The following is a 53,544-nucleotide window of genomic DNA, read 5'->3' on the forward strand; positions in this document are numbered from 1 at the left end:
AAGACCATCTTAAAGATCCCCTCTTCTTTAAAATCAGAAAAATATGCTTATACAAAAAAACCCTTCTGATGAGTAGATATGCGGATATAACTCCGACAAATTTACATCAGCTCAAATTAACTATATGATATATGAAAAGGAAATCTTAGCAATCGTAAATGCTATACAACGATTCCGGATTTACCTACTTCCTGATAAAGGTAAAGGAAAAGGTAAAGCGCCTGCGATACCACATCGCACTCGCAAGAAAACAGCCACCCAAGGCTTACTCCCTACCCCTCGTCCTGGTGGTATACTCATATGAGAACCCCAGACAGCAGAAGACTACCTGCGAAACAGTAGATCACTAAGGAATACCCTCCTCTGAGTGTGAAAACGGATCCTTTTGGATCAACAGCACCTGCTCTGCATACACATCTTCTGGTACTATCCCTCAATGACGGATTATCCGCTAATGAGTGGAGAGGTTAAGATAGAGGTTAAGATTGTTTATATCAGTTGTGATTTCCAAGGCCATATATTCTGTAGTGGTGGTGATGTCCTGCGAAACACTGGTTTGAAAAATCAAGCGTGTTTGGACCTTTGTCCTGCCGATACTATAGAACGGGTTTAGTCCCTAGAAATTATGTTTTTATTAACAATCACTATTATGGCTTCCAAATGAAGCCCTTGTTTTAATTTTGGTAAAACCCCAAGCCAGAGATCAAAAGTCTACTTACAGCCCGCGGTCTTAAAGTCGCATATGAGCACTCAAGAGCCCCCAAATGAGGCCGAGCTCCTCTCGGTCGGCCCAACCAAGAATTGATCAATGGGCTGAATCAAAGCCTGAAACCGAACCTAAACCCGACCATTCTTGAAGTCAGGCCCAGCTGGGCCACCGGGCTGATCCAAAGCCAAAGAATTGAAATTTGGGTGCACCCATGTTCCCTGACCCATGGGCTAAAACCCAAATTACAGAATTGGTTGATTTGGAACAACCGAAAATAACTAACCCAACTCGAACCAAGAAAGATCTTCATCACGAACCTGTTCACGTCTATCTATCGCCTATTCCCCTTGGATGTGACCAAGATTCGAACCAATACGACTTGGTCCGGACGAACCCAATGACCCATTATGACTAAATGACCAAAATACCCTTCTCTCGATCTCCCCAAATCCAGTTCAAACTCTAAACCTGATAAAAGTAACACCAGTAGTGAAAGGCTGAAAGCAAACAGAGTGACGGAGAGTGAGCATGGCTCCAAAGTGCAACACTCTACCCTGTACAATCCCTTCTCTTTTGCTCTCATTTTCCATTCTCTGTGTTCTACCAATCTCCCTCTTCTTTCTCTTCTACATAACCCATCAACAATCCTCTACTACACTTTCATCTCTCATTTCCTCTCATAAAATCTCCCAAAATCCCAACCGATCCATTAGAGTCTACGTTGCAGATCTCCCAAGGTCGCTTAATTATGGCTTGTTAGACAAATACTGGTCCTTGAAAGGTGATTCCAGACTGGGCAGCGATGTTGACAATGAATTGCGTTCTGAGCTTTCTTCGAAAGAGAAGCTTGCATTTCCTCCATATCCAGAGAACCCATTGGTCAAGCAGTACAGTGCTGAGTACTGGATCTTGGGCGATCTGATGACCCCAGAGGAATTGAGAGGAGGGTCGTATGCCAAACGGGTTTTTTATGTGGAGGAAGCTGATGTCATATTTGTGCCGTTCTTTGCGACTCTTAGTGCTGAAATACAATTGGGTATGGCGAAGGGGGTGTTCAGAAAGAAAATTGGGAATGAGGATTATGAGAGGCAGAGGCAGGTGGTGGAGTTGATTCGTAGTACTGATGCTTGGAAAAGGTCTGGCGGCAGAGATCACGTCTTTGTGTTGACCGGTATGTCTTGTTCTCTCTCTATTCATTCTAACGTTTATTAGTTGGTTTTTAGCGTTGAAAGCTTGCTTTGTATGTGTGTGTGTGTGTGTGGGGGGGGGGGGGGAATTGTAGATTTTATTTAGGTTTCCTGTTTCTGAAGGCTTTGTTGACGAAGGACCTATTTTTCAGCTACTTGAGCCGTTCCATGGTTCCCCCAGATGTGCTTATTCTTGCTTTTTGGTGTTATCTGTCAACTCACTTTCAATGCCCTAAGCTTGATTCATATGATGGGGTTACTGGGTTTTGTGTTTCTGAAAGCTTTGTTGACGAAAGATACTTCCTTTTACCCACTATCTGCTTCATAGTTCCGTGGGAAGTCCTATTTTTGCTTTTGTCTTTCTTTATCTTACTGTAATTCTTATACATGTCCTTCCTTGTCTGCCATTACTAATGCTTCTTCTCGATGCATCTTCAGCATTAAGTTCACCCCCATAAAATATCTTAGTATAACCTCTAGATTCTAGAAAAGGCTGGAGTTCCAGGAGTTCCACTCTGGATCCAGATTTGATTGCTACATGGTCCATAGATGGCGCCACTTACATGTATGCTGTAAAGCGAGCCCACTTACATGGAACGGTAGTGGCTTATCAGAACTGTTGTAACTTGTAAAACCCAGAACTTGGAAAGATTCTTTGCTTCTTTCAACTCTCATTTACACCTCATAATTAATATTATTCAAGATAGATGTTAGCATATGTATTTGCTTTGAACTGCATTGTGCCCTTGTAACTTGAAAGGCACTAGCTTCTCTCTCTGGGAACTTGATACTTTCTTTGAGTCTGTTAAGAGATGCTAGTTCTCTTCTTGAACCTTGCCAAGCATTAATCCATTGAAAAAGATGGTCTTTAACATTGAAGCCCTTTGCATGATGCTAAACTAATTTAAAAAATCTTTGCCAGTGTTGGCTGCCGTAATTGCCGGGGAATTTTGGTATTCTTAAGAGTATCAATTAAAGAAAAGGTGGCTACATAGTCTTTTCAGGCAACAGTGAGCACAACCAGTGTTTGCCAAGGTGGCTATGTTCTTGGCCATTGTTTAGGTCCATAATAAGTTACTATATAAAATTGTTTGTTTAACTATATCAATAGATATATATTTAAAGCATATAGAGCTAGCTTTGTATGTATTTTAACCTATTTTTACCCTATTGTCTTATTCTTATTTACATTTTTTTTTTTTACTTTCTATTTCCTTCTCTGCTTGAGAGATGCTGACTTTGTTTATTCTTTTTCTTCTCTTTTTTTTCCACCGTCTTTCATTCATTAGGAGTTGTTGTTGGGTTATTTGAAAATTAAGTAGGGAGTTTTAGAGTACTCCATTCCCCCAAAATAGGAGGGATTATAATAAAGTTTGTTTTAAAGGTCTATAATTAGTTACAAAAGGAAAGTTGATTGATTCCCTTGCTTAACTCAATGCTTTCCAGTGGGACTAGGAATAAGAGAAGAATAATCTTAAGCTAACAAGAGTGGAGTCTTTTTAGTGAAGTTATTCTTTATACACTTGTTGGGTAATCTAAGTGATCCTACTTTCCCAAATTCCCTCTGGGATCTTCTAATGGCATGCTTATAATGATAACATCTTGACAATTGATCAAACACCTTATTATTCCCTATGTTCCTCTGAAAGATCAGCTAGATACCTTAATATTCCTGTCTTATGCCTCTGAAGGTGTCCTTCTACTCTGTAAACAGATAGTGGCTATAGTATCATTTCCCCTACTGTGGAAAGCCCTATTGAATTTTTGCTGGTGAAAAAGGGTCTAGATGAAGAGGAAGGGCATCTGTGTTGTTTTGCTGTCTGCTGGTCTCTCTGAAAGGAGAGAAATAGGAGAATATTTGGGACAAATCTCTGGCTGTAGAAAGGTTCTGAGAATTCTTCTTTTACCTCCACCATTAAGCTTTCATTCACAGTTCTTCCCAAACAACTTTCCTGGTGAACTTGGATTAGTTGATCTTTCATGATAGGCAGTAGCTTTTGATGTTTAGCTACTAGCTTCTCTATGATCTGGTCTCTCTGTATCTTTTCTTATCATATTATATAATCTTATCTTAACCCTAAAAGGAGGAAAGATGTTTTAACAGGTAATAGGAATTTTAGTTTGTGTTAATATCCTGTTTCTTTAGGAGCTCAGTGTGCTTAAACTATGTATATACCATATTTAAGCATCCTTCTGAGCTCCTCCCTAATATGATGTGGAACGAGAGGAAAACGTCATTCATCTAGGGAGACTTGGTGGCGGGAATGTGGGATGATGATGTTCAAGTAACCATGAAGGCTAAGAAAGCTAGTTTTAAGACAAGGAAAAGGACTAATGATGTAGAGGATTTAAAAGATATAAAGTTAGAAATGAAGCTAAGAAGATTGTGGAAAAGTAAGGGCGAAGAAATATAAGGATATTTTTTTAATAATTGAAGCACAAAGGGGAAAAAGTTATCTATAAGATAGCTAAAATGAGGGAGAGGAAGAGTAGAGATTTTGACCATGTTAGATGCATTGAAAGTGAGGATGATAGAGTAGTAGTAAGCGATGAAGACATTAAGAAGAGATGGAAAAATTAATTCTACAGCTTTCTAAATGAACGCACTTCGAGTAATAGTGTCCCGGAAGGTTGCACTACTCATCAAGACACCACTTGTGTAAATATATGTGAAAACAATTAGGGTGCCAGAAGCAAAAGAAGCTTTAAGGAGGATGAAAATAGGTAAGACACTTGGTCCAGATGGGGTCCCAGCATAAGTGTGGAATATCTTAGGATTATGTGTTCATCTTGGCTAACCAAACTCTTTAATAAGATTATGAGCATAAGGAAAATGTCAGATGAATGGAGGAGAAGCATTGCGGTTCCGATTCATATAAAAATAAAGGTGATATTCAGAGCTGTAATAACTATGGAGGCATAAAACTAATGAGTCATTCTATGAAGTTATGGGAGAGAATTATTGAAACTTGCTTAAGACAAATAAACTACCATTACGGAAAACCAATTTGGTTTATGCCAGGAAGATCCACGACAGAAGCTACTTAGTAGACTCATGGAAAGATTTAGAGATTACAAGAAGGATATCCATTATATCTTTATTGACCTAGAAAAAATCTTATGACAGAGTCCATAGAGATAGAATTTTGCATGTACTAGAGAAGAGATGTGTTTCAAGTAAATATGTGGACATAGCTAAAGATATGTATAATGGTGTGGTGACTAGTGTAAGAACAGTATGGGTTAAGGTAGTGAATTATCAATTACTATTGGGTTACATCAAGGATCAACTTTAAGCCCTTATTTGTTTGCGCTTAACATAAATGATCTCATGATCTGACCAGAGACATACAAGATCAGGTCCCTTGATGTATGTTTTTTGCTGATGATATTGTTTGGTGGATGAAATAAATCAGGGATCAATGCCAAGTTGGAATTATGAAAATCAACCTTGGAATTATAAGGTTTTCAGATAAGTAGAACGAAAATATATGGTGTGTAAGTTTAGTTACATCAGGATGGATAATGAGGTGGTGAAAATTGATGGGAGGGAGATCCCGTAAAGTAATTATTTTAGGTATCTAGGTTAAATCATAAATAAAGAAGGAGAAATAGAGGATAATGTTACATAGAGAATTAAAATAGGATGGATGAAGTAGAAAGATGCGTCTGAGTGTTGTGTGATCGACGTATTCCTTTAAAATTTAAGGAAATTTTATAAGACAATCATATGACTGGCTATGATGTATGGTGCGGAATATTGGGCAGTCAAGAAACATCATATGGATAAACTCGTGTAAATGATATGAGGATGTTGAGATGGATGTGTGGTAAAAATAGGAAGGAATGATCAAATTAGAGCTGATTTGGGAGTAGCTCCAATACATGATAAGTTGCGAGAAAGTCGTTTGAGGTGGCATGTCCATGTACTGATTGGAGGGTAGGGATCCATGTAGCAGACCCCATTTAGTTGGGATAAGGCTGAGCTGTTGTAATGGACGTATACAAGATAGGTCAAGAAAAGTAAAAAAGCTATACAAAGAATAGAAGTATTACATAGAATATTTACAGCTAACAAGAAAATCAACCTATCCTGCATCTTTACACATGGATGATGGTGCTTGGCTAGGAATTTTGTGTTTTTCATCCAAGCTTGCTCTTGTTCTTACCTGTCTCATGCATAGTTGTCACGGCGTCACGGCGATCCAAGTCGGTGGAGGGGTGTCACGTCGATATATCGACATGTCGCCCGCCATGGCGAGCATGTCAACCATGTTTTATTTTTTATTTTCTCTATTTTTAATGTGTTAATAGATGTATACTCAAGCCATGTTTTATTTTTTCTCTATTGTTTCTCAAGTTTTAAGAAGAAAATTCAGAAATCGAAGAAGAAATCGAAGAGGGAAAGAAGACAGGAAGAAGAAATCGAAGAGGGAAAGAAGAAATCGAAAGAAATTGAAGAGGGAAAGAAGAAATCGAAAGAAATTGAAGAGGGAAAGAAGAAATCGAAGAGGGAAGAAGAAATCGAAGGCAAGAAGAAGAAATCGAAGAGGGAAAGAGAGACAGGAAGAAGAAATCAAAGAGGGTCGCCATGGCGTAGGTCGCCATGCAACCCTCTCCAGCGCCAGGACGCCATGACAACTATGGTCTCATGTGCAACAAAGTTGCTTTATGATAGTTTAACTTTGTATAAACTGAACATCCTAGTATCTGATTCATCAATGATGTGATTTCATTTCTTATGGAGGATTTTGGTTGGGTGCTCATAGTTGTATTTCCATTTCCTGTTTACAAGAATTGTGCTGCTTCTTACGTTACTTAGTTTAATTTATTTTTTTTGTTGTTTTCTTTATTAAGGTTTTCATTTCATCTCTTTGCAATTGATACATTTCCATCTTTTCAAGACTTGTAAACTCGCTTCTAAATTCTTTTTTAATAGTGACGGCAACTTCTTCTTCCTTTTTTTTTTTTCCCCATATATATGAATATCTTGAGCTCTTAGTCTGTTATTCTTTGGTGATTAAAAGGATTCCTTTTTTTTTTTTTTTTTTTTTTAAAAATTGGTATCTTAAATTTGTTAAACAATTATTGAATATAAAAATATTCTGCCTTTATCTGCTGCCAAAAATCAAGCAATCCTTAGTAGCTTATGATTCAATCTCTGGATTGTCAGGTTGTGTTAAAACTTGAAGCATTCTTTGACAGACCCAGTTGCGATGTGGCATGTTAGAGCTGAGATAGCTCCAGCAGTTCTTCTGGTGGTTGATTTTGGTGGTTGGTACAGGCTTGACTCAAAGGCATCCAATGGTAACTCCACTGATATGATACAACATACCCAAGTTTCGCTGCTTAAAGATGTGATTGTGCCCTACACTTACCTACTGCCTAGACTGCACTTGTCAGAGAACCAGGATCGCCATACTCTTCTTTACTTCAAAGGAGCCAAACATAGGCACCGGGTTAGTGTTCAATTCGACCATTTTGGTTTCCTATTTCTAATGTTTTTCTTGACCTTAATTTTGGCATACCTGATCAAATGAAAATTGCAGAGGTTGTTCAAGGAGCGTATATCTGTTAAAGCAACCCATATAATTTCAGTGTCACTTTTCCTTATGTTTTATTGATTAATTTAGTATGCAAATGTTTCCAAATTTTTATGAGTAATGACATCATTTTACCAAGTAATACAACAGTGTTTTTATTTGCAGACCTTTTTTCCTTATCAAATGAGTTATTTTCTGTTTATTTAAGTTTTGAGAACCCTCTGGAACCTGACTTGAAGTTGATCTAATCATTAACAAGTTCTAGAAATGTTATAGATTTTTGTTACAAGAGAAAAGAGAAGTCAATATGCGATTAGCAATTTTACGCGCCATTTCAGTTTCATAAATCGTACATGCCACTGTTTCATTCAGACAATGATAAGCGGATTAAGGTCACACCTAACATTTTTATGTCTCCTAGGTTTTGTATTTGTTCCTACACAAGTGCAGAATGCTAAACTCTCAAACGTTAGCATGTTGCAGGTGCAAACATGTCTGTATTTAGTAGATTTAGTTTCTTGGGTGGTAACTTATAATCTTAGTGGCTAGACAAGTGCTTTGGTTAGACCACCAAGCAAGACTTTGTATTTATTAGTTTTGCGTTTCTTATATTATTTATTGGTTTTTTCTCTTGTCAATCAATTTGTGAATCCTTTTTTTGTGCCCTCACTGTTATGTTACAAAATGGAATCTTTAAGGTCAAGCAAGGTAATTTGCCAAATTCATTGCTAATAACTTTAAAATGTAGATTCTCTTTTAAGTTGGGGCACAAATGTAAAACGATTTGTGGGTATAACAGTAAAATCACCTTTCATCGTCCCTTCCAGCAGACCATCTCCCCATCAGTGAAGTGCCACTCCTGTTGCCAAGACCCTGGATTGAAGGTATGTGAGATACTCTTCCATTATTTGGCGAATTTCTTATGCAGAAGGTCTGGGTTTTTAATTTGGAACTCATGAGGGAAATAGGAGTTAGGCTATGGGCTCGTGGGCTGGATGAATGTATATGAAGAGAACATCTCTGCTATTCTTGCTTGGGGCAATGGTATAGAATCGAAAATGCACATAATGCACTTACCCCTCCCCCCCCCCCCCCCAACCTCCCAACCCAAAAAAAAAAGCTGGCTTTCTCTTCTTTGTTAATCTGGTAAGGTGGGAAACAGTGATTATGATTGAAAAATAGTAGACCAAATATGTCTACAAAGTTTCTGCTTTAATCAGTTTGGAATATAATTCCTTTCCATCTGAGTTTAAATTTTCTCTTCACTAATGGAACGTTTTTGTTTTAAACTTTACAAAGAATTGTCAATTTTCACTTGCTTCCACAAACAAATTTTGTTTTAAACTGTACCATTCCCACTGATTAGGTTTATTTGCCGCATAACAATGCTCAGGTGCTTCCTTTACAATATGAAGGCCTTCACTGAATATGTTACTGATGACTAGTTGTATTGTCTTTATGCTAGTGGCATGCCAAATTTTTCTTTATTCAGACCCTGATCTTGCTAGACTTGTTTGAGATTCAAAATTGTTTAATCTTTGCGCTGCTTACCTATGGTTGACTCTGGAAACTGTACAATAAAATTTATTAGTAAACCTGTGTAAATTTTTAAGGGATTGATGGTTAAACATCCTCAATACAGCACAAAACTTGGATAAAGAGAAGTTTCTGAAGGAGCTAGGATTTAGGTGAAGCTCTTGTATTTCAACCCAGTTTTAGCATAAAAAACTTGTGTAATAATCATAATTTCCTATCCCACTGCAGTTCTCAAATAGGAAATCTGTTTTTTTTCTTCATCTTTTTTTGGAGGTTTATTACCGGATTGGGATATTTTTAAACAAGATCTTCCTATATGCCTAGCTTAAGATTGGCAAATCTTATGAAAATTCTGGAACGTCCCAAGTCTGCAGAGAAGTGTTGTCAAGTTAAACAGCGTACATTATTGGGGGATGTATATATAATTGTCTGTCCAATTGGGGTTCCTTGGAACATTAGTTTTTATTTTCTATTTAACATTTATATTAACAAAAATTTCTGAATAAACATCATATTTACGTTTTTCAAAAAATAAAAAATAAAAAATTGGGTGCAACTCATGATATAACTGCAGATTAATTGATAGTTTTAGAAAATTTTGATGGTTATCGCCATCACTTCCTCTAAGAGCTATGCCTTTTTTTTAGATGTCATGTTTAAGATCAGCCACATCTGTTGGGGATAAGATGCACGGATATTTTCCTGTTTCTTTGATAGTTCTCTTAATAATGACTGACTCGTTTTTACAGGGTGGCTTGGTTCGTGAAAAATTGTGGGACCTGTTGGTTAATGAGCCTGGTGTTGTGATGGAAGAAGGTTTCCCTAATGCTACTGGCAGGGAACAGTCAATAAAGGGGATGAGAACATCAGAATTCTGCTTGCACCCTGCTGGTGACACACCTACTTCATGCCGACTTTTTGATGCCATTCAAAGTCTTTGTATTCCTGTGATTGTTAGTGACGATATTGAGCTTCCATTTGAAGGTATGTTGGACTACATGGATTTTTCTGTTTTTGTATCAGTCAATGATGCATTGCAACCAAACTGGCTTGTGAGCCACCTAAAGAGCTTCTCTAAAGAACAGAGGGATGCATTCCGCCGCAATATGGCTCATGTTCAGCCTATTTTTGAGTATGATAACGGCCATCTGGGTGGTATTGGACCAATTCCTCTAGATGGTGCAGTGAACCACATTTGGAAAATGGTTCACCAAAAAGTACCCATGATTAAGGAAGCTATTATTCGAGAGAAGAGAAAACCCAAAGGTGTATCAGTTCCTCTTCGATGTCATTGTACATGAATCGTCAAGGCTAATCTACCTTAATTTCTTTTCTTTCCTTGTAATGCAAAGAGATTTTAACTACAAACATCTTTTGATGTATCATTAGGTCATAGGGTTTTATGTCACAATAAATTGAAATTATTGTTGCCATGAAAAAAGCTTTTTGTTCTCTAGTTCCCTTGATTGTTTGTATTATTTTCATGAGCAAAAATAAAAGGGGGTAAATTAATATCTAAGGTTGCTAACGTTTAGGGTATCTACATTTAAAAAATTATGTTTAGGGTGCTCCAAGCATAAAGAATTGAGTTAACGATCAATTTCAAGGCAGTTTCACTAGTGCAGCCTAGAGAGAGAGAGAGAGAGAGATAATGTTAGTGAATATTATCAAGACCCAAATGTTTTTGATAGATATAGAAACTTGGGTGTTTGGTCATTTCATCATTATTAATATCTTACCAAAAAATAATCATCATTAATAAATCTATTAATGTGTATTAACACAGTTTATGCTTGGGGTTAAAGGTGTCAATTTAGGATTAAAACCAGGAACCATCCTGAAACTGACCCGCTAAAACATAGATACCTAGTATTAAGACATTTGTATTAATGCCTATACAATTTTATAGATGTTTTAAATGTTGAGGTTTTAGTGTCTTGACTTCTGATGATGGACTATATGGGTATTTCGGTAAATTTCTTGTATAGGATTTCGCAATAAAACTATAGTGAGAGTTCTTTTTTGTATTGAAAATCTGAGAGAGGTGTGAGGAACGAGCAACTGTAACTTTATTTTCCATTGATAATGAAATAGATCTCATCTCACCGTGGACGTAGGCAATCTTGCCGAACCACGTAAATCTTTGTGCACGTGTGATTGTGTTTGCGATTTTCATTCTTCTCTGCATCGTATTAGGTTTTACATTAAAAGAAACACATTGATTAACACAAAACAGGGGAGCCAGAACCAGAATTGAACAAAGCCCAAGAAATTAAAACAACATAAAAACTCCACAGCCCTCTAAACAAGAGTCATCAATAATACTCTTCTACATGGCTTGAAATCCAACAAGAACTCTTTTTTTCTTTTCTACTCTAGACCAATCTTCTTCCTGAGTTGCAGAACGAAGTTGTAGACCTTGTCTAAGTCAGGAAGGGACTTGGCCACACTATCCCTCTGCATGCACTTCTTGGCCCAAACAATCAGCTTTGGGCACTCTGCTTCAATGCTGAAGTTTCCACATTTCTCCAAGGTGTAAAACCAGCTGTAGAAAGGCACAAGCCTCACATCCAAGTATCCAAAACTCTCACCACCAAAGTAAAGCTTGTCTCCAAGCTCTCCTTCTAAGAATTTCAAGACCTCTATGAATTCCTTCTTAGCTGCCTCTTGTTTTTCTCCCTTTGTACTCCATGTTTCCCTTATAGAGGTGAAAACCTGCCATTTCACAAAACAAGAAAGGACTGATGATTATTAGAAAAGAAGAAAAAAGAGAAGGGAGTAAATTAAACTGCAAGATATATAAATACCTTCCTTCTTGTCAACGTAATCAGCCCAGAACCTGGCCTGGGCTTGTTGGTAAGGACCAGAAGGCAACAGAGGAGATTTGTCCTTCCAAGTCTCGTCAATGTATTGAACAATTATAAGGGATTCGGAGATGGGTTTCCCATTATGGATCAATACAGGGATTGTCTTTTTAACTGGGTTCATCTGCAGCAGAAGAGGGCTCTTGTCTTGTAGGACGTTCTCCTCTTTGTATTGATACTCGATACCCTTCTCAGCTAAGGCGATTCTTGCCCTCATCCCAAAAAAGCTGGGCCAGAAATCCAAGAGAACTACCTTGTCCGCCATTGTTACTAAATCTGCTCTGCGTAGAAGATACTTGAACAAAGAACCAGGTGAAAGAAGCCTTTTTTGGGTTGAGCGTTATCTTGTCACTGGTTGTGTGTGGTGTGTGTGGAAGTGTACGGTCAGTGAGTGTATGTATTTATAGCTGCTACCTCCGAAGGATCAATTCATGCTGGTTTTTTTATTTCTTGGATCTTCTAAGAAGTGGTTTCATCATGGATTGCGTCATAACGATGTCTCCATTAAATCTAAAAAAAACACTCATTGGGCCAGCTTTAATTCGGGTATAAAATCGTAACCTTCTAAGGGTTTGTCTAGTCCACTTAAATCAATGCTTGCACGCGCTCTCCCATTGGCCAGCGTGGCCAAGTATGCTCTAGAGGCCCAGGCAGCGTTCTCTTGCCCATATATATATATATATATATGATAAAGAACGCTAACTGGTCGTGTGCAATGAGTGGATACTACGCTTAGACATAGTTTGGCGTGGAATGACCGCCCAACCACCATGGAAAGGTGGAAATTCCAAGCACCATGTCGAGCGTTAGGCGGTCATTTCACGTCTACCTGTGTCTAGGCACAGTTTCCACGCTTTGCACACAACCAAAAGTTCAAGAGCTGGAAACGGACAGTCCCACTAATAAGCAGGATCACATCCCAAAAGTTTCTAACCCAGTGTAAGAAAAGGTTTTTAAAATAATTTAAAAATGGATTACTGTCATGTCAAATACATTTTTTGAGGACACATGTGAAATGATAGGATTTTACTCGATGTTTTTTTGTTTTTTTGTTTTTTTTGTAATGTTTGTTTTACTCACTTGAACATAATGCGTGTTATACCAAGAGACCATACAAATAAGTTACAAATTATGGGTATCTTAAGAGAACTTTCTCCCTTCTATTTCATAGGCTAATCCAAGGTTTTTGTCCTTACTGACCTCCAACCTTGGGGTCCTTAAAAGTTAGATACCCTGGAAATTCTTAATCCCCTCAGTTTAATTTACCAAAAATAAATAAAAAGAAGAAAAAAAATTCCAATCTTGATATGTACAATCAATGCAAAGATGAGCTTTCAATCATCTCCCAGGAGTATAATTAGGGTACCCTATACCATGTCTTCTTGTGGGGAAAACCATGAATAGAAGGCTGCAGAAGAGCCCTACTCCGACAGGGACTATATCCAGAAGTTGCTGCATCTCATGTTTCGGTTGTGGGTAGAAGCAACTCAACACATTCCTATCTCTTAAAGCAATGGAAATGAATACCAAAACCGTTAAGACCCCATGAACAAAATCAATGAGCCTCAGCTTATACTTTGTGAGATCAGGAGTACTGGGTTCTGGGTAGTCGAAGAGCCACATGCCTTTTGATGTAGCAATGCCGTAATAGATTTGCCCATCTAATGATTTGAAACTGTCAGTGAAGCATGCAAGGAAGCAAGAAACAGAGAGGAGTATTAACAATAACAATGTCAAATGGCGTGCTAAAGAGTCACAGATGCCATTGTTGGTGAAGATTGGGATAAGAAGTTGAAAGGCCATAAGTGTGCCTGTAGGGAGGAGGCTAGCCAATTTTGCAGTACTTGTTAGTGTCTGAGAGATTGTTCGTTGCAACCGCCGAGAGGAAGATGGCAGAGTAGCATTTGGAATCGGCCGGGGAGGTTCATTTTCACCATCCGATGAGGTGGTTGTTGCCGGAGTTCCGGCGGTGGCTGTCTTGTTTCTTGTCCTGAGAGACATCTTGTATCTGAATTCTGATGAGGGAATTTCAGGAACAGAGAGATTGCGATTGTTGGTGATGAATACTAAGATGGAACTCAATAGCTAAATAAGATGAAAGGGTTGGGTTTACTTGTTTTTGAGAGACACGCTTCTTACTTATTTTTAGGTTGTTTATACTCCATAAGTAGTGAACCTCCTTGGATTGCCTAATGCGTAAAGATATTGAACATCATCATAATAGAAAGCTTTTGTAAGCATTGCCTAACATTATTATATAAACTATGAAAAAAAGTCTCTCTGAACCAATCTACATGTGTTATGGCTCCTCACATGAATTGTTATATTAAAAGGGAAAGGTGTTCGTACACGGGAGATATTCCCATCAAGTCCATCAAATAAGGGGTGCAAGGATTTTTATGTCATTTTAGATTAATATTTATATTAATCTAATTGCATTTCATGCAGGTCGTACACATGCACGACCGTATATGAAAACTTTTGCCTTAAATTTTTTTATGTCTATTTTTAAATTCTCTTGATCCGCCATTTTGAGAACGTGTAATGTCAAAGTCATTGAATGGATAAGTCGTCAATCTCTAGAACGGACTATGTATTGTACTTTATCTAGTTGGGTTACAGGTGAGCATTTTACTATATATTTCTTTTAATTTGCAACAATCTAGTCTTGTATGATTCTTGTTGAAGAGTATCCTAGAGAGGATTTGGGTCTAGAGTGACGATTTCAAAAGAATTTGGATGCAAAGTATAGTGAAATTTAATATTACAATTTTTTTTTTCTTGTAGTTCCTCTAATATTTTTTGCAATCAAACAAATTAAGGGGAGAATATAATAGAAACAAAACCCACGTGGTGAGTTTATATAGAGGATTCCTTCACTTCTCATGACTCATGTAAGGAGAATCTCCCATGCTACACTAATCAGAGTAGTGAGGGAAACAATCTTGTCAACAAAGACTTACATGGTTTAGAAAAGAATGTGTCAATATGGAACCACATGGTTAAAATATGAAAACGTAGAAATCATCTATTTTTTTTTTTTTTTTTCTTTTTCTTTTTCAGAAGGTAATTAAAACCCACGTAGAAAAACCAAGACACGAGACCGTGGCTTATGCATGACCATTTTTTCCGACGCACCATGATATGACACAAACCAATATAAGGGTTTTTTAGGCATTACATGGGTCATTGAAATTACTTTTTGAACCAAGCACATAAAAATTGGCTAGACCCAAGTGTCCGAATATTGTTGTGGCACCCTGGTTACATGTCTAAACTTGACCGTCCGATTAGGATATTTAAAACAAAGGGTCCCTCGCACATCAGATGGTAGAAAATGAGTTGCATCATTGCACACCCCAACCCAGTACTCTTGATGAAGAAGGGCCTTTGCCATTTGGCAAGAAATAAGTAAGAAATAAGCTTGACATGGAAAAAACCATCTTGGAATACAAATCATATAATTAAGAAAAATTGGAGGTTCTGAGAAGTAGAAAGTGAAGGCCATCCTGATATATGAACTCATTTGGAGCCAGTACTAGTTTTAGCAATTAGTATTGATTGGGTAGTGTTATCCATAGTTGCTTCCATTCTTCTAACAGATTTTTTGAAACTTTCAACCATCCAATGTTTTTTTTTTTTTTTCTCAGGAAATTCAGAATTTTCCCACCACAGGCATTACTTACAACATGGTTGCTTCAGCAACCTTAATTTCCCAATGCCAATGAAGATCTTAAAACCGATCATCCTTATCTTCTTCAGACAGCCCAAATCATCTGCCCGAGGTATTATTCGTTTCTGCAATCTGTGCTTGCTTGAAGGAGTTTTTGATAGATACCATGCTAATGCATTAACTTGCAGGTGACACTTACACTGAATCAAACAGAGAAAAGAGAACAAAAACCAAACAAGATATGTGCTCAAATAGGTCCGGCAATTTGCCCGACCTTCTTCCCTATAATATGCATGCCATACACCACTCTTACACTATGCATCACTAACTTGTCTACCCAGGCTAGTTTTACTGGCAATATAAGCTACAGTCTCTGCAACACTATTTTGGACAGAAAGGACGACCACGGGCACCTCTTGGTCATTGAACTTAGAACTCCACCCATATCAATACCCTTCATAGATTTATCCCACATACTAGCTTTACAGGCAACATAAGCAACAGTCTCTGCAACACTCTTCTGGACAGAAAGGACCATCATAGGCATCTCTCGGTCATTGAACTTAGAACTCCCCCATACCATATGAATACCCAACATAATAGAACTTCATAAACATTTATTTCAATATCCTAGGATGGATGCGTCACAGTTTCTATTTTAATACAGTTATCATGCAACAAGAACCTCTAAGAAATTCAAAATATTCAAAAAACAGAAGAAAATGATTACAAAATAAATATTTCTCATGGATTCAAAAGTTAGATAAATGTACATAAACAAATGGGCCATTCAAATCAATAATTTACTATTCTGGAAATGACAACGGATAGTAAAGTCACAGCTCTGGTAAGATGAGAAGGTGATGATATCAACAATTATACAGGCCTGCGATGGATGCTAAAGCCACAGAATCATCTTTGGCAAGTGTAGCTGGCCCTTCCACTCATTCCGACCTAATAAAAGCGTGTTACATCTATACATAGACAATTCATGAATATCGCTTCAGTGAAATTAGGGTGTCTATATTGATGGTCACCTATGCATCAGATCTGGTTGGATTCACTGAGACTGGAAATTTAGAAAAAATTTCTGGTAGTTTGAGTCTCAAAAGAGCATTGGGGGGCGGGCGCTTGTGTAAACCTCAGATGGTACATGTACCTAATAAAGACCTGGATGGTGACGACTGGACAGCTTTAAAATTCAAGTTTTTGTGCAGCAAATCAAATGACACTTTGCTCTTTTAAACCAGTTTGAGAGTATTGGAGGTGAGAAGCTCTACTGTTTGCCATTACAGATTCGTCAAGTCAACATAGAAGAGATAGCAGATGGAACTCAAAAGACAGGAAAATTCCAGTGTACAGCAAACAAATTGGTTGGAACTAGAACCAAAAACAACGGTTTTTAGGCTGGCTCTATGTTCCTCGGTTGGCATGTCGGGTCTGAGAAAAACATATAATTATTCTAAAAAACCCTTAAAGAATTACACATCAATGGCCTCACGATCCAACTTGTGGCTATTCCGAGATGCATAGCCCATCCGCTCAGTTCATCGATGCTCCTAATATGAAGGAATCGCCCAACAATCGGCCCTGCTAAACCCCTTCACCAGTTCGGGACAACAGGTAATGTTGTGATCCCCAACATCCAAGTATGACAATCAAGGTTTGATCAGATATTTCACGATGGTATCCATGAAGACGCCTAAAAAGGAAACAGTTACTGGTTTCTCCCAATTCTCATTTGGTTTCATAAAGTTTTGCAATTGCAGACCATGTGGAGGAAACTTGTACTCGATGAGATCCCAAACAGCAAGGACAGTAGCGTTCTTATAGGACCTGAGGACAGTGGCACATAGTATTAGAGGGATTATAGCTATTGTAGCAAAAAAATGAATTACTCAAAAATTCATCAGCCATTCTAGCAAACATGAGTTATTGCCTAATGGAAAGTCATCATATCCAAGAGGAATTAGAGGGAGCAATTGGCTAACAATGTATATTGGAATGCTTAGATATCCTGATTGTTAGCAACTTGCAGCAAAACCATTTTAAAAATTGATAGTTGTTATATAGTTTAATCCATATTATCTTTTAGTTTTAGGTACAATCCAAAATAACCCAACATATGAAAGCAAGAAAAGGGATGAGAGATGAATTCCCAGCACCTCTAATCCCTGGAAGTCCAAAGTGGAAGCCAATAAATGTAATTTCCAAAAGCTGTTTACCAAGGGAAAGACAGAGCGGTACTGCAAGAGACCACTTAAGAAAAAGATGAGATGTTAAAAAAATCACAGTATGAAACAATAGAGTTGAAAAAAAAAAATGAGCTACAGAAAGAAAACAAATAAAAAGAAAGAAATTAGGTTTTTTTTTTTATTTTTTCTTGGGGGGCGGGGGTGAACTCCATGAAGACCATGGTGGTGATGGTGCCTACGAAAGCCCCTAACGATAGAAGATAAAGAAAAGGTTTGATTGCAAATGGAAAGAGTTCATTAGGGGGGACGAAAAATCAAGAGAAACAAAGATATTTCAAAATTGTATTGTGAGAATCATAATAGGAACGAGGGGTGGTAAACATGCATCACATAATTTGTCTGGAGAGGGAAAAACAAATCATAATTCATATAGGAGTGAATCATTTGTGAGTAAATTCAAGCAAGAATTATTTAAGGAAAGAGACAAATGCATGGTGCCACAGTGTGATTGAGGAACATTTCGTTTATTCCATCAAAAACAAACATGCAAGAGAAATGACTGGCACCATAGCCAACTGTTGAGATATATAGTTATAGGGGCATATGGGTCTTTGTGCTTATGTTTTAATTCTGCTCTTAGCTAGTCGTGTAAGTAAGGGCATACTTGTCCTTACAGTTTTTCTTGGACATTCTACTATATATTTATAAGGGAGCAAACCTGCGGTAGAAAATCTAATTCTGTCCACAGGTTCTCTCCTCTCTTGGAACTTGCGTGGCGCTTCTCTTTTCTCTTCTTCTCTCTTTTCTTCTTCTATTCCTTGTTCTCTGATCTGATTATTAGCTTCTGATTTACTAACATGGTATCAGAGCACTTTTAATCAGGTTAGAGTACCCCCCACGATCTTCTTCTGATTCCTCTTTCTCGATTTCTCCTTGTGGTGTGCAGCCACCTATAGCTGCCTTCTAATGGTTTAAACAAACACTCCTTCCTGCAGATTAATGGAGTGATTTCTATAGTTATACCTATTATTCATGGACGATTGGAGGTCTACAATACTGGGCTTTGAAGCTTGTTAAATCAATGTCAGGATAAAAACCCTGACAATAGTTGATTTTTTCTGGGAGGCCTTTTCTCGTGTTCTTCGATTCAGCCTTACTTCTACCTTATGTTTACTACTTCTGGTGATCTCTGCAACCTGGATTGACTGAGTTTGCTTCTTCATCGAAGGCCTCTACTACTTGGCTGCATCCTTCTATTGTTTTCTCCCAGATACCCTGAGATCGATTTTTTTTGTGGGCTTCTTCACTTGTGATCCTGCTGCTGTTTGGTACTATACTTTCTACTGCCAAGAGTACTTTTTATGATCAGTTATTGCTGGGTTTAGTTGCTGCTATCTGCTTCATTACTTCAGATTTGATTGCTGCCTTGGCTGGTTATCCTACTCAAATTTTTTTTTAAGTCTGTTTGCTATGGCTGATTCGAAGACTCATCATGACAATGTCAATATGCAAATTACGTCTACCAAGTTGAAAGGGAATTCCAATTATTTGTTGTGGGCACAAGCTGTCCGTGTTTACATTATAGCTAAGGATAAGCTTAGCTACATTACCTCTCATCCCCCAGAACCTGATTCCAAGGATTACAGCACCTGGAAATGGAGAACGCCATTATACTTATTTGGTTATGGAACAGCAAGGAGCCGGATATTGCTACCAATGTAATGTTCCACACCACGGCTAAGGGAGTGAGGGATGACCTCAAGGAAACATACTCTCAAGAGAAGAGTATGACCCGGATTTTCGAGCTCTAAAAGAAGTTATTTCAGTTTCAGCAGTCAGATAAATCCCTTCAAGATTATTATAGTGCCTTTAAGGGCATGGTTGAAGAACTCAATGTTTTCCAACCATTGATATTGAGAAATTGAAGGCGTAAAGGAATGAATTCTGTCTCTAAATTTCTGGCTGGGTTGAATCCGAGCCTCAAAGCTGTAAAGGGACATCTTCTTACAGGTGAATCTGTCCCCACATTGAATGACACCTTCTCTCAGCTCAAACACATCGTATCTCCTAGTTCTAAGCCAGAAACCAACCCTAAGGAGAATTCAACTTTCACTATTACTACTAGAGGCCGTGGTTCAGGGGGGAAGACGTGGTTTTGGTGGTTAAAATTCTGGTGGGCAGCATGGTAATAAAGCAGTCCGATTATGCTCTTATTGTGGGAAGACAAATCACATTGTTGATACTTGCTGGTTCAAGCATGAGAAACTTGAATGGACTCAAAACTTGACCAATCATGCAGCTCCTGAAGATGGTACTGATTTTGTTACTCCTAATGATGCTGAGGCTAGTTCGACTGTGGGAGATTCTTCTACCAACCTCCGTGATGAGATGCAACACCTCATGCGTCGTATCAAGAGTCTAGAGTCATCCACTTCCACTACTAGGGCATCCATTACTGCTGCCACACTGGCTCATGCAGGTACACCTGCTGCTTTCTTTTCCACTTCCACACCCTGGATCATTGATTCTGGGGCTTCCGCTCATATGACTAGTAAGTCATCAGTTTTTAGTTCTATTTCATTTGCTTCACATACCCCTCATGCAAGTTCTTCTACACCTGTTACTAGTCATGGTACAGTTTGTCTTAATTCTAATATTTCCCTTCCCTCTGTTTTACATGTTCCCCAATTTCCTTTAAGTCTTCTTTCTATGAGTCAACTTACAAAGCATCTGAATTGTTCTGTGACATTTTTCCCTTTCTACTGTGTTTTTCAGGATCTTCACACGAGGAAGACGATTGGTGAAGAGTGTAAACGATATGGGCTATATTATCTGAGTGGTGCTGCCCCTTCTGCTTCAGCTGCGGCTACTACTATTGGAGGAGAGTCCCCCCCCCCTTTAGATGGCATTGTAGGCTAGGCCATTTATCTTTATCTAGGTTAAAGATAGTTTTTCCTCGGTTTAAGTCTTTGAATAAATTAGAGTGTGAGGGCTGCGAGTTGGGTAAGCATCATCGTGCTACTTATCCCTCTCATCCTTTGCCGCGTAGTACTTCTTATTTTCATTAGTGCATTCCGATGTATGGGGTCCTCGTCGGGCAAGTAATAGACATGGTTTTCGGTATTTTGTGACTTTTGTGGATGATTATTCCAGAACTACTTGGTTGTACCTTTTAAAGGATAGATCAGAATTTTTAACTGTGTTTCCGAATTTTTGCAATACTCCTCAACAAAATGGAGTAGCGGAGCGAAAAAATAGGCACTTACTTGAAGTTGCTCGGGCCCTCATGTTGCATATGCAAGTGTCCAAACATTTTTGGTGTGATACAGTTCTTACTGCTTGTTTTTTGATTAACCGGATGCCTTTATCTGTGCTTGGTGACAAGTCACCTTTCTCTGTTTTGTTTCCTGATGTTTCGAGGTTTACCTTGCCACTTCATGTTTTTTGGTGTGTTTGTTTTGTTCATAATCACCATCTCCATGGTGATAAATTGGACCCTCGGTCAACCAAGTGTATCTTCTTAGGTTACTCTCGGACCCAGAAGGGATATAGGTGTTATGACCCTCTTACTAGGAAACAATTTGTCAGTGTTGATGTCACCTTCTTTGAAGGTACTTCCTATTTTTCGGATCAGCCTACCGTGTCTAGTGACCCATTGGCTGCGTCTGACCCTCCTCCTATTCCCACCATTGTTCCTTTGTCTCCTTCTCCACTACAGGTGTACCGGCGTAGGAGGCACTTCGAGTAGCTCCATTCAGATCAGACTAGCCCTTCTGCATCTCTTCCTGTACCTTCATCAACCTCTGGTGGAGATCCTACCTTACCTACTTCTCCTGCTCTTCCATCTGATCCAGATCCTGATGACTTACCAATTGCCACTTAGAAAGGTAAACGTTCATGTACTCAAAAGTCTTTCGTTGCCTATCCAATTGAGAAATTTGTCTCCTTGTCCCATCTTCCATCTTGTCCTCATAGCCTTGCTGCTTCCTTATCTTCTTACACTGTGCCTCGCACTCACACTAAGGCTCTTACTATCCCTGCTTGGAAGAATGCCATGGATGTGGAAATGGATGCCTTGCTGACTCGACATACATGGGAGTTGGTGGATTTACCTCCTGGTAAAGATTTGGTTAGGTATCGGTGGGTGTACACTATTAAGTATCATTCTGATGGGTCTGTTGAACGGCTTAAGGCCCGTCTGGTTGCTAAGGGATACACCCAGACTTATGGTGTTGACTACTTTGAGACCTCTCCTGTGGCTAGATTGAAATCTGTTCGTCTTATTATTTCTTTTGCTGTGAATTTTGATTGGCCTTTATACCAGTTGGACATAAAAAATGCTTTTCTTTATGGTGACCTGCTTGAAGAGGTCTATATGGAGCAACCTCCAGGTTATGTTGCTTAGGGGGAGAATAGTAGACGTGTGTGCAGGCTCCACATGGATATTTATGGGCTGAAATAGTCCCCCCGGCCATGGTTTGAGAAGTTTAATTCTGTTGTGACTAATTTTGGCTTTACTCAGTGCTTCTCAGACCATTCTGTGTTTGTTCGCCGCCAAGGTGAAAAGTTGGTAGTTCTAGTGGTTTATGTTGATGATATCATTGTTTCAGGAAATGATGAGAGTGGGATCAAGGAGGTGAAAAGTTACTTACAACAGCACTTTCAAACTAAAGACTTAGGTCAGCTTCACTACTTCCTTGGGATTGAGGTGATCCGAAGTAAAAAGGGAATCAGATTAGGTTTATGTTTTAGATCTTCTGATCGAAACTGGCATGTTTCCTGCAAAGCCAGTAGACATTCCTATGGATCCTAATCACAAGTTTGGCTCTGATGATGGTGAGGGCCTTAAGGATGCACATGCCTATAGAAGCCTAATTGGGAAGTTGTTATATTTGACAGTCACTAAGCCAGATATATCCTATGTTGTTGGGGTTCTCAGCCAGTTTATGCAATCCCCGTGTAAGTCTCATTGGGATGCAGCAGTTCGAGTTCTTCGGTTCTTGAAGAGAGCCCCTGGGAAGGAACTGATTTATCGTCCAAATAGACATATGGAGCTTGTTGCCTATTCTGATGCAGATTAGGCAGGTTCAACTAGTGACCGTCAGTCTATTACAGGGTATTGTACCTTTGTTGGAGGAAACCTGGTTACGTGGCGAAGCAAGACCACTGTTGCCAGGTCCAATGCTGAAGCGAAGTATAGGGCTATGGCTCATACCACTGCAGAGTTGATGTGGATTAGATCTCTCCTTCTTGAGATGGGGTTTCCTGTTCCAACCCCTATGAAAATGTTTTGTGACAACCAGGCAGCCATCTATATTGCTAGCAATCCGGTCTTTCATGAGAGGACTAAGCATATAGAGGTGGATTGTCACTTTGTTCGCAGCGCCGCCTTGAAGAAGCTTGTTGAGACTCCTTTTGTCTCTTCGTCTGATCAAGTTGCTGATGTGTTCACTAAGTTCTTGTTTGCTCCTAGGTTTCGGTCGTATTGTAACAAGCTGAGCATGGGTGATATATATACTCCAACTTGAGGGGGAGTGTTGAGATATATAGTTATAGGGGCATATGGGTCTTTGTGCTTATGTTTTAATTCTGTTTTAATTCTGCTCTTAGCTAGTCATGTAAGTAAGGGCATACTTGTCCTTACAGTTTTTCTCAGACATTTTATTATATATTTATAAGGGAGCAGACCTGCGGTAGAAAATCTAATTCTGTCTGCAGGTTCTCTCCTATCTTGGAACTTGCGTGACTCTTCTTTTTTCTTTTCTTCTCTCTTTTCTTCTTCTATTCCTTGTTCTCTGATCTGATTATTAGCTTCTGATTTACTAACACCAACCATTGACCGAGGTAAGCTTTACCGATCTAGAGCCAAGCATCTTTCCATTCCCAAGCAACCATCAAGATAAAACAATCCAATGCAACCAGAATCCTTACTTGGTTCACAACACCGAAAGACCAATTATTCCAGCATAGCTGGAGCCTACAGATGAGCATCCTACTCACACTCAAATCCTTAAGCAAGACTGAAGCCGCTATAGGTAACTGGCCCTCTAAAAAAAGGGCATAACCAGTGCATGAGGTCCCCGCCACTGCGGGGTCTGGGGATGGTCATAATGAACGCAGCCTTACCCTCGCTTCGCAGCGAGGCTTTTTCTCGACTCGAACTTGTGACCACTAGGTCACAATGGAGAAACCTTACCGTTGCGCTGAGGAAACGGCCCTCTATAGCACCGCAATTGCGCAATAGACTTAATCTGCACAATGGGCCAAATACCATATACCTAGCCATACCAAGCTAAGCCCTACTATTTTTTATTTTTTTGGCTCTAGCCCACTGCAGTATCAAAGAGTCCAAGGGCATGGCCACCTTCTGCTAAGCCCATATGATAGGCTAGCCTTGAATTACAGAGAAACTCAAACAGTCAACTGTAGCTTAACACTAATACCTGCAGAGTTGGGGTTAGTAACGATGGCCCTGTCAATCTCCACCACCCCTTTGGTGCATAGTGCTAACCTTCCATAGCCACATACCATCCGTCAAGGTTTAAACCCATCAGGATACCCCAAATGCCTCAGTACTAGTGCATGCCTTTTTTTGGGACCATGCTTCTCTCACCCAATGCCAAGGGCTGTCTTTTTTTTTTGGTGGTTGTTGTTTGGGGGGTGGGTGGAGGGGAGGGTTGAGTGGGGTATGCATCACATCATTGCTGAAAGGGGACATTAAGCCATTGCACACTAATGGAACTTTGCTAATAGACATTACCACTCTCAAAAATTGATACTAGGTTTATCTTGGAGCTACAGACCTCTGATTATCAAGCTACCCATTCTTGAATCCTCATTGCTACCTCCAGTTTCTCCAAACTAATTCGGATTTGGCCGCATCAACAGATGTAGGTTTGACTCAAATCCTTGTAGGTCTCACCTCCAAGACACCACCAAACACCAAAATCACACGCTTACCTCCATCTCTGCTGTACACCTGCCAAATTTCATAACATCCTAAGACCTCAAGGCCCCTGAATTCATAGGCTAAAGCAATATGACTATGATAGTACACCAGACTGAAATGAGGCTACACCTTTTTACCCTACAGGTTTTTCTCCCAACTGTCTTGATTTTCTGAAGTTGAAGACGTCCCTGTTTCACTAAAATGTGTTCTGGTTTATCATCTGCGAAGCCCAAAGGGACCACAAGTACAATAAAAAACCACGTTTTGAAGGACATGGCACTCTTTTTTCCATCTCAAACCATATCATAGATGTGTACCAAAGGCACTGGAAATGCATCTTCATCTTCAACTGCAAGGGGAAGGAGAAGTGAATAAAGAGAAAAACAGAAAAAGTTAATAAAGAAAAAGACGATAAATAAACATCACTGGAAAATGCATAAAAAATTTTGTCAAAAGGAAAAGAAGAAGAAAATGTTGCATTAGTGCATTTGATTGCTTGGATTTGTAAGAGTGTGGTATCTGGAGTCCAAGTCTGGAGTGAAGACCTAGTTCTTCCTCCTCCCTCTATTCTTTAATCAGTATATAGATGGGCAACTTGTGCCCATTAACTTGCAAAGAATAAATTGCCACTGAGGCTTTAATACTTAATAACTTTTAATAGAAAAGCAGACAAAATAATAATTTTAATATTTCACGTTCAAATATATTATGTAAACTGACCCTGCAGATGTAGCAATGTCTAATTAGACAAATTTGCATAATAAACCTACTCAAAGATAATGTTTTGTCAAAAAATAGATACAGAACCATGAATTAGTCAAAAAAGAACAGAGGCCAACTTATTTCACCTATTCACAGTATAGTGTTAAACAATCTGGATGCAATACCATAATCCAAAACAAAATCTCAGAGAATGCATTTCGGATTAACATAATTTTCCGATAATATCCTACAGTAGGTGTACCCAGTGCACAAGGCTCCCGCCACTGCGGGGTCTGGGAGGGTCATAATGTACACAGCCTTACCCCTACTTTCGTAGAGAGGCAGGCTGTTTTCAGACTCGAACCCCTGACCACTTAATCACAATGGAGCAACCTTTACCGTTGCACCAAGGCCCGCCCTCCCGGTAATATCCTACAGTGACAGAATATAAAAGATGAAGATGCCACAAATGACAATTTAATTGCCCACTATCTATTCCATATTTTTTTTGGGATTTAGTTCTCCACATAGAGCAAATAAATTAACCATAAATTGACAATATAGAAAATTATGCTGAACATAATGGCCTTCCAGCAGAGTAAACTTTCACTTGAACAAAAAGAGACTGACAACACCAAGAATAAGTATAGCTTTACCGAATAAAGTAGTTAAGCCAGCTCTTACATTAATGTATATGTTTTGGAAATGGAAGTCTGCCTAAGATGAGAATATATCCAAAAGCTTGCACAATTACCCCTGAGATATCAATTTAAGAAACAATTAATAAACATTAGGCATGAATAGAATTTCAACATAAACTTTGAATAAAAAATACAAAAATAAATAACCAGTTTCATGATACAATAGATTAGAATTCATTAGATAAAGGAAGTTACTAGCATATAGGTACCTGATGGACACTGAACGTAGAGCCTATGATAGTAACTAAATGAATTTATAGTATCAACCTGGAGACAAAATAAAGCAATATCTAAGAAAAGATAAAATATCTCTCGTCAACTTAAGAATAAATTCTAAAAATTACTTAAAAACTTACAGCTCACATAAAATACAGCTTGCATAGTGAATAAACTCCAAAGTATACAAGCTTCTCTCTAAAGTACACAGCTTCTTGAGTAGAACTCCCAACATATACCAAAAACATGATTCTTTTCATCGGACAACTCACTTCAATGCTAAAAGAAGAAATAACTAGCAGAGTAACTTCCCAGAAAAAAGCTCAAATCTGTCAGCTGCTCATGTACTGTAGGTAGGATCATTGATCTAACACAACATCATGGTGGACAATACATGCTTGATGCTCCTAGTAAGCAATGACAATTGAACATGTAAGGGAAGGGGGAGCGGGAGGATAAGATGTTTGTTACATTAGAAAGATGCAAGGAACAAGTTAATAATAGGGCTGGTGAAAATTGTGATAATTCTGGGTTCAGGTTGAACAATGTGCCATATATATGGGTGGGTACTTGTCCAACCTGGAATTAGTCTGAATCCATCTTTAGGAAGGAACATATTTCCATGTCCCTTTGGGTATCTCCAATCAGGTTTCCAAGCAACATCATATTTCAAGAATGTTAATCCACTCAAAAGTATTATCATTTACAAAACTACAAATAAGACTTTAATTACAACAATCTCTGCCACATAATAACAGTCCCCTTTGAAAAAACTCAAATTTAAGGAGAGATGATTACGACATTAACAACCCCCTATTTTCCAACATTGCATTTCCATTACTTACCTAAACACTCTTAAAGATTCTCCTTACTTTTTGTTTAAATAATATGCAGTAATACATACAAGGGGTGGCAAACTTCTTACAACCTATTACTCAAATTTGCAAGACTGAAACAATTTAGGACAATCAAAAATGGGAAAAGAATGCTCATTTTAGGAAAAAGGGAGGACTAAAAATGCTAGTTTCAAGATCTGAACTCAAAACCTGATTATTAAACAATACAAATTTTTGCCACGCTATACTAAAACATTACTTATTACATTTGAGGAACGAATTTGGACAAACCAGGATAAGACTGAATTGCCAACATGGACTTAACACAGTTTTCAATTCAGAAAAGTTATCCTTGTCATAACTGGGAACTCAGACACTATATTCTTGTCCAGGCCTGGTTTTAATCACATCAGACACTATCGATTGGATGGGAAAGTCAAAATTTTGGTAACCAAAGTAAATACCCTAGAATCTAATTGCTGGAAGTAGATATAAAAGAAAGTTCCTCTTGCAAAATGGAACCATACAAACAACATACGATTTAATACCTGTAAACCAACTATTAAATACAACTTTCTAACGTTTGTCTTTTACAAATGCAAACAAAGATTCTTAAAAAGCACTAACCATTGACAAGAATAATTAACTAAAAGTTTCATTTGAAGTGACAGACATCAGTTGGCAGAATAGGTAAATATGTAACATACCCCAGACATCATGGATGGCTATATAAACCCAAAAAATGCAATGATTCAGATTCAGTTAAAGTAAGAATAGTTTCAATGTCTACAACTTTTCTCGAGAACAACTACCTTAAAATATTAAGAATAGGGTAAAAGATTGCTACACTGTCCGTTTGCAGCTTCACTCTCACATGTATTTTTAATTATTTTCTATATATTTCAAAAATTCTGGGTTCCACATAAATAATACCTTTTACACAACACATATTGGTGCAGTGTGCAGATTCCTCCCCACACTGTCCATGTGAGAAATCCTCTCTCTTTATAATAAGGAATTGAACCAAAAAGTTATATGTCCATACACCACTGCCAATACTTGACTGATGACGAGCACACACAGCAAGAAAAGTGAATGGGAATTATAGGAAGATGACAATCAAAATGTCAAACTGCATTCATTCGGTGTCAAAATTGGCAAAAAAAAGCATATTCCAAGAAAACTCAATTTCACATTGTTTCAAAAAAAAATGTATCATTGATTATCTTCATATTTTTTACAACCTTCTTTGAACAACTCTAATATTTAGAAAGAAAGAATGACATGACTACTAAATGGACCTGAAAAGATGATACCAACCCCAGATATTAGGAAAAAGATACCCCAGAAGAAAACAAGGGGGATGGGGGGGGGGGGGGTATACAGTTGTGATGATCATCTATATACAGTATCTGAAAACTGACAAAACAAATAGCTGGACAATTGAACACAAGACAAGCTAGAGAACGGGTAAATGACATCCACGCTGAAATTATTTGATTCCTCCCTGCTCCGCATTTCTCAACTGAGAAGAATCATTGTTCTTATTGACAGAAACCTTGCCACTACATACAGGTTGATGTGGAGTCCAATGGTATGGGACACTCAAAAAACGCATAGTCATGAACTTCCTGAATCTTTTCTTGTACTCTTTTGGAGAGATAACAGTTGGTGTCACATTCTTGGGGACGACAAGGGAAGCCTTGACCCATGTCTCAAGATGTTTATCCCACGTATACTGTCTCAGATAGTCTATAATCCCACATACAAGTTCACGACGCTCAGTATCCACTCCCACAAGTAAAGAGTAGTCCATGACATTAATTGACTGTCAATATCAGAGAAAAGCAGAACTTTCTGTTACCAAAAAAAAATTACAAATCAAAACTAAATACCATCTGAAAAGAGGTGGTGAACAACTTACAGTGAGGAAAGATGTATCATTCCAAATTGCACGTTGCAAGAGATGCTTAGTTTCCCCACTGACATATAGCGGAGATATTATCATGTCATCAACAAAGTTCTGATCCAAAAGAACCTTTCCTGAGGCATCAGCAGCTGGAGTGTGCCGAGAATGCAAAGTACCTTTAAGATCATAAAGGCGTGTTATGTTTCGACCAAAGGTAAGGTTCTCCATCACCATAAGATGATGTTTCAGCTCCTTCCCACTCTTAGGTTGTCTAATGATGACCTGTAATGGAGTTCATAGCTTAATAAAAGAGAAGGTACAACCCGTACAACCCAAAACATTCAGTCATGAAACCATTTAGCATAGATATAAAAGAAAATTTACCTGATAAATACCTAGAACTTTGGCAAGGCAAGTCTGGCTCCCTGAACTGAAAGATTGATTCATGTACCTGAAGTAATCTGGCGCAAACTTCAAAAACGAATCGAATTCAGTCTTTTTAATCTCCTTCACAATAAATCTATCATCCAGCGTCTTAGCAAAGAAAGATTTACTCTTTCCACCTTTAGCATCCCAGTTCTTACAACGGCTGAGAGATGCAATATAATCAAGCTCGCATGGACAGCAACGTCTTCGAAGAGAACGGAATTGATTTGCACACAAGCAAACAACCGAATATTTACCCTTACCAGGTAGCTTCCCAACCCCAACAGGGATCTCTGGATGAAGCCCCTCCGAAGATGACAAGGGATCCACAAAATTCAACCCATCAGAACTAGGGTTATATGATTCTTCTGCTGAAACACTTCTGTTGAATCCCTCTAAATCCAAAGAACTGGTTGAAGACCAAAATGTTGAAGTTACTGAGACCTCAGAAACTAGGCTGTGCGCATTCTCAATTATTTTACCAGCCTCTCCTTTCTCCTTTTTTGTCTCCTCAGCCAAATCTTCTGCTGAACTGCGTCGATCATGCAACAAAGCAAGACTGTAGGCAATTATGCTGGTGAGCTCACCCTCATAGACTGACACAATATTATCATCAGTACCAAGTGGGATTTGGCACCTGAATCCTTCTTGGGTAATTAATTCTTGAACTGAGGATAAGCATTCTGGAGTATAGTTATTGATGAACCCAAACTTCTGTGAGTTACCTCTGTGAATATCCTTCCGAAATGCCTTGCGAGTTTCTGAAAAAGGATTCCAGACCCAATGATCGGAATCAGCTAAGTATGACAACCCTGAATTCTCAGACAAAGAACGGAACCCAGACTTTGCAGGTATTTCACCCATCGTGGTGCCATTAAGAACCATATTGGGAGCAGACTCACTATGTCTCAATAGATCTGATTTAACTGGAATAGTTTGATCCACCTGTAAATGATCGGCAATGGGAGAATTTAACTTTTGAGGATTATCACCAGCTGATGGAAGAGCAAAAGAGGAATAAGATGGTCCAATGGAAGAGTTGTTCGACTTACTGCCTGCTGTAGATGCATTTAAATCATTACTAGTCGAACTAACAGGGTTCAAACTCCCATCAGCTGGTGTTCCATTACCCTCAATATTAATAGACCTATTGAGTTTATAGTTTTGAATCCCAGAACCATAGACCAAACCTTCACTAAGTGGCTCAGAATCTGGGGCTTCTGCAACTGGAATTTCATGTTCTTCGGTATAACTTTCCTCAAATTTAGTTTCCAGCTTGGTTTCTAGGTTGCTACCATAGTTTATGGTATTATTGTAGTCAGAACACACTTTATTGTTCACCGGAGCAATACAAGCCACAGCAGAATCATCTAAGCCTTCTCCAACACAGGGTGAAGCATTCTTTTCCATCATTCTTTCACCAGAAATGTCATCCCTTTGCAACGTTTGTTGTTCATCGCATACTATTTTATCACTTGTACAACCGTTAACTACCCGAGAAGGCAATGTAAGAGAACGCAAACGTTGATCCCATACATATGATTCAAGCAGAAGTTCAGAGAGTAAACAATTCAAGCTGAGAAGCTTATGTGCAGCCTGCCCCAGGTTGACATCCTTATCAAGCGCTTTCTGAATGAGTTCCTGATTTTATTACCAAACAAGAAGAGCAAAGGCAAACCTTATTTAGTCCATATTTTATATGACAGAAAAAGAAAGAGTTCATGACCTTATGCATTTAGAACCATTAATGTAACAAGTACAGGTAAAAGTTCAACACACCAACATGAGCACGAGCATCAAGTGTAGCATCTTGGATCTCCCTGATAAAATGCCCCATAACAAATGGTTCAAGTCACGAGAACCTAAAGTCAAATGGGTCCCACCTAAAACACTATATATGGCAAAAAGAAGGCTCAGTGATATGATTTTTAGATATCTTGTATTCATATTATCCCGTGGTGTACTACTTCAGGTTTTTGAAAGAAAACTGAAATTCTTCTTGATGCTTCTACTCAAAAATATTATTGGCATTATCAGTCCCATTTGATTTTTGGTACAACTAATCATTTAATTGAGATCCATGCTACATTTAGTTATGATATCTTTATCAAGAAGCACAAGCAAAAAACAGAACCCTAGACCATTCTACTATCCTGTAGCCATAGACACAAGATATTGCAGATATAGCTACCACAAGAACCATTAGGCCAATAATCACCAACAGACCACTTCCTAGTTCCTATTGTCCCAAGACCATGGGATAGGAACTCGCCCAGATCTCGGTATTATCTCACTTTTTTGGAAAGGCGAGATGAGATTAGATGCGAAATAAGAGGAATGCATTGTCTCGCCAAGATCTCGGTGGTCTAGGTCATCTCGGTAGGAAACCTTGGTATATAGACACTTCTTGGGTAAATTACACTGCGACCCCCCCTGAGGTTTGTCCTAAATACAGTGTGATCCCTTGTGTTACTATATTATACAACTGGACACCCTATGTTTAGGTTAGTTGTTACAGTCAGCCCCACTCCGTTAGTTAGGTGTTACGGTGTTGGTAATTGATGCCTTCAAATGACTAATATACCCCTAATGGGGTGTGACTTTACCATTTTATCCATAGGGCATCCCTAACTTCACACCCCCTTCCCCTGCTACTCGAATCAATCACTGAGACCTACAACGACCGGTGACAACCTACGAAAACGAGGAAGGTTCTGAGAGGCAATGCAGAAGCAAAACCAAAGCGAAGCTTAGAAATCCCCCAAAATGGAGTCTCTAGCGAAGGTTCATCAACACCCACACTCTCTGCATGTCTCTCTCCATCGTCGTCTGTCATTTACGAGGCTCGTTTCCTCTATCTCGTCCCACAAGAACTCCTCAAAGTTAAGAATGTCTATCAATATCAGAGTCTTCACTACCCCTCTCTTCGAAACCACAAGATCTCTATAATTCTAGTCCATCGTTTGAAGTCATAAAACCTCTCGCCTCTCTTCTCAAAACCACTTGCATCGCTCTGGCTGCCACCGCACTCTTCTTCAACCGCTTCAATAAGCCCTCATTGGCCGCCCCCGTTGAGTCCACCAAGGACACATCCCAATCTGATTATGACGAAGAAAAAGAGAGAACCCTTGAAGAGTATTTGGAGTCCAACCCCGACGATGTCAAGGCGCTCAAATCCCTCATGGAGGTTAAGATCAAATCAACGCAAGTTTCAGGAAGCTACCTCAGTGATTGATAGATTGATCGAAATTGAACCCTCAGAGAGGAATTGGCCCCTATTAAAAGCCAATATTCAGAATTACAGCGGAGATGTCGAATTGGCCAAGTTAGGGTTCGAAGAGATTATCTCTAAGGATCCCCTTTGTGAATTGGGAGACATCTTGAAAAGGATCGAGAGTGCAATGGAGAAGTATAAGAAGGAGAAGAGAAAGGAGGATTTCAGGGATTTCAAATTGCTGGTTGCTCAGATCAAGGTCATTGAGGGTAACCATACGGATGCTCTGAAGGTTTATCAGGAGCTTGTAAAGGAAGAGCCAAGGGATTTTCGGACATATCTCTGTTAGGGGATTATCTATACTTTGTTGCAGAAGAAAGATGAGGCAGAGAAGCAGTTCCAGAAGTATCAACGACTTGTTCCAAAGGAGCATCCCTATGCTCGTTTCTTCGATGATAACATGCTTACGACCAAAGTGGGTTCGCAAATGGCAGAGGACCAGAGAACAGGTTCCAGGAACTGAGAAATGGGGGTTCATCTTATGGTTCCTGAATAACAGATTTCCGGTTCATCATTAGCAGAGTGATGGTGTAAAGTTGGCTTTTCTACTTTACTTTGTGATTGGGGTTGGAGTTGATATTCTTCCGCTCTTCAAATATTCATCCCCCTATCAAAAGTTTACTTCAGACTGTTCAAAGAATAGAATGGAAACACTTGAGAGAGAATAGAATGGAAATACGAGAGAGAAGAGAGGGGTAGTTGAGATCAGGGAGAGAAGAGAGAGATAATGGAAGGTGGAGAAGGGCATACCTATGCGGTGGAGTTGTAGGTCCTGCAACGGTTGTGGGGAAGACGGCAACGGTGAAGAGGTTTTGAATAGGTTTTTGGTATTAAATGTTAGAAGGGCAAAGTTGGAATTTTACATTTCATTATTAAAACTATCCACTTAAAGGTGTCGACTGTATAATTTAGAAACACAGGGGGTCGCATTATATTTAGAACAAACCTTAGGGGGTTGCAGTGTAATTTATCCTATCATTTAAGTAAATGAAACATTTATTATTTCATTTACTTAAGATATTATTCATAAATAAGCAAATACCCCCTATTTGAATCCAATTAAAAATAGTTAAAAAAATCAAACTCATAATTCAAGAACAAAAACTGGATTTTTTGCGGTAGATGCTTTGGAAAGCTTTCCAACAAATCCAAGATTGCTTAAAACTAATTTATATTGGAGTTATCTTTCGGTCAAACCTTTTTTTTTTAGACAACAAAACAAATGAATATTTTACCACAGTTTTGCTTTTTAGCAATGTTTTACCATATTAAGATTTATGGCATTTTTAGATTGAGAAGAACCCCAACATTTAAAAGTTGAAAATTGCACCTACCGCCGAAAATCCAGTTTTTGTTCTTCAACTGGGGGTTGACTTTTTATCCTTTTGGAATTTGATTTTTTAACTATTTTTATTGGATTCAAATAGGGGGTATTTACTTATTTATGAATAATATCTTATGTAAATGAAATAACATATATAAAAACATTTACTTAACTGATGTTAGGCATAAATAAGTGTTTATCCTGATTTCTGACATAAATAACTGTTTGTCCTTGTTTCTCACTAGGTCGAACTCCTATTTGGACTTTGATATTTGAAAATCTGATAGTGCCATTGTGTTTAAATAGCCCCAAATAACCTGTATACCAAGTTTCATGACCATACTAGGTCAAAAACCCACCAAAACCATGAAAAGAGTTCCAAAAAAAAGTGCACCAACTCGCCGAGATCTCGGTCCAACTCGGTTTTTGGCCTGACCAAAACCAAGTCCGACACTGAGTTGGACCGAGATCATGCCCAAGACACAAGTAAAGCCACACTATATTCAAGTAGGAAACAAAACAATTTTGTTAAAGAGAAGGGTCCCTCAAAGAAAGATGAACACAAGAAAGAACAAAAGTAAAAAATACAAGCACATAACAGAGAAAGGGAAACTTCAGTACACTTACAACTATAGAACCTAGTAGGATAATTAATCCCAATGCTTTCAATCACCTTAAACAAATTGCCCTCATTGAAAAGAATCCCTGTCATGTTCAACCAAACAACTTTCCCACAATGACTGCTCTCGTCTGCTTACCTAACAGTGAAATAACCACTGAAAAGCTCCCACAATAATAATCTTAAATATTTTACTGTTCTGCACTTTCCATAAACTCCAACAAAGAGTGAGTTCCTCCAAAGAATTTCCCTCAAATGGCCCTTCCCCATTGCCTAGAGGAATACACAACCAACCATCGAATCCAATGCAATCAATTCCTGGATTAACTGCTTTTCCCCACCCTCTTTGGTCCTCCCTCTGTCGGCACTATCCCTCTGTAAATCCTCTTTCTCTATGTTTTAAGGTCTTTCCAAGTGAAGCAATAAGTTTTTACAATGTCAGAAACTTGCTCAAGATACCCGACAATCACATCATTACCAGAAAGCAGAAGTCTAGTCTTCTAATTTGGAACAAGCCAGTGAAGCCAAAAGTTAAATGCCAGTTGCATTTGTCTTCCCTTTCACTGCCATACTTTTATCTCATGAAGGACAAAGAGACACCTAATTGTTGTCCAGTTCATCTAGTAAGTCTTAGCGAATTTTTTAACCGAAAGGCTACAATATCTGTTAACTTTCAACTTACTTGCCTTAAAAGAATGTCAAAAAAAGGAAACTCAAAGAGTCAAGAAGTCCATGGGATGTCCCAAATTGGTATCAAACAGAATGTGTCAAAATTTGCATTAAATACCGCAACTGACCTGAAAATCAAATTTTTCTTGCCTCAACATCTCTTCAACTTCAGAAAGGTCCTTCACTGAACCTCCAAGGTTCAGAGATGTGTTTGAAAGCGAGGAAGAAAATCCAGATCTTATCTTCTGTAACAAGTTTGTAACTTCCATAAACAGTGCTCCTCCTTTCCTAAGAACCTACATGACAATTTAAGGAGGGGGAAACAATATTTCCAATAAATTTGAAAAGAGAAGCTAAGAAAGCAGGAGTTTGCAAAATAACAAATAAAAATATGCTGCTTTTGTTAGCCAGTAACATACATCCTCAGCTACTTTCTCAAGCCATTCTTGTCCAATTGGATTGTTGAACTCCAGAATTTGTGGCGGCATAAATGCAGCATAAATATCAACCGAAGAGTATCTAAACATTGCAACCATGGAGCCCAAACTGCACATTTCCAACAGACAACATGGTTACAAACAGTCAAAAAGCATAGGAGGTAATATTACTAGGAAACTATGGCTGTACCCGTAGAAGAACAGGGAGTCATTGTGCAGGGAATGCCCACAGCTGGATAACCTATTAGGAGCAGAGTCATTTGAAAAGCATAGCTCCAGAAACTTCCCCAATGATAGCCTACGGGATGCAGTGGATATCACCACTCTTCGTGTAGGTTTTAGGATTCCTTTCTCAGGTTTACATTTTAAACAGCGGCTCCACATCCAAAGTTTCCCTTCTGTCTCTCCACGCAAATGCAATCCCCCAGAAAGCTGTCTTACCCGTACTGTGAGCTTCCCATTATGGTGAGCATAACAGAAAACATGATTTTCTGGTGGTGCACCACATATAGAGCATTGATTCATCTGCAATGATACAACAATTCACATCAGTAACTATCTCAAAGTGAAAATTACAATGATAGAGGCAGTCCACTGTAAGTTTTGAAAACCAGAGCTAACGTGGTTAATAAACCTGATTGAGTATGTTATCACGCAAGAATCGCCCAAGGGACATATCAGAACTCTTGTAGAAGTTGATACGAGAAAGATGGCTGTGCTCACAAACAGTTCCTTTTAAAATATTCCTGCTAGACTTCAAAAATAAAATGCTCTGGCCATCTAAAACAGTTATCACTCCATTCTGTTGCTTTTGTTGTTCATCATTTGCACCATTTTTGGTTTGAACCAAAGCGGCCTCATAGCAGGCTGACAAGGACTCAGCTTTCTCAGCATCAAGTGGCTTCACTTCATTGGCACTACCTTTTTCTTCCATCTGACAAAAATCTAGTTGTTCAGGAGATGTCACTACAGGCAAGATGGTAACATCCTGACTATCTTGCTCCCTTTCCTTCAATCCAAAGTAAGTGGGGATGGACAGATAAGAAGTAGAGGATACATGAGGAAATCCATCCCCAATAACTTTCTTGAGAGAGGCTGAGAGTGATGATGAGAACGGCCCTGGAAGAATAGTTGGTGTGTATGGCTCATAAGATGCCTCAGGATGATGGACATCACTATTATCAGATTTGGTATGACTAGTCAAAGCATTTTCACCAATACTATTATTGTACATGATGATACTAGGACTAGAGACTGATGATGTATCGTCGCCTCGCAAAACCAACTGTGAATCTGTAGGCAACCTTCCATCCACAAGGTTTTCTCGGAATTCACCAATAAGGGGACCATTAGTCATACAGGGCAGACTAATTTTGGCCTCGCAATCCTCAGACCCAACAATTGCTTGTTGATTTGTCATGCATCCATTTGCCAGGCCATTATAATGGAAGACAGGAAACATTGCACTTTGATCCACACGGAAAGAAGTCTCTAAGATTAAATGATATGCTGCAAGAACTGCACACTGCACCACACATTTAATCTTCTTTAATTCATCACTAGGAGCTCCCTTAAGTAAAATCTGCAATATCAAATTACAAATGTAACTAATTAGTCTAGAAGCAGCAAGTTGCAATCAGAAATAATATGTGGGACTGCACCAAGAAAAAGAAAAGACATGAGATAGCATCTGTAACAGGAACTTGGTTGCACAGAATGTTTTTTCATTCCAACCATGGAATTTGAGGATGGGTACATTATTTAAATGTGAAAAATGATCTAAGAAAGCTGGAAATAAAAGTCATCTAGTATCAGGCTATCAGCTAAAGGGCTACTCAAGTTCCAGAAAAGCACATCGGAAAAAGTGAAATCCAAATAGAGCAAGACAGGTTACTTATTGACGATGTCCAACCCAAAAGCCTGAGCTTGGGGGGGGGGGGGGGGAGAGGCCCTTCCATGATCATAAGCCCAGCAGCCGCACACTACCCAACCAATGTGGGACTAACCCCCTCCCCCCAATTCCTGGCCATGGAGCACATTCATTACATCAACTCCTCCCAGCTTTGGGCCATGGGCCGCCACATGGTGGTCTAAGACCACCCCTGATTTACAACCAGCCTAGCATGCACAACCCGCTTTGATACCATTTGGCGGCGTCCAACCCATTGTCTATACCTGCACTCGTCAACGTGCTCGTGGAACGCAAATAGACACCACTATAGCTGCTGCTCCAGATCCACTGGCTCCTCCTATATTGGATCCACCATCTCCCATTATTTCAAATCCTTCTTTGGATTTGCCCATTGCTGTCCGTAAAGGAGTTCGAGCTTGTACACAACACCCTATTTCTCAGTTTGTTTCGTATGAGCCTCTTTCCCCTTCATATCATGCCTTTGTTTAGTCTTTGTCCTCTGTTTCTCTTCCCGAAACCTGGAAGGAAGCTCTTCAAGATCCAAGGTGGTAGGCAGCCATGATTGAAGAAATGCATGCTCTGGAGAAAAATGGCACTTGGGATTTAATATTTCTTCCTCCGCAGAAAAAGACAGTCAACTGCAAATGGGTGTTTGCTGTCAAACAGAATTTGGATGGCACTGAAGATAGGTACAAGGCCCGATTGGTTGCTAAGGGATTCACCCAGACCTATGGTCTTGACGACCAAGAAACATTTTCCCCTATTGCAAAGATGAACACAATACGTGTTATTTTGTCATGTGCAGTCAACCTAGGTTGGGAGTTGCAAAAATTAGACATGAAAAATCCATTTTTCCATGGGGAACTGGAGGAAGAAGTATATCCGGATATCCCTCCTGGTTTTACCACTAAGGAGACTCATGGGAAGGTGTGCAAGCTAAAGCGTGCCTTATATGGTTTAAAGCAGTCCCCACGGGCTTGGTTTAGAAGATTTCATGGTGCAATAGTCTTAGTTGGCTACACCCAAAGCAATACTGATCACACCCTTTTTATCAAGAGATCTAGAACCAAGATTGCTATATTTATCATCTATGTGAAAGATATTGTTGTCACAGGCAGCAACACTGAAGAAATTGCTCGTCTCAAATTACATCTTGGGAAGGAATTTGAGATCAAGGACCTTGGCACATTAAGGTATTTTCTTGGAATTGAGGTTGCCCGTTCTACCAAAGGAGTGTTTCTCTCTCAAAGGAAATACACTTTGGATTTGTTATCAGAGACTAGCATGTTAGGGTGTAACTCACCAGATACTCCTCTTGAAGCAAACGCTTGTCACTCTAGTAAAATGGGTGACCATGTGGACAAAGGGCAATATCAGAGGTTGGTTGGGAAGCTAATCTATCTTTCCCATACTTGGCGAGACATAGCCTTTGCTGTCAGCATGGTCAGTCAGTACATGCATGAACCATATACTTCCCATTGGGATGTTGTAATCCGTATCTTACGGTATTTGAAGGCTACCCCAGGTAAAGGAATTTTGTTCTCTCCTCATGATCATCTGCGAGTGGAGGCTTTTGCAGACTCTGACTGGGCTAGCTCTCCTGATGATCGACGGTCGACTTCTAGTTACTGTACCTTTTTGGAGGAAATTTGGTCACTTGGTGAAGCAAGAAACATACCGTTGTTGCCCGGTCAAGTGCAGGAACCGAGTTTCGTGCCATGTCCTATGGAATTTGTGACTTAATGTGGCTCCAGGGACTGTTGGAAGACTTGGATCTTCCTACATCATTACCCATGATGCTAACTGTGTCAACTAGTCTACTATTAGTATTGCCCATAATCCGGTCCAGCATGACAAAACCAAGCTTGTGAAGATTGACCGTCGTTTCATCAAAGAGAAGCTGGATCAAGGACTGATTTGCACTCCATTTGACAAGGACCAGGTGGCTTATGTTTTTACCAAGGGTTTAAGTAGTAAAGTTTTTTGTCCTCTTGTATGCAAATTGGGGGGCATGTGTGATATACATGCACCAACTTGAGGGGGAGTGTTGTAATATGGGTTATAAGGGTAAAATTGTCCTTAGGAGTTATGCAATGTTGCCATAGGGGCTTTATTGTCTTTGTTCCTCACATCCTATTATTATAAATGAAGGTGGACTGGTGTCTCATTGACACAATTCACAATTTCCAAAACCATTAGAGGTGAATGAATGTGAGTGAATCAACATATTTTATATTGAAAATCAATCCTAATTTGTTTCGCTCTAATGCAAATTTTTGTGGCACCCACATTGTTTTCTTCTTGGGCAATATTTTAAATAACACGACCCTTTTTCATTTTCTGCATAAATGTAACTGAATTTTTTTCAAGCCCCATTACTCTATGTTGTAATCTTCACGTTTTTCGTAGCACTTTATATAATCAATACATCTAACCAAATCCACTGAAAATTTCCTTTTCTGCTTTCTTTTCAATTCATTATACTTCAGTTTACCAATGACAAATCTATTTCAGAAATCAGATCACATCACATTTCACTTCACGTCTAACAAAATAGAGCCAAAAAATATAAAAACATACTAAAAAGGACCAATATGAATGTGTATCAGTTCTCATGCAGAACACTACAACAGAAAGAATCAACATAATACACAAATATCATCATGACCTAAAACAATTAAGAGAGGGGACCGCTGCCAGGCTGTGTGACCCCTGCACCAGCGCAGGGGCCAATGAGAGCACACGCGGGTCCAACAGGGGTGGGATTTTTCATTCACGGGGGGTGGGGGCGGGGCCGGTCATTTCGCCCTTCCTGTGTCTGGGAGCAGGAAGCACGCAGCCTGGCAGCCTTCTTTTTCCAAATAATTAATTATGACATAGCAAGAATTTTTTGCGCAAATAAACTATGTTCTTTTAATGTATCCTAGAAAATGCCTTGCCTAGCATATAAAATCTTCAACCAAACACATCCATCATGGAACCCCAAGTTTCAAAACTTCCAACTTCAGACAAGAATAGAATAAATGAATCAATGCTTGCATTGAAACAGAACTCACCGTGCAGCCCAAAGGCCTAGGACAGCCCTCTAGAATCATTAAAGTATTCCTTGGCTTTTTCCCGCCTTCACCATAGCTACCATATTCCTCCACAAACTTCTCAAAATAGAAAGAGTCACACTGTTTCAGTTTTAGGTTCATCAAATTGTCAGTACAAGAGACAACCTGGGAACCAGTATAACAAGCAATTCTCTCCAAACGTTGAAGCTTCATATCAAAAACCAACGTTATTCCTCTAGCAAGAAGAGATTCTTGCACATCACGAGGAACAGATTTCTCCACTAAGACCACATTCGGATGGCACATCTCTAGCATCTCAATGAAAGACTTCAGATTATCCGTCTCCTGTTTGCAATAAATAATTAGATTAAAAAAATACAAGAATCCCTCAAGACAAGGCTTTACACACAATCAGAAACCAAGTTACCTGCTCCATTGAATTAAATGACGATAGACCACTTGAAGTATGTCCAAGCATGCCCTGGATCAGCAACAGTTTAGGATTCCTATAACTGGTTGGCATGTGCTTATGTGCAGCGTGCTTCTTAAAAACCAAGCCTTTAATCACTTGACTGCAGAAACAATGTACACTTCCAAAGTTTAGTCTTTTTTTTTTTTTTGTGTGTGTGTATGTGGGGGGGGAGGGGGGAGGGGGGAGGGGGAGGGGGTTGAGGAGAAAAAAACATGTTTGCATCACTAAATTGACATTCAACAATAAACATATCATCTAAGAAAGGTACATGAGATCAGTGAATCTTTTTCTCTCATCATCTAAGCCATGTTCCTTCCATGAATATCTAAAAGTTTTTTGCAGAAAACACTGGATTACGTTGGCTACCTTTGACTACGAGAACCAGTTGCCAGACATTTCACCTTCACAAAACATTCAGGCTCCACTGTTTTTGCCTCAATAGACTCGGGTTTCACAAGTGATGCGGCTTCCCAAGATAAAGAGGTAACTATATCAACCCAACTTTCACCAGGATCCCCAGAAAGGTTGATGCCCTCGGATGTAAGAAGCCGTTTAACGAAGTCCTTGAAATCCCCGTTCATCACCTCTATCAGTGCCTTCTTCCGTTCCTCCTTGAATCTGAAGCTGCCACTGCCCTCTTTGCTAAAGCTTCTTAGAGAAGTTGGCTGGCTCCATTTTGTGCCATAACACTCATCATCATCATCATTGTTAGCCACACTGCCCTCCACATCATCCTCAAGATCTTCTGGTTCAGGGGGTTCCCAGATACGTTCATCTGATTCAATATCAACACACCGAGATAACTCATTTCCTTCCTCTGAGACTGTAAATGATTGGGAAGAGCCCTCACTAACATCCTCTATTCTTTCTGTACCAGCATCAGCTACAATAAAAATTTTGACATCTTTTGTTGTTCCTTGGTCAAGGCTACATGTATTACTGTTATTGTTGCTTCCCTCATGGTTTTCCACCATTGTTGTACTGGGTTCATCAATTCCATTTGATGTAATTGGAAAGCTCGACTTCTCTGCATTCTTGGTTAGCCTCAAGTAGGGATTATCCTGGCTAGCACCAGCATCTCCTTCCTCCCTACCCAAAAAGAAAATACAAAGTAAAACAACAAAATGTAAATAGGCAATTCAGGAAATAACTCTAGAACCACGCATTGAACAACAAATTGTAAAGGAAAAAAAAGAAAAAAAAAAAAAACTACCTTCCATTCATATTTGTATCAACTGAAAATTCACCTAAACAGATAGAACATGGAAGAAAATGTTAGAAGTATAACGGTATATGAAAACAATGCCACAATAAACATGAAGAGAAATAGGAAATTACTGCAGGTTGAGACCAAACTATCAGTCCTTGATATCGAAATTGTTGGACTGATTACTCGTATCTCATACGAACTCAACTCATTTGCCATTGAAGAGTCTTTCACATTCTTCTCATTTCGAAATTTACAATAATGGGTGGGGTTTCCATTGTCCATTCCCAATGAATTCACCACCTTATTTTCCATATCCTCCACTCCACTATCCAAATTTGTCAATTCCTCACCACTAACATGACACATTTTGTACATTCGAGTCCAGCTGTGTTCAGCAAATCAATCTCACCCAAGACTTGGCTCCTGATCAGCTCATGCCAAATATAAGTTAATAACAAACTTAAAGAACTACAATTCCTCCTTTTAAATTATCTAACCAACCAACAAGCCCACAAACAGCAATGGAAAACCATTCAATTAACTTCTAAAACTAAAACTAAGTAAAACTGATGCAACATAGACAAAAAGACAAAAAGCTAGTTGCCTATTGTGTATAGATTATGACCCTGAACAGGAGGTACAGGGAGAAAACGTGGGAGGGATTTGTAATCATTTCCAGTTTCAAAATCAAAACCAGATGCCAAGAGTAATGGCAAAAATTAAGAAGCGGGAAGGAAAGGGATTCAAAACAAATCACAACTGGCCAAGGAAACACGATAATAAAAAACTGTTCTCCAAAATTCAAATTTAAAACTCAAAAACTGCAGCATAATACTGAAGATGACAGTAAAAGAATACATTTAAATAAAGAATTACTATTCTCTCAACTCATATTCAAAATTGTAAACAAGAAACCTAAACTCAAAAGAATGGTAAATCAAAATTTACTTCCCAGACTCAAATTCAATACTTGAAAACATATCATAAAACCAGACGCTACAATTCAGATTTATACGCAGACTAAGAGAAAAGAGTATCCCTCTCAAAGGTCAAAATCAAGAGATGCATAAAAGTTCAGAAATCACTCAATCAAATATCAAGTTTAGAATACAACCATATCCTGATTCTTGAAAAAAAAAATTCCTAAACATTAATAACCGATGCGTATATCCGTTAGTGAATAAAATCATCCAAAATCCAATCTCATTCAAATATTTGGTTCAGAACCTAAATCACATCGGATTTCAAACAGTTAAAATAATTACTCACCAAACAAACTATTGGCACCCAAAAATTCATAACAACCAGTTATTTCTAAGATTTTTCGGAAGCAAAAAAATCGTAAAAAACCACTGTCCCAACAGCAACCAACCCTCCACCCAACTCACAGAAAGTCCCATCATTTATAAAGCTAAAAACCCAGAAAATCCACAAAGATTCAAATCAAACTATGTATCAAGCTTCAACAAAATGGGATAAAACCTTCCATATAGAACCTTAGTTCCCAAACATAAAACCCATAAACCCATAACCCATACCAAGATCAGTTCTCAAATACTACATAGAATGTAACACAAGAAACCAAAAACAAAATCTTCTTAAAAAAAAAGTAGAAATCTTAAAATGAAAGGAAAGAGACAAAGCATTTACCTACACTTCAAGCTTGCCAAACATTAAACCAATCAACAATTCTCACAAATCTCTATAGTCGTCACTGATAAAAACCTATGAGCTGTTATCCGGAAACAAAGGAAGCCCAAATTCGTCGCCGTTTGTACACAGAATCACCAAATAGACAAAATCACGAGCTTTGGAGAGAACATGAAAGAAAGAAAGGAAGAATGAAGAAAAAGGGAAGAACAAAGACCAAAGGCTTAAAAAATAGAAGAAGAAGTAAAGAAAATTATGTGGGCCCCACTGGTGGGATCCACTAGCATTTACATTTCATTACCCAACTCCTACGTATGTTCATGAATAGTGTTTTTTGATCAAATATGTTCATGAATTCATTGGCTGCGCTGCGTTTATGGGTTTCTCTACGCGTATAATCATACCTCTGAACGGTACGCGTTACGCGTATCGGCGTATGTATATTACCAATATACAGTATAGGTTTGAGAGTATAGCGTATGCAGGTGGGCAAGTGTAAGCGGTGCAATCTGGACCGTTAAAATTAAGGGGGAGATCTCGAAGCAGTTGTTCCGTGTGTGTAGTGTGTGGCATGTCGTTTTCAGAAAGGCTTTCAAAATGTTTGAAATTTTAAATTCTGTCCTTTTCGGGTTTCCCCAGAATGACTGTCTTGTGGAGCGGGTATGTTTGGGTTTTAGATGCGCCTATTGGCCTCTGTTGGTGTGAGGGGTGACGTCATAAATCAAAAACAATAATGATGACTGTACTGTACTACTATTACTGTAGACCGTATGCATTAATTAATGGATGGGGATTTATGAATTTTCTAACTTTTTGGGAAAAACCCTTTCACATACCGGTTTACACGATCGTGTAAGAAATTTTTTTTTTTTTTTTTTTGGTAAATAAGTTTAGGGTGAGAGAATGCTAACCAGTGGCATGCCTACACGTAGACACAGTGTTACTGTTTTCGCTGGAAAATGACCGCCTTGCCCACATGTAAAGGTGGTTCTGTGTCTAGGTGTGAGAGGCATACATACAATCAGTTAGCATTCTTTCTCCTATAAATTTAAGATATTTGAAAAAACTTGTTTCGCCTAAAAAAAAAAGGGCATGATGGGATCCCCATTTCATATCTATGGCATGGTTCGTAATTTGGTATCAGGATTGGATCCGTGTATCAAATCGGTATGGTTCAAAATCAGGCCAAATATGATGCATTTTTTTTTTTCATTAAAAATATTTGTTTACATTTTTACCCTTATCATACATGTGTATCTGATCAGTTTTGGCCAATATCGATCGAATCCGACTAATATCAATCGATTCGATCCGAGATTACGAACTGTGATGCATGCCGTTCTTGGTTCTTACTTTCTTATCATGGATTTATTAATTTGTATTGAGTTTTATCGATATCAATTCTTGGTCGATTTTGTATTAGTGAATTGATACAGACTACGGGATAAAAAAGTGAAAAATAAATTTTATCAAAAAAAACAAGGGCAAATGCATTCGAATCCAGGTTGATACGGCTCAATCTTGATCCATATTGTATTGATATCAACCGAAACCAATACCTATCCGATTTCAATTTCTTCTTGCCTTAAACTCAACTAATTCACAAACTATGTTGCCCGTAGAAATTCTTTTGTGATTAAAATTTGATGATTTGAATAATGTAACAATTGGATGGGACTTAAATTTGGTGGCTGTGTTACATCAGTCTAGGTTCATAGTCAAATATCAAATTGATTAACATCATATCCATATTTATTAGTTCAAAAGGTTTTTGAAAAAATTTGAGGGAGTGGGAGTCCAAACATAGCACAATCTGAAAAGAGTTCCATCAAGCAGCTTTTTTGGCTCACACAATAATGTCAATTGGGACCAAAATTTAGTGAACATATTGTTCTACACCATCGTCAAACCATGTGTTTAGTTTCAAATTAATCATATTTCTGTGCATGTTATTTTAATTTTTAATTAGGTATTAGATGTAATATGAAAAATGTAAAGGAGAAAGTATTGTATCTATTTATGTATAGTTGAGGTAGTAGGCTCACAAATGTGACATATGGTCAATCTTGTCATTTCCATTTAGCCAATGGTATGACTTATCTCCACCCATCCCTTCCCCATCACATAATGTATGCACTTTTTGAGTAGCCTTCGGTTTTACTTTATTTGGCCATTTAAGTGAAAAATCGATTTTAACTCAAACTTGACATGTAATTAGGTATGACAACTAAAACTTTTCACAAAATTGAGTCCAATTTTCCATGCAACATGGCTAATCTTGCAGGCGATATAGGTAAACCTATTTATATGTGATAACAAAAATAAAATCTTTAATTGTTCTATCTTATTACATTCTCATTTGATATATCTCTCTTTGGGTTACAATCATTCGTGTAATAACTAATCAGACAAAGACATCCAGTAGAGATCATGTCCAAGTCTCTCAATGGTTCGATCTTTTTGAACCACATGGAGGGCATCTCTGGTCAAATTGACTATTGGATATATGGGAAAATCCAATATTGTGAGAGGTAAAACAAGTCTTGACTACCAACTTGAGACCACAAATATTAAAGCGGCAAAGAAAGACTTAGTGAAGTCCATGGAAGAAATATTTGTCATTTTCTATCAAGTAAAAGGAAGTTATTATCTCTTCTCTTGTACAAATGACTTTTCTCGGCATGTTTACAAATAAATCATGTCTATTATTTAAAAAAAAAAAACAAATTACATTATGATTTACGTGTTGAATCAATTGGATAAATTTGAGGTATTAATAATATAGTAAGAGATGGAAAAGAATGAGAAGAAAAAATGGAGTAAGAAGAGCTTTCTTAAGAAAACATAGGGGGCATGCCAATGAGGATTGGGAATGGAAGTCACTAGAATTCAATATTATAATTATTTTTAAAATAGGTCAAACTATTATTTTATTTTTTTTGATAAAATAGGTCAAACTATTGTTCTTTGTTCTCTCCTTTCTAATATTTGGAAGTACTTGACTAAAACAATTAATGACAGCAATCAAATAAGGCTCTATGTAATGCATCTGCATCAATTTATTACTAAATATTTATGAGAGAAGGGAGGTGACAAATTTTTCTCCTCTCAAGTTCCCTGATCGGTCAGGTTCACAGGTTCCTCTCATAGTGGGGTGGAAATGACGACCTCACCCCACTCGGGCAGTGTGTTCAGGCAGGGGGTGAGGTTGTCATTGTCGCCCCCTATTAGAGGAACCTGCGAACCTGACCGGGCAGGAAACCTGAGAGGAGAATGATCCCTAGTGTATATCATATTATAAGTTATTTTTTAATATAAAAACCATCTAAAAGAATTTATTTTTTTTGGGTGAATGCCTAAAAGAAATATTAGTTAATATTTTGATGGGAATGGTGGAGTAGTGGTGTAAATCGTAGAACCCTTCTTTATCTTAAGATATTGATTCATAATTATCAATTGTATGTCATTATTTATCAAAAAATGTGTGTAATTAGTAATGTACCATAGTAGAAAGTTTTATTTCTTTCTCTTTCACAACATATTTTATGATTTGAGGGTCGAGAAACAAGAGCATGAGTAAGATCAAGGGACCTTTCTGCTCCATTTTCTGGGCAGGTCCACTTCCCTAAGTTTCTCTAATAGAGGGGGTGGAGACGATCGCTTTACCTCTACCCGAACACACTGCCAAGGTGGGGTCCACCCCCCTCTATTAGAGGAATTTGGGGAAATGGAACAGGCAGGAAATGAAGTAGATAAAAATACAAGATCAAGACATCAAGTCAAGCTAACAAAATCTTCTATACAATAAAAGAAATTAAGATAGAGGATGGAAAAGGAAATTATAGAGCTGCCAAAAGTTGCAACTCTAATGCAGTATAGGAACCATTGTCTTTGTGACTATATCGATGTGGCACATTTGAACCACCTACAAATCATTTATAGTAGAATGGTTTTTATTTCCTTCTCATGGACAAGACTCTCTAAAAGGATTTTTGCAATGCCCATAATGAGACTTATTCCATCATATCCTTAATAAGTATCAATGAAAGTTCGGTTGGGACCTAAATTTGATGAATATGTTATCCTCATTGTAATCTATTCATCGTCCAAATGTCAAACCACTTTGCCATCTCATGTGTCGTATAAAAGTTTAAAGAAAAGTTCAGCCATTTGGGAAGTGAAATTAACACAAACTCAATAGATATCATAATAGAAATTCATGAGGAGAGTCAATATTTTTTTTTGTGGCAACGTGATCGTTCTATTACCATTGGCTGTTTTCTTTATGGGAAAAGGTTGGACATTCAGCCAAGGTGCCTAAGATGTGTCACCCTCTTTCCTCCTCCTTTGGAAAAGACCCTTTGCCCTTCTGTGTCCAGGTCTATGATTGGTACATGCCGTCATGCTCAACCATGGTTTGAGGAATCGGTACTGGATTGACTGTTACCAATTCCTGGCCGATCCCGTATTGATGGATCGGTAAGGACAAAGGTAAAAATATAAATAAAATCAATGTTTTTGAAGAAAACATGATCAATACTGACCCGGATACGGACCGATCCGGATCAATATCGATAAAGACTGATAGCGATACCGATTACAAAAACCCTATGCCCAACTCTCTCCCTTTCTTTATTTACATCTTTTATTTCCATAAACTCAAGGATAAATATTTTTTACATCTATTTTAAATTTTGAAACATTGTATCATGAAATAATTGACATTAATTAATAAAATCTTTTTTTTTTTTGGGAAAAGGTAAAAATCTTCAGGTTGTCTTCATGAAGGAGGGGACCAAATTTTGCAAGTGTGAGTTGTAAGACAGATTACACAATAAGCACAAGGACATTGGCAGCTGCGCTGGCTGAGTACTGATGTTGAAAGCCCTAGGAATGTAATTGATTGAGCAGCCTCGCAAATTTCTCCTAACTCAGTTTGATGTTTTTTTTTTAATTTTTTGGGTAGAAAGTTTGATGCCTTAGAGGTGAAGGAATTGCAAGCGAAATATTCCCAGGAGTATCTTTCTTGAAAGCCAATCAAAATGTAAGATTCTCAATCTGGAAAGAAATTTTGAACTCTCAATTAAGTTCTTGGGAAAGGAATTTGATGGTCAGGCTACTATTATAAACTTTTGAGAGCTCCATAGTTCTTGGCTAGGATTTGGATTCATCTCATAATTATCTTCACAAATGCAATATCAATATCATTCTTAAAAAAAATTAAAAAAACCAAAGAGCTTTAATGTAGACCAACCATAAGGTTCTATTTATATATTAGAAAAGAGAAAAGGTTTTTTGAGTCGACTGCATACCTTCTCTTTCCAAATCTCTCCTCACATGAAATGACTTTTCTACTCCTATGTATGAAACCGTTTGGTCACTTGATGTTGCGTGTTCAAAAAACCCTTTCCCATTTTGGCATAAGTTTGTTGGCAATTCAACCAAACAATTCTACCAACTGCTAGCATGAAATGATTGCAAAAAGGTTGTTTTCAGTCATTGGCTTTAATTCCTAATGGAAAATTTTGTAGAATAGGTTTATGCCTTTTGGCATAGTAGATGTGCATTGAATATTTCTAAGGCCCTAACGTATTTTGAAATAAGATATAATTATATAGCGAGAGTCTCAGTTTCATGCGGGGCCCATATTGCAAAGCCTTGATGTCTCAATTGTCTGTCATGTGTAATTTGAATTTTTATCTCCTACAATTCTGACACCCTCCAATTCCCTACAATCCCCCACATGGGAGTGAAATGAACACTTACCCATTGCCTTGGGAAGTAGATGTGCATGGAAAAAAGTTTTTTTAGTATAGCGGGTTAAAAATTCTCAAAATTCAAATGGAACGGTAAAAAATATGGTCAAACATGTTGAAAACAGGAAAAAAAAAGAAAAAAAAAGAGGAAAATATATGTAATACTAAATTAATTATTAAAAATTCATTTCTCATTCAAAAGAAGCCAAACAACAAAAAAGGGAATTTAAAAAGTTTATTTATTTATTTATTTTTTTGACATCTTTTACCATATAATTGATGTCAATTCGAAGAACACGAGAAAAAAAAAAAAAAGGCGTTTCAGACACGTTTTGGTTAGGTATAAGCCAACCAACGTAACATCATATTCATTTATAAATGTAATTTTTTCATATAATTGATGTCAATTCGAAGAACACGAGAAAAAAAAAAAACGGCGTTTCAGACACGTTTTGGTTAGGTATAAGCCAACCAACGTAACATCATATTCATTTATAAATGCAATTTTTTTTTGGGGGGGGGGGGTTGAGGTTAAAGTGTTAAACTTTCCAATGTAACATATTTTTTTTTCTTATTTTTGTATGGAATGAAGAAGACATTGAAGAAGCTGACGGGCAAAGATGGGAAGAAGGGAAGCACAAAATAGATGATGACCGGGCATGATCAAATAAATTCCTAACCCAAAATGAAATTCCATTCTATAAATTAATTAAGGTTGCGTTTTATTGGCATTTGAAATGATCTAGCTAGGGAGGTCCACTCAAATTTTTGAAATATTTTATGAATTATTGAGGTGATCGATGATGCCTTGTGGTGAAAGAACTTTTGTTCATAACCAAAAATAAAAAAATAAAAATGAACTTTTGTTTCTAATTAAACAAATAGATTTCGTTTTCTATTTTTAATTCGAATTCTGCTCGTCACTATGAACATTACTGTAGGAACATTATCGGAATCGGATAAGATGTTATCATCTTCGTCGAGTTGGGGTGAAGACAGGGTATGAATTAATATCAAATGCTTTTATTCCCCGTCAGCCTATCACAAGTCACAACTGAAGAAAAAACAGGAAATTTTGATATAGGGAGAACAAAAAACGAAGAGTTCTTTCGGAATTCGGATCTTTATCTCCTTTAGTTTCCTGTCCGGCTCAGTTCTCCAGTTCCTCTAACAAGGGGGGTTGGAATGACCACTCTACCCCTACTCAAATACTCTGTCTCTATCCAAGCGGAACCCACCACCTCCTATTAGAGGAATTGGGAAACTGAGCCAGATAAGGAAATGGAGGAGATAAATTTTCAAGTTTTTCTTCAAGAAATACCTAACATTGGAGGCAATGGTTTCCTAAACTGCAAAGTCCACTATGAGATATATGGACTGTGCATCTAGTTGTGGCACATGGTAGAATGGTTGGTCATTCCAACATTGGATATGGGAGAGGCATGAAAATCCTCTCTAACGCGCATCAGACGATTGGGCAAGCTGGCATGCACCCCAAGGCCAGTGCCCAACTGTTTGAAACGCACTAGAGAGGCTTTTGGCCCATAGGAGAGTGATCTCCAAACTAGTGGGATGAATTATGAAAAGTCAAGCCAATGGGTAGGGTGGAAGACGGTTCATCAAGAGAGAGAGAGAGACTTGGTTAGCCTACATTGCCGGCTCGAAGACCTTTTTCCCTTTGGACATGGTTTTGATTGGTCATGCATCGAAGTCCATACTAGCTCATTCAATTGTATATAGGGAAAAGAACTCTACCTGGGAGTGTGGCCTACGTTGGATCTTTATCCCCTCAATTTCCTCAATTCCCTCTGATAGAGGGAGGATTTCCTTTCCTCCTTCTATTAGAGGGAATTGATGGGCAAGAAAATTGAAGTAATAATTTTCTGGCCTACGCAAGCACTCCCATGAGTTTATCTCTCTTATCCGCATATGCAAAGAAATCTATGCCCCCTTGCTTTGAGGAGAGAGATAGACACATGGGAGTACTGGCATAGACTATTCCCAGGCTAAAAACTATTTCCCATTGTATATATATATATATACCTGGAAAATTATCTCCTCCAGTTCCCTGCTCGGCCCAATTCCCCAGTTCCACTAATAGGGGGATGGTGGATCCCAACTGGACAAAGTGTTCAACAAGGGTAGGATGGTCATTTCAACCCCCCTTGTTAGAGGAACTAGGGAACTAAGCCAAACAGAAACTGAAGGAGATAAAGATCCATACATATCTATCCAAGTATTTGTATGCACCCTCTTTGCAGTCTAATTATAAGCATGAACCGTTATTTTGTTACTTTTCTGATTTTATGAATCAGTATTTTTTTACTTGATCAACTTTATTTAGGTTGAAACTTTTAACATGTGAGAATTTGAGACTTTGAGGATTATTTATGGATATTTGCACTAGACTACAGATCATGGTTTGAGGTATCGGATCGGATTGGTATGGGTCGAGGTCGATTTTGAGATTTGACCAACACAATAAGGTTTGATTGGATCGCTCAACTGGGTTGGATCGGCCGATCCAATCCGATCCTTGACCGATCCAAGTGAATATTTTTTTTTTCCAAAGTTTTTAAGTTTTTTATATTATCTTGATCGATACTGACCGATACCAATCGATTTTGACCGATCCGATCTAGATAATATTGTTCGATCCGATCCCGAGATCACAACACCCACCAACTCTAACCAATACATGACCCGATCCATAAAAAAATTATTTTGGGGGTTTTTTGACTGATCCTGACCGATTTGGACCAATCCGAAAAGGTTTTGACCATGACCAATCCCGAGTCCGATACCTGGATTTTGAACCTTGCTATAGATATCTTCTCGAATATATAGATATGGAAACTCATTCCATTATCTTTAGCAATGATCTTCCGGTACTCTACATTTTCATAGACATATAGCTTAAGTGCGCTGTCCTCTCAAACTTTTTTCATTTACACACAAAAAGCATGGTTGTTGGTTAACATTTTTTCCACCCTTAAAGAGATGTCATGTGGTAAATAGAATAAAAAAATTACTTGAGATAGACTTATCTTTTACCAAATGGCCATCTAAAGAAAATATTGCAATGTAGTGATGCTTCACGAACAATCTTGTACACATCTATTACAACGAAAACATGTAGTTGTTACTTGTTAGGAAAGAATAGTGGAGCTGAGTCGTGCCACCAGTCAATCTCCTTAAGGCCGTAGACATCCCTATGATAACAAATCACAATTGAATGAGATCGACCAATTGACACCCTATACGTGGTCACCATCTAGTTGCTTTTCTCTTGTGTATTATAGTTGTCAAATTAGGATCAAACCTATACATGGCTAATGTGGCAATTACACCCACTGCATATAAATGACCAAGTGGTCATTTGTTTACTTCCAAGGCCAAAATCAATAATATGGTCCACCATTTATTAAAACTCGTACCTAATAATCTAGATCTTGACCAAGATGAATGCATTGATGGTGGCATATGATATAATACCTCCAGATGAAACTTGACACGTGAATCGAGAGTCATATTGACATATGGTCATAAATTTTAAAATTGTCAGACCTTTTTCCTAAATATCTCATGTAGATGTGAAAATTGTCCCCATATAAAAAAATTAGGACAGAAGATCGTTGTCTGGTCATGTGGCTCATGTACTAGTTCAAGTTAATTGGATTTTTAGTTAGGAAGTAATGACTTGGACAGTTGGACTTGTC

At 38.4% G+C, this 53,544-nt stretch overlaps 4 protein-coding genes and 1 pseudogene across 5 annotated transcripts; 2 read left to right on the plus strand and 3 right to left on the minus strand.

Moving 5' to 3' along the window:
- The first annotated feature begins 1,180 nt into the window (after positions 1-1,180).
- On the plus strand, positions 1,181-26,060 carry LOC122656666 (probable arabinosyltransferase ARAD1). 2 transcript variants are annotated; one of them, XM_043851281.1, is made up of 4 exons: positions 1,181-1,880; positions 7,102-7,355; positions 9,725-10,282; positions 26,045-26,060. In XM_043851281.1, exons 1-3 carry the CDS (start codon positions 1,238-1,240, stop codon positions 10,274-10,276), a joined length of 1,449 nt encoding a protein of 482 aa, XP_043707216.1. In that variant the 5' UTR covers positions 1,181-1,237; the 3' UTR covers positions 10,277-10,282; positions 26,045-26,060. The 2 variants fall into 2 exon arrangements, with proteins under 2 accessions (XP_043707216.1, XP_043707215.1); XM_043851280.1 differs by lacking the exon at positions 26,045-26,060 and having other exon boundaries at positions 9,725-10,399.
- LOC122656668 (probable glutathione S-transferase) lies at positions 11,302-12,172 on the minus strand. The gene is made up of 2 exons (XM_043851282.1): positions 11,787-12,172; positions 11,302-11,690 (listed from the first exon to the last, which is right to left on the minus strand). Exons 1-2 carry the CDS (start codon positions 12,102-12,104, stop codon positions 11,346-11,348), a joined length of 663 nt encoding a protein of 220 aa, XP_043707217.1. The 5' UTR covers positions 12,105-12,172; the 3' UTR covers positions 11,302-11,345.
- LOC122654965 (protein DMP3-like) lies at positions 13,145-13,840 on the minus strand. The gene has a single exon (XM_043849219.1). The coding sequence runs from the start codon at positions 13,838-13,840 to the stop codon at positions 13,178-13,180; it is 663 nt and encodes a 220-aa protein (XP_043705154.1). The 3' UTR covers positions 13,145-13,177.
- A 2,246-nt stretch (positions 26,061-28,306) lies between the features above and the next one.
- Positions 28,307-42,842, minus strand: LOC122656665 (putative 1-phosphatidylinositol-3-phosphate 5-kinase FAB1D). Its single transcript, XM_043851278.1, has 12 exons — positions 42,548-42,842; positions 42,423-42,456; positions 41,576-42,298; positions 41,165-41,309; positions 40,738-41,082; positions 36,404-37,351; positions 35,960-36,294; positions 35,752-35,878; positions 35,461-35,628; positions 29,405-31,087; positions 29,036-29,302; positions 28,307-28,939 (listed from the first exon to the last, which is right to left on the minus strand). The coding sequence occupies exons 1-12, from the start codon at positions 42,792-42,794 to the stop codon at positions 28,604-28,606; spliced, it is 5,358 nt and encodes a 1,785-aa protein (XP_043707213.1). The 5' UTR covers positions 42,795-42,842; the 3' UTR covers positions 28,307-28,603.
- On the plus strand, positions 32,167-33,271 carry LOC122656667 (annotated as a pseudogene).
- Positions 42,843-53,544: the final 10,702 nt, after the last annotated feature.

The sequence above is a fragment of the Telopea speciosissima genome, chromosome 3 (assembly GCF_018873765.1).
Source record: "Telopea speciosissima isolate NSW1024214 ecotype Mountain lineage chromosome 3, Tspe_v1, whole genome shotgun sequence".
Taxonomy (NCBI): domain Eukaryota; kingdom Viridiplantae; phylum Streptophyta; class Magnoliopsida; order Proteales; family Proteaceae; genus Telopea; species Telopea speciosissima.

What these genes read in the sequence shown, in the direction of transcription:
- LOC122656666 (XM_043851281.1), top strand. Translation starts at nt 1,238, where the DNA reads ATGGCTCCAAAGTGCAACACTCTACCCTGTACAATCCCTTCTCTTTTG. An exon ending in TCACGTCTTTGTGTTGACCG is followed by an intron (nt 1,881 to 7,101) that starts GTATGTCTTGTT and finishes ATTCTTTGACAG; the next exon opens with ACCCAGTTGCGATGTGGCAT. An exon ending in GAGCCAAACATAGGCACCGG is followed by an intron (nt 7,356 to 9,724) that starts GTTAGTGTTCAA and finishes TCGTTTTTACAG; the next exon opens with GGTGGCTTGGTTCGTGAAAA.
- LOC122656668 (XM_043851282.1), bottom strand. Translation starts at nt 12,104, where the DNA reads ATGGCGGACAAGGTAGTTCTCTTGGATTTCTGGCCCAGCTTTTTTGGG. An exon ending in CTGATTACGTTGACAAGAAG is followed by an intron (nt 11,691 to 11,786) that starts GAAGGTATTTAT and finishes GTGAAATGGCAG; the next exon opens with GTTTTCACCTCTATAAGGGA.
- LOC122654965 (XM_043849219.1), bottom strand. Translation starts at nt 13,840, where the DNA reads ATGTCTCTCAGGACAAGAAACAAGACAGCCACCGCCGGAACTCCGGCA.
- LOC122656665 (XM_043851278.1), bottom strand. Translation starts at nt 42,794, where the DNA reads ATGTACAAAATGTGTCATGTTAGTGGTGAGGAATTGACAAATTTGGAT. An exon ending in ACTGGTTCTCGTAGTCAAAG is followed by an intron (nt 41,310 to 41,575) that starts GTAGCCAACGTA and finishes TTGTTTCTGCAG; the next exon opens with TCAAGTGATTAAAGGCTTGG. An exon ending in ATGATACATCTTTCCTCACT is followed by an intron (nt 28,940 to 29,035) that starts GTAAGTTGTTCA and finishes TGATATTGACAG; the next exon opens with TCAATTAATGTCATGGACTA.